The sequence below is a fragment of the Setaria viridis genome, chromosome 6 (assembly GCF_005286985.2).
Source record: "Setaria viridis chromosome 6, Setaria_viridis_v4.0, whole genome shotgun sequence".
Taxonomy (NCBI): domain Eukaryota; kingdom Viridiplantae; phylum Streptophyta; class Magnoliopsida; order Poales; family Poaceae; genus Setaria; species Setaria viridis.
Genome location: NC_048268.2, coordinates 13,238,020 through 13,308,663, shown reverse-complemented (window position 1 = coordinate 13,308,663; position 70,644 = coordinate 13,238,020). Strand labels below are relative to the sequence as shown.

Below are 70,644 nucleotides of genomic sequence, written 5' to 3'. Positions count from 1 at the left end.
TTGGGGCGCCAAACCCGAGATCTGTCATCCTTCTTATCCACCATCTGTCGCTGCTCTTCTTCCTGTTGTTTCCATTGGCGCAGACGTTGGATCCTTCAATTTTGGGATTTCGTCAATCCATCAGGGCACCATCTGGGGTTCACCAGTTTGGCCGGCGGTCTGGCGCGTTCCCAGTTCGGTTCCCGTCCTAGGTGGTTTTCATCTGACACCCTAGCGTCGGCCATCTCTTCTAGCCGATCGTGCGCGCTAACTCTGCCCCCCCCCCTCTCACCGATCATACTGTTCAAGTCTACCTCTTGGCTGATCATATCGGTCAACTCTACCCCCCAGCCGATCACGCACTGAAAGGCACTGATCCTCTTGCTCGCGTCAGTTTCTGCTGATTGGCTCGGACCCTCTATCCCTGGAGCGAGACCTCTTGAACGGGCGATTGTCACGGTATGGACCACTGCACTCTGGGCAATTATCGGCTGATGGCAGCCTGAGGTTGTTTTCCCAGCAGTGGATGAAGAACGGACATCGCCAATGATCTTTGTGTCATCGCATTATTTCTTCATGATATCTCGAACTTTCCTGCTGCCGCTGATATTTGTTGAGCAGGAATTGGGAGGTAATAGGTCTACGTGGTCTTTCCGATCCTTCACCCTCATCGTCAACCCGTCTCTTCCCCTTGATGTCTTCAACCGTAGCTTGATATCTGGGGTCCACAGCGCCACTCTTTTTAGCTGATTCCGACGTCAGCACCTTGGTTTGAAGCGCGTTTCTTCCCGTATTGACCATGTTGGTGGGGAAAGTATGCTGATCAATCTTCATTGGCTTTGCTGGCTTTGTCGGGACCTTGAACTTGAGCCTGCCTTGCTCAATGGCCGACTGTATCTGCTGACGGAAGATCTTGCACTCGTTTGTGTCGTGGGACGTGGCATTGTGCCATTTGCAATACTTCATCTTTTTTAGTTGCTCGGCCGATGGGATCGTATGATAAGGTGAGAGTTTGATCTACCCCTCTTGGAGAAGTAGGTCAAAAATTTTGTCGGCCTTTGACATGTCAAAACCGAACGCCTCCGGTTCCTTCTTCCCGAAAGGACACGATATCGGCTTCTTGCCCTTAACCCATTTTGCTAGGCCGATTTCCGCTTCCTCCTCAGATTCCGATCCCTCTAAGTATGCTACCTTCTTCTGAAAATTTCTTCGCTCATCAAAGGGGCGCACTTCTTGACCAACCAATCGGTGAACGATCTGACTCAGACTCTTGAAATCCTGGGAAGCGTATTTTTCCTTGATGTGTGGCAGGAGGCCTTGGACCAGGGTGTAGCATTTGTTTCTGACTTCCTTGAACCTTTGCACATAATTGGTCACGGGTTCGTCACTCCTCTGCCTGAGCCTGGTCAAATCTGAGAGCTTCATTTCATGGATTCCCGTGTAGAAGTATTTGTGGAACTACTTCTCCAGGTCAGCCCAGGTGATGATGGAATTAGGCGGTAGCGTGGTGAACCATTGGAAGGCTGACCCAGACAGGGACGATAAGAACAGACGTACCCGTAGAGCATCCTGTGTAGTGGCCTCCCCACATTGGATGATGAATCTGTTCACATGCTCCACAGTTGAGGTATCATCCAGCCCCGAAAACTTGGTGAAGTCGGGGACTTTGTACCGATGGGGAAACAGTAGTAGATCGTAGGCAGGTGGGTATGGCATTTTGTATGTGTAGGTTTGTACCTTCAGTTTTAATCCGAATTGATCTTGAATCACCTCGGCTATCCTTGCTGTCCAATCCACTTGTTGCTGATGAACAACTGGTTGGAGAATCGGCACATGTTGGGGGATCAATGGCGGGACGACCGGGTGATGAATCAAAGCGTGCGGCGGATTCTGCGGTAAGGTGGCCGGCTAAGCGGTTGACAGTTGATGGCGTATCGAATCTGCCGTTCCATCGTACAACATCATAGGCGCCGTACTTCTGAGAGCTTCTGTGGTATCTGCCCCCCAACCGATTTCTGACGTGGCCGGTTGATACTGTAGAACTGTCGGTTGGGTGGCCGATTGGAATGGTGCCTGAATCGGAGAGCCTACATGGCCGGCCGATTGATCTAGAATGGCCGCTGTTGCCGGTGCCCCCCAAGGCACTGAGTTTGACGGCGATGATTGCATCAGGGAAATTTGAGGAGGCTGAGGTGGTGCTTGTGATTGAAAGCATGGCGCGCCATTGTACCCTGGATGCATTGGAGGCGGTGAAGTGTTGTTTCCTCCAAGTTGCATTGGCATCGGCTGAGGAGCCGATTGCGATGTGCCCAGTAAGCTCTTGACTAGGACTACAATGGGTGGGGCGTACGCTGGCCCCTGATATCCTTGAGACACGCCGTTGGCCAGGGAGCTGATGACGGCATTGTACACCGTATTAGTCATCACTAGGGATTAGTCGATGAAAGCCTGATAGACGGATTGTTCGATCATATCGGACATCTTGGCCGAATCCTCAGCGATAGTGATCTGGCGGGGAGCTGGAAAAGGAGCTTTCTTGATGGTCTCCCTGCTCCTGGTACGACTGAAAGATTGTAAGCATGTTTTCCTGTATTGCTCCATGTGCTTTGCCAACTCTTCTTTCTAGTCGTCCTTGAGATCTGCTTCCGTTACCTCGATGACGTTGTCTTCGGAGATCTCGGCAACTTTTGACATGTTGGATGTTTGAAGTCGTCCCACTAGGCGTGCCAAAAGTGTGTTGGCGCTAAAAATCAGCCGATTGACCTTCAGCATCGGACACACGACCCGTGAGAATCTGCTTAGCTCCTGTTCGGGTGATCGCCCTGGTGTGGTTTGCGTGGCGTGCCAGCCAATCTGACCTATTGATTGGCAAGGAAGGAAACATGTCAATTTCCAGGGGTTCCGATCGGCTAAGGTTCCGATCTCAAAAAGTGTATCAGCGCATCGGCCGATTTGCTATATAAAGATAATCGACTATAATACAGCCGACAATCACATAGCGATTGCGAAGAAAAACTGCTAAAGTAAACTAGACAAAGCTACGAAAGCAACACTTGAAATAGATCTAATCGGCTATATGATAATGATGAATGAAAATAACAACAACGGAGCCGATAGTTCAGACCCCAAGCTGGATAACTAGTGATAAAACTAGAACAATAGATAAAATCTATAATTCTAGTAAATATCGATGACTAGTGAATAAATCTAAACGAAACGACAGCGATGCGCCCGAAGTTAAAGCTTAGATGTTACTCGATAAACGAAACTTACAGAATCAGCCGGAGATCGTGTCACTGCAGCCCCGCCAACCCGTACGAACTCGTGAAAGAAGTATTGGCGAAGTCGCCGACTTGAAAGTAAAGTACGATGAAAAAGTAGATTTTTTTGTATTGATTGATGTGTTCTTTACAAATCTCTAAAGATGGCTATTTATAGCCTGTTACAACCAATTTCCTAACCGACTAGGATCCATCTCTAATTTTAAACAAAAACGAATATTTACAAGCACAACTCATATCGGAGTTGGTTATTGTATTCCCACGGGCCAATCTTTCTCTATCTTATTTCTCTGATCCACTTTAAGCCCATATTGGCCCAATCTCTCCAGCCTTCCAATCGGCCGATCTCCACCAACTCCGTCCGCCAAAACACTGTAACGCCAATTGGCCGATCCGCAATGGTAGCGCCAATCGGCCGATTCCCAATCGTGGCCTTTTAATCTGTCGCATTGGCCAATTCTTTCTTCCCTTGACGCCGATTCCATATGTGTCAAAATTTGGCGTCAACACTCTTGTTGGAATATATGTTGCAACATACATTCATAGGACTTCTAAATTAAGCTTGGTGCTTAGATTAAAATGAATTCTTCAATCAAACAATACATGGTGTCGAGTTTGATTGATGAACCTTAGAGTTAATACTTTCATAGATCTTGGTTGTATATGTGGACTAACCCCTGCAGGAAAGTCTTCAAATCCAAACAGGTAAGTCATTAAGTTTGATTCAAATAGACCAAGGCGCCGGATTCATGTTGCACAACATACAAAGGAGGAACATATCACCCTCTAAGGGTCCACCTTAAGTATACCTTCTTTTGCTTATGTTAATGCAGTTTTAAGTTAGCCTTGTTTGAGTTAGGTCTCATGGTGAAAATAAGAAAATAAAATAAAAAGTTAAAATAAAATAAAAATCCTAAAAATATTTAAGTTCGAATAAAGTAAGGCTCCCTCGTTCTCGAACCAGCAGAGTTCCCATTTTTGTTTCCACCTTTTTGTTTGAATAAAGCACCAGGTACAAGTACAAGTGTGGGGGAGATCTCTCAAGCTCATCGACATACACACTTGAGATCTCCCACAAAGGTGTCACACAACATCGACTATGCCAACATGAAAAGGGACAAGGCGAGGGCACCAGAGTGTGTTGGCCACCCCCGTGGTTTGGCCGAACCACCACTGGTCTGCCTCGATCCCTATCTTCTTCAAGAGCGATGGAATGTCCACTCCACCTCTCTACTCCCTGGTTCATGAGTTTAAATGAATCTCATCTCTGATCATTAAAAACTAAACTCAAATTAAAATGAACCTTGGCTGAAAACATGTTCCTTATGGTTGGCATACATGTTGTATATTCCTTGCTTGCACCTTTCTGCTTGTGGACCTATGTCTTTAGGAAAGCATGCTACCTAGGTTGTTGATGTTTGAGATATGGCTTGATAAAATGAATCTTGCTCTATTCTTTCCAAAGTACTTGGGAAATTTATCTTGGAAAAAAATCAATGACCTAGCTAGCTCCTCAATGATATGCCTCCGTCATACCAAAGCCATATGTTGATCTTATTGAAAAAACCTATATACATATACTGCTTGCCATCAGGTTGAGCTTTGCCAAATTGTTGTGACCCTTGTGGAATATTTTTCATACTTTCATGATCAAGATCACATACACCCCACTTCCACATTGTAGACTTCTACACTGGAAGCTAGTAACGTCCCATTCATCCATCCACAAAATAAAGCTCCACATGTGTTGTGACCTCTCTCTCCAAAAGTACCCTTGCAAAAGAGACATGGGCTATGCAAAAAGAAAAGAAAAAAGAAGGAGCCATGCTCAAAGCATGATGGAAAAAAAGAGAGAAGAAAAGGAAGAAAAAAGAGAGAGAAAAAGATAGCCTATGTTTAAAAGGAAGAGAAAAAGGAGAGAGATGGAATCATACAAAAGGAGTCCATACACCTTTCCACCATATTTCATCCACACATTTGCACATCTTGATCAGATTGTATGATTTGTATTCTACTTGGATCCGGTCTTTGACTTTGCAACATATGTGATGCAGGTATGCCTCATCTTTATCCCTACCTTGAGCTCCACATAAGACTTATTAGAAGTAGGATGAAGAAGGTAGGTTAATGCCTTGGTAAGGATTATACACATTGAGCGATCTGAGAGAATCATTTGAGGAGCTAGGTAAGGTTATCTTTTGAAAAAAAATGCATTAGCAAAAACCCAAGTTACTTAGACAAAAGGAGTGGAGGGGATTTGAATCAAGACCGTTCCAGCCATCAACCGACCAAGGTAACATGATATACACTTCAAAAGTTCATAGGTAAAGGTATGGCTTGGAATGTCTTATATGTTTTCTCCTTACCATAAGATGTTATGTTCCACCTTAGACTTTGACCTTCACTCGAGGACGAGCAAAGGCTAAGTGTGGGGGTGTTGTTGACAGCTCTTAAATACCACTTTTGACGTCAACCCCTGCATAAAAGCTATCAAGATCAATCACGAAACCTAGTGGTAGAGGTTTATTACTAATCATTTTCCACAAGTGTTGGTGAATATTTGTATGCAGGTGATTTATCCTTAGAAAGAAGGAGAAAGCACACCAAAGTGGCAAAGAAACACAACTCCATCCAATCAGGGAAGAGCACATGGATCCATGGGCCTACCAGAGGGGGTAAACCACCTTAATTTGGTGCATGCACCTAGAACCGACTTGAGGGCCCATCAGACAGCGTCCTAAACAAAAGGCAGCATGAGAGGCGGTGCTTGGGGTTCAGCCGAACTAGTTGATGTGAACCTGTGTAGTTGAATCTAGATCTTTCGATGAGATAAGGTGGATAACTCAATTTGGGGATGGAGACGATGTTCACAGCCTCACTACAACCATCCAAGGATGTTTCACCTTAGCAATCAATACACCACCTCCAATGGTCACCGCGATCTTGTGGAGCACGATCAACCAAACCACAACGGTAGTTCCTACAAGCAATCAAGGAACAAGTAAGAACAAGTAGAACAAGCAACTCAATTGCAAATATGGAGATAAAAACCAATCTGAAATCATAAAGTTAGGATTTTGAATCAAGTAGAACAAATGGTCTACTTGACACACACGTCTACAAGGAAGTAGCAATGGTTAAACATACATCTAAACAAAACACAATCAGTTTGTGGCGGCTATGGTGGTATATGAGAGGGTAAAGGATGACCAGGACATGGTGGGGGTCATCCCACAACCCTAGGACATGCCCCTATTGGGCCCACTTGATACACGGCCCGTCGGGCCAAAATCAGGTGACGCAGCACCGTGGACAGAAAAGGTCTCTGTAGTAAATCAATGATTGCAGCCGCCTTCAAGCAGATATGGACATGAGTCCATATCCATATGAAAGTAGACTTGATAAGGTTTCCATCAAGTACTTTAACATCCAAAACAGAGTCCAGATGAAGTCATGGCGGCCGTCACAAGTAGGTGAAGTGCTACAGTCCGAATCCAACCCCAAAACATGTTGGATCTGATCTCTTTCTTTCCTTGGCCAAAAGTGATGTGGTGGCATGGTGGAGGATGTTGGGAATACTTGGACTTAGCCCCCAATCAACTTCTTTAGTCTTCTATTTCTTCCATGTGTGTTTAACACTCTTTTTGATCCACGTATATATTTCTAAAAATGACAATGAACACACATCATGGTGCATCGTCAATTCATCAAATATATCAAATACAATCATGACAAAGAATTATTTCACCTTTGAATCAAAAGTTGCCAATATAGTTGTATCCGAGCAGATGATGTCCTCATCACCAGTGTTGGCCTCCCTCGTGCTCAGCTTCCACGGGTGGCCCCTGGTAACATCCTAAAGGCAATTGTGGTCGTTATCCTAGGAGTTACCACCTCAAAGCCTCGAATCCTACTAGGTGGCACAAGGAGAGAGGCTAAAGGAAGAATATTCCCTTAAGATGCTTGGAGGTTCTCCACTCTTCCAAGGCACCTCCCCTCTATAAATAGTAGAGGAGGGGCCTCATTTGAGGACACACAACACCATCCAAGGGAGAATAAGTGCTGCACTCCACAGGCAAAGCCTTACTTAGCTTGTGCTTACAGTAGGGAGATAGTGAGGGGGAGGAGTGCTGGGGTGTCGGCACTCACCTCCTAGCTTGTACCTCTACGGATGCTAGCTTCCTTTGAGTAAATTAAGTTCGTATTCGTGATTCCTTCTTAACGTGTTATACTTGGTTGCATGAAAAGTCTTATTCCCTTGCTATGTGTATATGCTTGGTTTATATGCTCATATGCTAGTCATATACCCTTGCTATCATAGTATAGGCTTGAGTGCTCTTATGTATGTCTACATTATACACTAGTAGTATCTATATCTGAGTGAGATCAGTTCTCTTACTCATGGGTTCATCGCTCTATATTTATACAGAGTGTTGTATGTCCTCTATGGGAGCTCAGATGTAGTTAGACTGCAGTAGTAATCAATAGCATAGACGTGGTGTCTAGGCTAAAGGTTATCCTTCATTTGCCTTATATCCCACGATTTGGTAGAGGTAGGCCGTAGGTGGTGACAGCCCCATTGGTCCTTTGTAATCCTCCACATTCGGATATAGCGTAGAGCCGTTGGCTGGAGGCGCCTGACTAATTCAGGGTAAGCTGGTGCCTGAAGCGAGTTCTTTAACCAAGAGATCGACCTTTAACTCACCTATAGAGCTATATTTAGGAATCTTCTCTACCCTCACCACCTATTTTGGTGTGTCCTTGGACCGACTAATCTAGGACCTTCCACTGTAATTAGCACCTTGGGGAGTAGGACCCGGTCTATAGTCGGGCAGACCACTAACGGGTAAGACTCGGGATCTGGGATGTGGATCCAGTGATCTTGCTTGGAGAAGGTTATGGATTGCTCTAACCAACGCAAATATTGGACTGGTTGTATGGAAACAAAGTGCACCTCTCGCTCACACAGCTTCTGCTTGCGATTGCTGCAGGACGCGCTGGGGCCACCCACGATGATGTTGACCTGTCACTCTTGTCATTAAAACTCCCCATTCTGGTCGGCACCTAACCGGTAGGCATCTTGGTGTGGCGGGTCGTGGCACTTCTCTCGGTTCTGGTCATCACGGTTGTCACGCCTGCGGTAGTCACGATCGTCGCCGCCGTCGCGGTCATCACGGCGGCAGTCACGGTCGTCATTGTAGTGGTCACCATGGTAGCAATCATCGTGGTCGTTGCGGTCATCACGGCGGTGGTAGTCGCGCTTGTGGTGATCCTGTCGGTAGTCATTGCAGCGGGGTCGCTTGTACTCCAACGGGGTGCTGAGCTCTTTCTTGAGGACTGTGCAGTCCCGAAGATTGTGGCGTGCATCCTTGTGGAAGGGGCATGGAGCGCTGAGGGTTTCGTCAAACTCTTCCCGGAGGAAGGAGGTTTGCCTAGCGGGATCTCCTTCAGCAGCGAGGACCTCGGGGGCCCTTTTTCGGAGTTGGGGCTCTGGTCATGCTTGGTGTTCATCATGGGTTGGCCGATCGTACTCGTCGTTCTAGCAATGCTTGACGCCCTAGAACTGTACTTTTGCCACCTCCTCTATGTCTGCTTGCTTGGCTGACCATCTTGGGGGTAGCCTTATACATCTTGCATAACATGGTGCGATTCATCAGGTTGGAGCGGAAGTGCATAATGATGTCATGGTCTTCAACACCAACCAGCCTGTTGTTGTTCTTGAAGAAGCGATCGGCGTACTCCCAGATAGTTTTGCCCGACCTCTGGCCGACTTGGATGAGTTTCTCCGTGTTGCCAGGTCTATTATAGGTAGCCTGATAATTCTGAATGAAAACTCTAGCAAGCTGACCCCAGATGTCGATGCTATTCGGAGGGAGATTCTCCAGCCACAGGAGCGGAGCGAGACCCATCACCACTGGGAAGTCGGTGGCCATCTAGTCATAGGTGCCATTGGCGGCTTTCACCACGGTGTTGTACGTCTTGAGCCAGATGGTGGGGTCGGAGCGACCATCATACTTTTCATTAATGGCCAGCTTGAATGTGGTCGGCCAGTCGATAGCCCTGAGGCGTGGAGTGAAGGCAGCGAAGCCATCGATCGCCATGTTGTCATCGTCGAGGTAGTACTCGACAGGTAGAGCCCTAGGGCGTCTGCTGTTGTCGCACTTGGGCGGGTCGTAAGCATCTTTGGGGGTGTCGTACACGCAGTCGTAGTCGGTGCGGTGACGCATCTCATCCTCCGGGTGACAGCGATCCTGGCGTTCAATGTCATGGTTGAGTCTAATAGCGCCGTAGTCGCGGTCATACTCGACGCGATGGCGGAGCTCATTCTCATCACGCTCGTTGTGGCGGTTGTTGAGGTTGGGGCGGAGGTCGTGGCGGTTGCGGAGGTCGCGCAGCTCATCACAGAGATCATGTTGCCAACCTGGTCAGCCGTGGTCCCCACCATCGCCTCTCGTGCCGCTGCGGCAGCGTACACAGCCCCCAAGTTGGCCTGGGGTGTAGTGAAGACATTGTGGCCGGCCTCCTCGAGGTTGGCTAGTAGATTGCGGGTGCGTGCAGGGTGCTTGCGTCTGTCTCAGGCACCGCCCTGGTCGGCGTTGTCGCGGTCGTTGCACAACGGTTGGCGCAGGTCGCCTGCTGCCTCAGCATTGGCAGCAGGTTGTTATTGGGCGTTGGCTTACTCCTATTGGCATCGTGCCATGTGGTCTTGGTTCCTGGCATTATGGCCTCCTTCCTGAGAAGAAGTTTCACCATCCCGGGATGGCTCATCAGCGGGACCACGAAGGCTTCATGATCTGGCGTGGGGGAGTTGCTCTCGTCGTCGCTTCCATGGGGATTTGGCGTCAGGACAATGTAGGGCACTTGGAATTCACCACAGTCCAAAAACTGGGCGAGGTTGGGTGGGTCTCCAGATTGGATCTGAAAAGCCTAGTTGAGTTCAGCGGAGTACATGGCAGCCGAGTTCCGCAGACCAAATGGGATGCGGGACGGACCCTGTGCCGACCTTGTTGAATGTAGTGCCACCTCAGACAGATTTATGCACTCAGCAATAGTATTACTGATGTGATCTAGCCCCGCGATCAGGTCGGAGGGCATGGGTGGGTGGCGACTAGCATACGAGCGTATAAGCCTATCACATCACTATAGCAAGGATTCATATCCTACTCATGTACAGAAGAACCAAGCACAACACTGTATAAGGACGATGTATACTTTGAATAGAATAGAGTCAACCTAGGAATAAAAGATACAAGAGTCATACCCTAGACTCCAACAAGACCTCAAACCTGAAGGAGAGCTACTCTAGCCTAACTCCACTAACTTGGAAACCAAGAGGGACAGAGTGATTCTCTTGTGTTGTGTGTGTCCTAGAATGGAGCCCCTCTCCTCATATTAGGCGGTTCTGGCAGGGAATCTTCGGGGAATATTCCATAATCGTTGTAGGGAAGCCATCAGCAATCGCCACATGGAGGCTAATCACGAGGGGAGCCAGAGGCGATTCGGTCGATCCAAGGGTTCGGCCGAACCCCTGGTGGCCCCTCTCGCAACCGCCTTCGCGTGGTAGTCTGAAATGTGGGTTCCAAAGGTGGTTGTTGCATTATCTGGTGGATTGGGACGGTTGTGATAGTTTGTGGGCCCTTCAATCCATGTGATGCACACGTGGTGACCTCCCATTGGCTAGAAGCGTGTTTCTTGGATCCATAGAGGGTGCTTTCTCCATCCTTTTGTGTTATTTCACCTGCAACCAAATATTCTCCAAGGACAAGTGGAACTACATTGTTTGAAACCAAATATGCATCTAAGAAATGCCAATCCTCCTTTATTCTTGAGTATATTGATGATCATATTTGGTACTTAACGACCGTCAACAGCGACTGTTGTCGATGTGGAGAAGCTGAATGAGAGGCTGAAGATGAAGATCTGCAGTGCGAAGTAGGAGGCAGTCGCATTGATGATGACATAGTTCGCGCATTGTTCGGTTAGTTTTTCGTGCTCTACTTTGTCCACAGAGGACATGTTCTTGGTAATGAAGGCAATGAATGGTTCTCTCTAGTCTTCTTCTACCTTGATCATTAGGACATCCTTGCCTACTGACTCGGTCAGTGCTTGACCATCATCGTCGTCATTTTGGTCTGGGTGCAGCATCTTGATGGAGGGCTTCCTTGAAAATCGGACGCCAACCGAAACTTGGGCCTGCATGGACCCGAGCTTGGATAATATGTTGGCAGCAACATTGTGTTCCTTGGGAACATGGTGGAACTTGGGGCTATAGAAGTGGGCCTCCAATTTTCCAACCTCAGTGTAGTAGGCGTCCATGGTTTCCTCGGGACTTATTGGCTTGCTCAATGATGACCTTGGAATTTCCATAGGCCAAGATTCGCTTGATTCTCAATGAAGCAGCTATGCGGAGCCCATGGATGAGCGCCTCATGCTCGGCCCCATTGTTTATAGCCTTGTAGTGGATCTAGAGAACATACTTGATATGCTCTCCCTTTGAGGATATGAATATGACTCCAGCGCCATCTCTACCAAAGGTTTAGGGTTTAGGGTTTAGGGCTTTATCAAAGTACATCGTCCAGTGCTCTAGCCTCTCCGCGGGAGAGGGGTCTTGTATTTCCATCCACTCAGCAACAAAGTTGGCTATAATCTATTACTTGATCGAGTGTCATGGAGAGAAGTCGATGTCGAACTCACCGAGCTCTATCGACCATTTGATGACTCGGTCATTTACCTCTCGGTTGTGCAGGATCTAGCCAAGAGGGTAGGTTGAGACTACCCAGATTTTATGCGCCTGGAAGTAGTGGCCGAGCTTGCGAGAGGTGATCAGAATTGCATAGAGCAATTTTTGCACCTGGGTGTAGTGGACTTTAGATTCGCTAAGTACTTCGCTGACATAGTACATCTGTTGTTGCACCATGTGGACGTGGTCAGGCTCTTTGCGTTCTACAACTAACACTGTGCTGACTACGTGTGTTGTCGCAGAGATGTACAACTGTAGGGTTTCCTGGTCGGCTGGAGCCGTCAGATAGAAGGAGTGGAGAGAAACATCTTGAGACCTTCTAGTGCCGTGCGGGCTTCATCATTCCACCCAAACTTGTCTGCCTTCTTTAAGAGCTTAAAGAATGGGAGACCTTTCTCACCAAGCTTGCTAATGAACCGGCTCAAGGCCACCATCATTCCGGTGAGTTTCATGATATCCTTCTTCCTGATGGGTTCCACCATGTTTCTGATAGCATCAACCTTGTCCAGGAGATCTAACCATCCATTATTATGGGTAGAGTAAAATACATGAATGACCATCGTACTTTTTTCCATGTTTGAGTTTAGCCATCATACTCAGGAAAGTGTAATTTGTGGCCATTAAACTCGCCCAACTACACTGGTATGGTCATTAGATCCTTAATTGTAAATATATGGATGGTCTAGATCAAGTTTGGCTACGTCTGCTCATCCAATGTTGTCAAATTGGGGTATATACATAGTGTTTTCAATTTTTTTCCAGCATGTATAATTAACTGAATGGTTACATATATCCAAAGATTCTAAGCATGCTGGCAGCTGGATGGCTAGCTAATTTCGTTGCTTATGTTTGATGGACCTCTAATATTAATTGTTGGCAACTTCAGGCCCAGTCCTAGATTAATAGGGGAATTGTGTTAGGTAAGAGGATTAAGGGGTGAGAACACACTCAAGTAGGGCTTGCTTGCACGAAAGATTTAGTTAGGTTCATGCCCCTGAGTAGGTGAATTTCACCGGCAAAGCAAGGTTGAGCTGCAGGCTTATGGCGACAAGAGCAAGCAGCTTGAGTTGATGATTAGGGTATAGTGCATTGGGTGTGCTAGAAAATTAAACAACATCTTGGTTCATTCATCATCTTATTCTTGTGACATGAACAATGCAACAGATAAAAAGAAATGATGAGCTGTGTCTCATTTGTTCATATGCTAGCATGTGAAATTAAGGTCTAGATAATTCAACCATCGTGTGAAAATGCTTTATGTCTCCTTGTTCTACACATAGATGATCAATTGTTATCTCTTTAGAATATAAAAGGGGCTACATATGATTGTTACAGGTCAAAGAGACAACAATAGAGAGGGATGTAAATACAAAAGATAAAGTGAAGGAAATATGTTTGTTGTCACTTAACCACCATCAGGCATACATATAGAACATCATACAAGTACAAATATGTAGAATTATGGGGCCATGGCTGCATCGACACAATCGAGCAAGTTTAACGACCACGATTTACACTTTTTCAGGCACGTTGGCTAAATTGAAACATGAAAACAAGTACAACGGCCACACATGCATTTTACTCTTATAGGTATTTTAGTAATTATTACATTTTAAAAAGTGAGATTCCCAATGGAATGATCTTACTTTATGCTAGTGTAAAAAAAATATTATAGTGATATGTTCTTTTACCATGATACATTTATACTACCTATACTACTTATGTATACTACCTATACCACAGGTGAAGGTTTCAATAGTATACAATTAATCTTGACCATCGGATCTTTTTATACTAGTCCTTTTCGAACACTAGTATAATTTATTATTGTACACTGTAAAAGAGCTCTTGGGATAAAACTAATAAAACTTATACTATTAGGCTCAAACTCAAATTTTGCTGCAACTTTGTTACATTCAAGAGTATCAGTAGTCCGAACGCTTAAGACCCTTTACCATTTTGATCATTTTTCCTAACAATGCAGAATAAATCATAGCTTCCTCAATGAAATTTTGAATATGAATACTTTTAGCGTGTTTGGTTTAGTGGTTGATACGGTCCGGCATGGGGTGGCTCCACTCCAAACAGAATGGTTCCATCGATTTTTTTTTTGCGGAATCAAGTGGTCCGGCACATTTTCCTATGACTAGCAAACATGCCCGTGCATTGCACCAGAAGGGAAAAAAACCCGGCGCACTACCTAGTCTAATAAACTTGGTACAAACTTAGATGATAACTTGATTTCCATATCATTTATTTCAAATTAGGCTGCAACACTTGTCATCGTGACAACACCACATGGTGGGTGGGGCTGCAACAACACGTAGCAGCAATAAGCACGAAGACCATGCGGTCAGCTTAGCGATGCGCCACTCATCAGCTCAATGGTACTGGCCCACCACCAACAACGCGTTGAGGTAACGTCGTCGTAGCATTGCATCGACTGAAGGGCCTACTTAGCCTTATCATTTCCTTCACCACGTGGTTTTCTCTATCCATGTGCAGTCCGACTCGCTTTTTTCAAAACTACACGATGGTTGGAAGAAACTACTGCACTTTAATATTAGAGTAAAATGCATCATGGGCCCTTAAACTTGTAGCGTTGTGTCAAATAGGTCCATCAACTTTGAAAACACATTTTTGGGTCCCTAATCTTGCTTACTCGTTCACTGCTGGTCCAATCGCCACGGGGTGGCTTTTTTGCCGATGTGGTGCTGCCAACATGGCGTCCACGTCATTTAGGCAGGCACTGAGGGGAGTGGGTCTCCTAGAAATATGCAATTTGGCCCTTGGATTTATGTGGTCATCGCATAACTCATCCTTTCCCTTCCTCGAGTCCATCATTTGTTGGGTGGAGAGGCGCTCAAGGCTGCGGGGAGGGCTGAGTGGTGGGAATCGGTGGCAAGGAAGGGCGAAGGAGGGAGGAAGAAGGAGGGGCATCTGCGGAGCGCGGGATCCCACATTGGCCGCAACCCGTGGCGAATCTGGGTGATGGTACCCTCGTTGCGGTGCGAAGGTGAACCGCCGTCAGTGTGTGGTGAGTTGATCATAGCCTAAAACTCTGGAATTAGTGTTCAGTTGGTTCACTTTTGTGGATTTAGTTGTGGTTTGGAGTGGAAATCTTCAATTTTGTTTTGTCTAGGGTTTAATTTCTCGTTGTTTTCCCATTGCGTCAGTAATGTAAGATTGAAATCGTGTTTCTGTGTTCATAATGTAGGTGATGATAGTGATGAGTTCACAATTGAGTTGCATCATAGAGGTTTCTTTGTTGGTCAAGGGTATAATCAAGCATATGTTGATCAGAAAGTTTGTTGGTTTGATCACTGTGAGGTAGATAGTTGGTCTACTCTGTGGATACAACATTTTCTTGAGCAACTTGATTATCTGAAGAGTACATCTTAGAAGATTTATTGGTTGCTGCCAGGGAAGGATATTTCAGATGGGCTTAGAATAGTATGTTCCGATGCTGACACACTGGTGATGATGTCTTTGGTGAAGAAGATCAAGAATTTTGTGATGTATGTAGACCATGATGATAAAATTGCAGGTGATGGGAACTAGGGTGCCCGATCTTCCATCAGGTGAGGGTAACTCTCGATATGGTGGAGAAACAACACACTAGATCCGGCTTCTAATCAGCAAGATTCGAACCCCGCAATCAAAGCGCCACTTCTCCTCTGGTTATCAACCATGCACAGCCCGGTTGACCTCACCACGAAAGCTATCCCCTGCATGAAAATCGAGAACAAATCAAGCGCAAGGAAGAACGCAAATCAATTGCAGAAAACCTTGAATTTAAGCACACGAAGTTGGGGTCTCACAAATCGATGAACGGCGATTGTCAATGACAGAAATAATCTAAGCAAAACCCAAACCCTAACTTGGTTGACTCTACTGAATATAAAGTGTTTAGGGGCGTGAAGACCCCTGGATGCGCCCCTAATGGGCTCCAACACGATACAAGGCCCAACGGCCCGAAAGATGGTGGCGTAGCACCCTGACAGATTCTGGATATCCACTTGTTTGACGATTCCTGTTGACTCTGATGGAATTTTATCATGGGACTAGCTCATTGGAAGATCTATCAAATTATCTTTCCATCCATATATAGAATGTCGCAATCCAACTCCGTATGCGGCCTGGGTGCCCAATCTAAGGTAGACTGCTCCTGGACTCCGAGGTGGACTCGAAGTTGATGTGCATTGTGCCTCCGTGTGACTTGGACACACCTTGCTGGACCTCTCCACCTTCATGCTTCTCCTCAAGTACTCCCTGGTCATCTCCATTATTCCTAAGCATAATAACATCATTGGGTAGCAACACATTCTCAAAATTACTAAAAGAAGTAGACAAGAACAAGCTCACCTGTTGATTCAATTGTCTAGCTTAAGCTCTAGTGATTGGTCCCTGCAGAACAATTGGAGGAGTGTCATATGTAACTAAAGGAGCGATGTCCTCATCAGCAGGACTAGATTGGGATGACATTGTAGCAAATCTAGTAGCTATCCTGCCAAAAGTGTTGAGCCCTAGGAAAGTTGAAGTTATTGAGAGGAATCGAAATAAGAAGCTACCAAGATTTTATTCCAACCTGGAGAAGATGACAACTACTGAAGCAGGAACAGGTGAAGCTGATAATGGTAGTGAGTCTGAAGGCAGTGACAGAGAGGATGACTAGAAATTTGTTGACAGTGACTATGACATAGAAGATGATGATGATCTTTTCGTTGACAATGTAGATAAGGAAGTGGTGGATGAAGGGATTACCAAAGGAACAAAAAATAGGAAAGGAAAGAAGGCTACAGGCAGCAAGGGAAAAGGACCAGTTATTGTGGACCAAGAATGTGAAGAACTATCTACAGATGAAGATGATTTGTAGGAACCTGACTCTGATGGTGAAGGTTAGCTCAGGATGGGGTTCAAGTCCTTTAGATTAGTGGATATCCAAAACCCAATATTCAAGGTGGGTATGTTATTTGAGTCAGTTGAGCTATTAAGGAAGGCAATTACAGAATACAGTTTGAAGAAGAGGGTAGACATCAAGATGCCAAGGAATGAGAGGAAAAGGCTAAGGGCACATTGTGCAGATGGATGCCCTTGGAGCCTTTATGCTTCAAATGATAGTAGGACTAATGGTCTAGTGGTGAATACATATTGTGGTCATCATAACTGTTAGAAGCATTGGGTTTTGAAGAGGTGCACTTCAAAGTGGCTTGCTAAAAAGTATCTAGAATCATTCATAGCAGATCAGAAGATATCACTGAGTAACTTTGCTAGAATTGTTCAAAAGGAGTGGAACATGACACATCATGCTGGAGAAATAATAGATGATGATCCATTCATTTCTCAGGTAACTAGTCAAGCTGGAATCATAATACATTAGCTGTCACTATTGCATTCATGCCTAAACATTATATTTGTAGGTTTCCATGTACTATGATAAAGATAGTGTGCCACTATTGTCATAACTAAGCAACACAATGGTTTCTCATATGGTGATCGAGGTATCAATCATTCTTTGCTGAATGGTGATCTTGCCCTCTAACTACAACTTTGTATTTTGGTAGGCCTCACAAAGTAGAACAATTGGAGAACAACCTTTGCCAGATTTAGCTTTCATCATCTCCAATCTCCCAGCAGCAAGACCGGTGCCACCTACAACAGTAGCCAAGGCAGGAAGAGCAAGGGTAGCTAAGCGCAAGGAAGGTCCTACATCTACTAAGAAGGCCTTAGATCCAAAGAAGGGTGCATCAGGATAGTCTTGATGCTTGCTTCAATGCTTTTGGTCATTCATCTATGATGCTTGCCTAATGCTTTTGTCCAATAGCAACACAAAACAATGGACTATTGTCTGTGAGCAACATAAACCAATGATGCTTACTATGCATGATTTTGTATAGTGATGGGAACAATAGCTATACCACAGATCTCTTTTGTTTTTTTGGTTTCACAGATTCTGTATGTACTGATGCCCTGCAAACTATGACATGACTAAATGGATTATGCAATGTAGTAGACAATTCTATCTTTGATGAGGTGAAAATGCTTCCATTCCATAATTCATTACATAGATGGTACACATTATTTCACTTGAACAGATGAACCAACATCACAAGTAGCATACATACACCAAGAAAGCATAATGCCTTCAGCAAAACAACAACCAATCTACAGATAGCTATCAGTTCTTGTCCTTCCTTCAGCGATAGAATGCTAGCCAAGCCAACATCTTCCTTCATCTTTGAATCAGTCCACGCCATACTTGATTCAGCTACCTGCATCGACCCAGCTCTGTTGTATGCACTTGCAGATGCAGGAAGCAGGCCTCTGCTAGCAAGAACATCGATGTACTCCTCTTTCCAGTATCAGAACGGACACCCGCTCCTATCCCTTTACAAAAATCCAACCTTTCACAGTGGGGCACCTTCAAAACGCGAAACAAACTCGCATTCAATTGACTCCGCAACTTCAAAACATGAAACAAACACGAATTCGATTGAATCCTCACCTTGTGTAGTGGGCAACAGTAGAAGATTTGACCTAGACTCCATTTCTGCTTGGATCTGCACCTCACCACCCTCCTCAATCCGCATTCAGTGCACATAATGAGCGGGAGCCCATCTGCACTCATCGGATTTGAGGCTGACGCGCTTGAACCTCCCGCCATGCTGTGGATCCGGGCGGAGGCGGGCGGGGAGAAGAGAGCCAGAGAGGAACGCTAAAGAGAGGAGAGGAGAGGATGGGAGAATATGAGGATTTATGAACCTACTAGGGGCCAAATCGCAAACATGTAACTCCCTTTTGGTGCCAAAGTTCCCGCCTAAATGATGAGGACGCCATGTTGGCGGCGCCACATCGGCAAAAAACCACCCCGTGGCGATTTGGACCAGCAGTGAATGAGTAAGCAAGATTAGGGAACAAAAATGCGTTTTCAAAGTTGATGGACCTATTTGACACAACGCTACAAGTTTAAGGGTCCATGGTGCATTTTACTCTTATATATTAGGTAGAGATTAGTGCTAGACGGAAGCAGTTGATTGTTGGGCAATGGCCTAGCCCAAGTAGAAAATGGGTCTTTGGTGAAAACTCGAGGAACTATATGTAAATGATGTATCCACTAAAGGAAAATTACCACCCAAGAACAAGCTATAAGTTTAGGCCTCACTTGAGCCTTTCCCACTTAACTCCTATATTTTTTTCCTTATTTCTTCAGTTTCTACCATCCTACTCTCCTATGAGGAGTAACATCCCCAACATCAATGATGGATGAGCTCGTGCAATGATGCGAACCAAATGGCGGTGACCACCTTGTTTATCCACCGAATGATTCCGATCACCTGCCATCCCAAACCAAACACGTTGTTTGTCCACGCTTTGGCTCCCGTTGTTTCATAATGGGCTTTCAAAAAAGGTTAGATGTTTTTGAAAAACTTGGAAAAACATCAGAATGGTCCCTGAAAAAGTTAAAAGCCAATAAAAAACGCTGTTGGACGAACTTGGGAGAAACGAACGGACAAGATGGTGCCATGTGGCACCGCGAGTTCAGATCGACGTACCAAACTTCCCCAAACCGGTTCCGGCCTCCTCTCCCCAAGCTCGAAAACACTCGCACTCTTCGCATGGCGCCGCCGCTCGCCGCCGCCATCCGCCGCCCTCACCTCTCCCACCTCCGCCGCCTCCTGTCGTCCCACCACCTACGCCCCTCCACCTCTCACTCCCCCTCGGACCAAAGCGACTTCGAGCCGGATCCCGACCACCCCCTCCCTCTGCCCCCCGTCACTGACGAGGACGGCGAGCTCGCCTCCTTCGTCCACCGCATCTCCAGCGCGGCCACCTCCGCTTCCTCCCTTAAGGACGCGCTCTCTCTGCTCCTGTCCTCGTCCTCCATCACGGGCCCATCGCCGGCCCCAGCATCCCCCGCCCTCCTCGTCCGCGCGCTCTGGGAGCTGCGCCGCGACCCGGACGCCGCCGCGCTCGCGGTTCGCTACGGAGACGAGAGCAGCGCCGTGGATGGGGCCGATGGGGCGGACGCGGGGCTGCAGCCGTTGCCGGCCGAGGCGTGGTGCCTGGCCGTCTGGGCCGCGGGGAAGGCGCGGCGGTTCGACCTCGCGTGGGCGGTCGTGCGGCGCATGGGGCGCCGCGGGGTGCTTACTCGCCGCGCCATGGTCATCTTGATGGAGAGGTACGGTCTCTTGCACGGAATATGTCTTCATTTTGTGGTTCCTGCATTAGAAGTTACAGATTTGCTACTCCTCTAATCACCCAACCTTATACTAGAAATTGAATTGGTGATTGGAATTTGAGGTTAGGGTTTGGGGGTGGGGGATTTACATGTGGCCTTCGGGTCTAGAGGGAGCTTCGGGGAGGCTCGCAGGCCGGCGGTGGAGGTGGGAGAGACGGTGGTGGAGTGGAGGCGGCGTGGGCGCCGCTGGAGCCGGGCGGTGGGGGATCCCCGGTGGGCGGAGGATGCGGCGGGGGAGTATGGGCCAAACGGAGTAGCGTTGGGTGGCGGAGGCAGCCGAGGCCGCAGGAGCCGAGCTTGAGGTGGCGGCGGCGGGGGAGTCGCGCGAGGTGCGGCCGCGGGAGGAAGAATGGGAGAAATAGAAAGAATAGAGAAGGAAAGAAAGGATGGATATGGACCCTTGGATGTAGATCCAATGGTTTTAGGAAGTGATTGAGAAAAAAGGAAATCTCAAACGTTTGGCAAGGAGACAGAACTATAAGTTAACTAAACATGCTGATGGTAGTACAATTGGGGATGATAGATAGTGTCGGTCCTATTGTGAAGATGTCAACTTTATGACTCTGTGCTGAACTGCTTGTGATTGTATAATCAATGATGATAGATAGTCTGAAAAACAATGATGGTAGATAGTATGAAAATCAATTATGAGCAGAGTGTTGCTGCCGTTTTGGCGGTTCCAATGCAGTAATTGGACTTTCTTCATTCTTTTGAACTTATGTTGTTATTTTCGCATTATGTACTTTACATTTGAAGGATTTGGATATGAAATTTCAGGTATGCAGCAGCCAATGAAGTAAACAAAGCAATCAAGACATTTGATGTGATGGAGAAGTTTAAAGTTGAAGTAGATCAAACTGCATTTTACTCCCTTCTACGTGCTCTTTGCAAAAGCAAAAACATGGAGGATGCTGAGGAGTTGCTTCTTCTGAGAAAGAAATTCTTCCCACTTACTGCAGAAGGATTCAATATAATTTTAGATGGTTGGTGTAATGTGATCACTGATGTGGCTGAAGCAAAGAGAGTTTGGAGAGAAATGTCCAATTACTGCATTACTCCTGATGGCATATCCTACACTCTCATGGTCAGTTGTTTCTCAAAAGTAGGAAACCTTTTTGATACCTTGAGGCTTTATGATGAAATGAAAAAAAGGGGCTGGACTCCTGGTAGTAGTGTTTACAATTCACTTGTCTATGTTCTGACACGAGAGAATTGCATGAAGGACGCACACAATATATTCAGCAAACTTATAGATGAAGGTCTCCAACCGGATGTTGAAACATACAACAATATGATAATTCCACTTTGTGAAAGGTGTAAGCTTGACGATGCACGAATAGTGATGGAAAGCATGATACTTAAGGGCATTGTTCCAACCATTTCGACGTACCATGCATTTTTGAAGCAAGAAGGCATTGATGAATCACTGAAACTCTTGCGAAAAATGAAGGAAGATGGTTGTGGCCCTAACAGTGATACATTTCTCATGCTTATGGATAAATTTTTTGTACTGAATGAGTCTGGAAATGTTCTAAGAGTGTGGAATGAAATGAGAAAATATGACATAAGCCCTGCTCGTTCACACTATATGACATTGGTCCAAGGTTTAGTAGAGCATGGATGTATACCAAGAGCATTAGAGTACTATGATGAAATGAAGGAAAAGGGTTTTGCTTCTGATTCACAACTTGAAAAGGAATTCAAAACCTTTCTGTTGGCCAACAGAGACCACTGGAGGGGAGCAGGCAAATACAATATCATCCCCCAACGGGGCAAACATTTTACAAGGCGGTCCAGAACGCAATAACAAATGTGGTTCAATTGAATTTGCTTCTACTATATTTTCTTATATGGAGGCACTTATTCGACAAAGTTGAATTTGGACCACAGAGTGAGGTATGTTTATGGGACCTGTTCTTGAACCCTGACTAATGCACAACATATTAAAGTTTGTGTGAATCTAACTGCAAAACTGTAACTAATACAACATTTGTTTGTGTTTCTGCTTCCGAAATAATTAACTTTGAACTCCGTTTGTGTGATACAATGGTCTATGTTTTTGGTAAAAACAGCTAATCTTGTTTGTTCTTGAATGACCAAATATTTCATATATCGCCTACCAACACCTGCAGTAGGTGTATTGTTTGGCAATTGGGATCTTAGTAAAATTTTTAAAAGTTTGGTTATTTTGTATTACTGGAGGAATTTGGATTTCTCAGTCTGTTATTAGAATGTTTGTCTAGTAACTACTATAAGCATGATACCAGAGTATCAGACCCTTATGAGCTAGGATGTTTGCCAATGCTTTAATTTGAATTGGGAAGTGTCATTTATGATCTATGACATGCACAGTCTGTCGTAGTAACACATTGAATTAAACACATGAAACTGCTCAGAAGCTCTTAGTAATTCAGTTATATTTATGGCCATCAGCACTACAAGCTTCTTTTTATAATACATTGGAGTTGGAGCTGTACATAAATTGTTACCCATTTTCTGAAAAGTGGAAACATTTAGAATATGCTCAATCTCTTACATGAACAACAATATTTACCCATCTTCTGAAAACAGTTCTATCAGGTTGAGTGCACAAGGTCAAACACTCATAACAGGTCACCTTTCCTTTTATAAGCAAGCAAAGCCAAGTAATTAAGCACATTAATAGGTATGACTACCAGATTACTCAGGTTACCGGGACCTGGTTGCTTATAAGGTGGAGTTGTATTGGCAAATTATTATAGTTTGTAGAGTGTCAACTCTGTTAATTTCGAACCTGAGGTAGTAGCACCGTAGCAGCTCTATGCTCTTTGTGACAGTCTGTGCTTGTGCTATTTTTTTCCCCTGAGGTCCCATTTCACTTCTATTCATTTGAGTACTCAATGGAAGGAGCAAATAACTGTGCAATGTTCCAGTGGTTTGGTGCATTGTGTCTAATTTTATATGGCATTCCAGAAAGGGTTTTAGCGTTTCCAAAAAAAAGCTTTGAGGAGTTGGGGCAATTTTCTGGTTTTTCTTCTCACACAATGCAATGGCCAACCAAGGGGTTGGGGATACATATATATAGGCTGGTGGGCAGCCAAGCGTATTCTAGATGCTAGTCTAAGATGCTATTCTAAAAGCTAGTCTAAGATGCTGTCCTAATGCTGTCCTAGATGCTGTCCTAGTGCTGTCCTAGATGCCTAGATGCTGTCCTACTGCTGCAGCAAAGCATATGCTGCAGCCCCACAAAGACCAAGACCTTGCAGCCCCACAAGCTGCAGCCACAAGTACAAAGCAAGTGCTGCAGCCCCACAAAGACTAAACAAAGACTTATCCATCAATTTCTACCTATCTGAACTGAAATGTGGATATCTGATAATCACGCTTCCCTGATAGCTGCAGATTTTGCAGTTCTTCTCTTCTAAAAGATGCAGAACTTGAAGTTTCACATTCAAAAGAAATACTAGACAAAGTAGTCGCAGTCATTTTCCATCATAAAGTTTTCAAACTCGAGTTGAGGTACCTAGCCTGAACTTAAAAGTCTCAAGTCTGTGAAACTCTAGTTTATTTTTGTCCAATTGAAGGTTCCCTTGACTGAATGGCAGTGCCGGAGTTAGGATTTCAAAGTTGGGTATTCCTGTTTCTTAAGTCAATTTTCTCTTCCAAGATTTAGAAAAAAATTATTTGTATCTTAAATTAAAATATAACAAATTGTTCAAGCTAAACACATCTCAAATGAAAAACTACATTATTTTCAAAAGAAATTTTACATTTTATCTTTGCATTGATGCATTCCTTGGAGCCTCAGAAGCATTTGATGACGTCATTGTCCTTAACTTGCAAGAAAAAAATTATTCTCAGCAAATGTTATCAAGAGTAATCAGCTCCTGCGTGGTTGATGAAATTAGCATATGTGCCTTCACAGCTAATTCCGACAAAGATTTCCAATCGCTTGATTTTGACCTCATTTTTCAAAGTTCACCACCAGTGCTGCCAACAATAGAACATTGTAAACACATACCACTAGGGAATTGTTTCATTCGCTAAATGCATGAGAGGAAAGAATCAATTCAATCACTGGACTGTAGGAACTTGATTGATTAGGGGATGAGAAATTAGGCGCTGGGAAGGCCGTGCGGCTCAGCTGCTTGGGTATGGGAAGAGGATTGAGCTTGGTTTGCTTGGTTCAAACAAGAATCATAGAAATAAGTTTAACTAGTAAGTATATGCCTGTGTGTAGCTTATATGTGCTTGATTCGTGGGCAAAATTCATGGGTATTCCTGGGAATACCCAGGAATCATGGTGGCTCCGCCCCTGCTGAATGGAAACTGAAAGCCGCCATGGCCATTCTTGAACACCCCAATCTGAGTCTGTATGCGACCGTGGTGACTGTCGCAAGTTGGTGCAGTGCTGCAGTCCGAATCCAGCCCCAAAACGTGTTGGATTTGATTTCTTTCTTTTCTTGGGCCAAAAGTGACGTGGTGGCCTGGTGGAGGACATTGGGAACACTTGGAATTAGCCCCCAATCAACTTCTTTTGTCCTCCATGCCTTCCATGTGTGTTTAACACTATTTTTGATCCATGTATGTATTTCTGAAAATGACAATGAACACACATCATGGTGCAGCATCAATTCATCAAATGTATCAAATACAATCTTGATAAAGAATTGTTTCACCTTTGAATCAAAATTTGCCAATGTGGTTGTATCCGAGCAGGTGATGTCCTCATCACCATTAGATCGCAAAGGATGGATGATCCACAAGAATTAGCGGGTATTTGATCACTTTTGTTTCTACTGAAACAAAAACCATAGATAGCTTACTTTTCCATCTATCTTTTATAGATATACCTAAATTCCATTATGTTGCTTGTTTCCAGATTATACCCTTTTGACCGAGAAAAAACATCAAGAGCTTTTTGTTTAGTGCAAGCTATACATGAATGGTGTACCATTTAGTCTGCCAGTAAAGACAAGGTATGCTATTATCAAACGAAGTCTGCACTCAAAGCCACTTCAGCTTATTCTTTTTTCAAATTACCATTAATAATCAAGTTCTGCTTATTTATATTGTACATGTTGTCCTTTGCACCATGCTGCAAGATTCTGGACCACCTTACCGCTGGAATGAGCTGTTAACACTAACTACCAAATACAAAGATCTAACTTCCCTCTCACAGCTTGCATTCACGGTATAGTTCTTGGACTCCTGAACCACTGCTGTTAACTATGAACAAACAATTGTGTGGAGGGGTTGGAGTCAATATGAAGATGCAACAAATTAAACAGGGTTGTGTGGTGCATGCAATAAATTGCTTCAAACATTATTCTTTGATGACAGTGAAACAGAGGCTATTTGTGGTAAATAAGCACTTCACTGTTAGACTACTTCAAATATCAGACAAATGAGCAATTCATGAAACTGTGTGTATGGGTCATTTACAAGATTACATGTAGCTGCTCTTATGTTTGGTTGAAACGGTGGCTGCTCAATTCAGTGAAAGCGTGCTATTTTATTTCTGAGGCTATTTTGAATAATGCAACCTGGGCAGATATAGCTCATGTTGATTTCACTGAATAAGACCACAATTTATGCAACGTTCGAAGCTCTAGTGATACCTTGATAGTAATCATGGCACACTATTCTAAGGGAGTAAATTTTAATGTGCAATAAATGTATATTTAAGCATCTGACATCCTTCATGGTTGTGTAGTTCCCTGTCTTCATGTTTTTGCTTGTGTTTTAACTGTCAATTTGTTCTATCTGTAATTTAGGTGTGAGATGTCTCATCTGGTGAGGATGGTGATATTGTAGGTGGAGCCACTGTATCTCTTTTCAACAGCAAAAGGCAGCTTAAAACGGGAAGTTGGAAGCTACGTTTGTGGCCCAAAAAAGTAGGGAGATGGAAGTGTCCCCACCTCAACACCTGGCAAGGTTACATAGAGGACTTTGTTTGCTTCTCATGAGCTATATAATGATTGATTGTATCTCTTTGCTTGCCATTCTTACCCAAGGTGAATTTACCATTTCCTATAACATGCAGATTCCTAAGAATGAGAGGGGTGAGATAGAGCGCTTGAGGGACTCATTAACAAGTATGAAAGAGGAAAAATACAGCATATAGATTGGCTGGACTGTCTTACCTTCAATACTTTGGAGAAAGCTGTGAAGAAAGAGCGCAAGAGGACAGTGAATTTGTATTCTAGCCTGATAGTCGAATTTTACAGCTTTGACCACAGAGTTGTCTTCCAGGTTAGCATTACTTACCAATATGCCTTTTTCCTTTTTTCTTATGAATTTCTTGTAATCCTTTCGGATGATTTGTTTTCAGCAGCCCCTTATATTATATTGACGTGTGGTTTTCCTGTAATTAGCCATGCAACTAAATGATTGATTCTTTTATTTTAGAGTACAATGCATGGATGATCCTTAAACTTGTTTGGGCGTGTCACTTAGGTCCGTATACTATCAAATTGCAGATTTGGCTCCTTAGACTTAGCCTGGGTGTCATTAGGTCCCTACACTCTCAAAATGCAAATTTAGCACCCTAAACTTGGCTTTGGTTGTCACCTAGGTCCCTATACCCGGTCATTATCTATGGCTGCTTAAGGCTGTGGCTGTATCGGTCGGTGTTTTAGTTGTTTCTATGGCTAGTCTGTTGCCTGATGTGTTGTGTGTGTGTGTGGGGCGGGGGGGGGGGGGGAGGGGGGTTGAGTTCTGTATTTGGTGAAAGCAATAGGATTGCATGGAAAGTTAGATTAGATTGATAGGAGATAGGGGTTACAATATATAGGGGTGAGGAGATCCTAGGGTTTATAGAAACAGAACGGGCTAATGATCTCCTCCTATCTCTAATCAATCTAATATGGGCCGGCCGGGCTTAACAGCCACGGGAGCACAGGCCCATATACACACGCATGACATATATCTGTCTAACACGCCCCCGCAGTCGAATCGTGGATGCATCGAACATTCAGACTGGACCTAAACTCCATGAAGATAGAGGAAGGCAACCCTTTGGTGAAGACATCGGCGAACTGAGAAGTAGTGGGTACATGAAGAACCCGCACATCTCCAAGAGCAACGCGCAGAGGGGTCTGCAGACAATATCAGCACCGTCTACATATCCTCCAATCCCGTCCAGCATCAGCGCACCAAGCATGATTGATCTTCATTACAGGATTGGAGGACATGTAGACGGTGCTGATATTGTCACAATACTCCAAGGTGGCTCGGCGCAGAGGGGTCTGCAGCTCTCCCAGCAACTGATGAAGCCATGTAGCCTCAGCAACAGCATTGGCAACATGGTACTCGGCTCGGCGCTGGAGTGGGAAACCGTATTTTAACGCTTGGAGGACCAAGACACCAGATTGTCGCCAGGGAACACAGCATAGCCCGAGGTGGACTTGCGCGTATCAGGACAACCAGCCCAATCAGCATCAGAGTAAACAACCAAATCAGCCTGAGAGGAAGGGCGCACAATCAAACCCAAATCCAGTGTGGCACGTATGTACCGAAGAATGTGCTTCAGAGCTGCAAGATGAGGCTTCCGAGGATCATGAATATGCAAACAGACCTGTTGGACAGCATAGGCAATATTTGGCCTGTTGAAGGTGAGATACTGAAGTGCCCTTGCTAGACTTCGGAAATCAGTGGACTTCTCCACAGGCGGTCCATCAGCAGAGAGCTTCATGTTCAAATCAACAGGTGTGGTGCCAGGCTTGCAATCGGTCATCCCAACACGTTCCAAAATCTCATGCATATACTACCGCTGGGAGAGAAAAAGACCAGAACCCATGCACTGGACTTCCATCCCCCAAAAGTGGTGTAACTCACTGAGATCCTTCATGGAGAACTCTTGCTGGAGGGCACCAATAATGCAGCGCAAAAGGAGCACAGAGGAAGCGCAAAGCAGGATGTCATCAACATACAGAAGTAGATAAGCCATGTCACTGCCGCTACTGTAAACAAACAGAGAAGTATCCGTCTTGGCTTCCACAAAACCGAGCTGAAGCAGGAATGTCGCGAAGCGGCTGTACCAAGCCCGAGGCGCTTGCTTGAGGCCATAGAGAGACTGGTTCTGGCGACAAACAAAATCTGGATGAGCGGGGTCCTCGAAACTAGTAGGCTGTACATAGAAAACCGTATCGGACAGGGTGCCGTGAAGAAAAGCATTCTTCACGTCAAGTTGATGTTTCGGCCACTGACGAGAGAGAGCCAAAGACAGAACCGTGTGAACACAGGCTTCACCACTTGGCTGAACGTCTCAGAGAAATCTATGCCAGGTCGCTGTGTGAATCCCCGAAGAACCCATTGTGCCTTATAGTGCTCCAGAGAACCATCTGCCTTGAACTTGTGCTTGAAGACCCACTTCCCCATCACAACATTAACCCTGGATGGATGTGGAATGAGATCCAAGTGTGATTCTCCTAAAGAGCTGAGAATTCTTCCTACATAGCTTGTCTCCAATTAGGATCAGCAAGGGCGGCACGATAGCTCCATGGGATAGGAGACAAAGGAGCCGCCTGAAACAGAGCAGGAAGTTGGAACCCTGACTTGCTGCGTGTCTGCATGCCAAGCTGGTTCACCACAAGAGGAATTGCGATGGCGCTGGCAGCAGTGGAGGCAGACCAATAGGGTTGGGTGCATGTATCGGGACCTGGACTGGAGAGATGCGAGTTGCAGGACGAATCGGCCCGTGAACGCGCCTGGAGAACACCAGCCTGGCGTCCTTTCTAAGAAGAGGCAGGCGCCGGCGCGCTGTCTAGGCCACGCTGGTCCCTGTCGAGCATCCAGATCCCGGCACATCGTGTGGCGAGGTAGCAGCTGGGGTCGAGGGAGAACCCGATGGCATGGAGACGGTCGAGGACGGTCGTGGCGGGATGGCCACCAGCCTGGCGGGCGACGTTGGTAGTGGAGGGGCCGCGTGTGGTACGGGGTCGATGGGCGATGCTGGTGGCGGAGGGGCCATGCGTGGCGTGGGGACGGAGGGCGGCCCAGGCGACGGGGCAGGCGCGGAGACAGCGGGGGCGACCAGGGTAGGGCTTGAGGGGCTTTGGGGCATCGGCAGTCGTGTCGGGTCGTCCATGGTCGGACCATGGGCGGGTGGGTCCAGTTGGTGTGGAGCAGCCAGGACCAGCCGGAAGCTGAGCGGAGGGCCAGTTGCACGTGGCTGTGCGAGCAGAGCGCCATGGGGACTGTAGGCAAAGAAGGGTGTGACGCTCCAGGGAGCGGCACAACATTAGGCGGTGCAGTTAGGAAATCAAAATCCTTGCTGGATGGTGGGGAGTCGTCGCCGGAGAAGGGGAAGGATGATTCCTCAAAGACCACATCTCGAGATGATGATCCAATTGGAGGACCAATCGAGGCAGCATACCCCTTGTGGTTAGGAGAATAACCAAGGAAGACACACAGAACCGAGCAAGGCGCAAGCTTGTGAGGTGCGGTGGCGGAGAGGTTGGGATAGCACTTTCATCCAAAAACCCGCAGATGCTCATAGGATGGCATGGTCCCGAAGAGAGTGAAGTGAGGAGTAGTGAATGCAAGTGTTTTGGTGGGTAGAAGGTTGACGAGGTATGTGGCAGTGCTGAGCGCCTCAGCCCAGTAGGATGGGGGAATGCAGGCCTGGAACAGTAGGGAGCGAACGACATTGTTAGTGGAACGAATGATGCGCTCAGCTTTACCGTTTTGAGGCGAGGTGTATGGGCAAGACATGTGAAGATGAACGCCATGGGAGATGAAGAACGTACGGGCGCTGAAGTTGTTGAATTCGCGGCCGTTGTCACACTGAACTCCTTTCACTGTGACGCCAAACTGAGTATGCACATAAGAAAAAAAGTTGGCGAGAGTCGAAAAGGTGTCAGACTTGAGGTGTAGGGGAATGTCCATAAGTAATGCGAGCAGTTGTTGAGCAGGTAATACTTATAACCAGAGACACTAGTAACCGGAAATGTCCAAAAATCACAATGAATTAACTGGACATTGTGTGTAGCATGAGACAACGACGTATGAAAAGGAAGACGTATGTGACGACCCAACTGGCAAGCATGATAGAGAGTATCGCAGCACTTTTATTACAAGAAATGACAGATGAGTGTGCTAGTTTAGACAGGACTTCATGACCACGGTGCCCGAGGTGCTGATGCCAAAGCGAAGATGAAGTGGCAACATGGAAGCTAGAAGCCGGTAGTGACAGCGGGTAGAGGGGTCCGAAGCTATTGCACCTGACGATCTCAGTCCGCGACGGAAGATCCTTCACAGAACAACCAAGGGGTCAAACTCCATAGAGCAATTGTTATCGGTTGTAAATTGGCGAATGGAAATAAGATTCTAAATAAGGCTTGGAGAAACAATAACGTTATTAAGATGAAAATTATGCGAAAGGGACGTAGCGTCAGTGGAGGTGACGGGAAGTAAAGTCCCATTCCCGACAAAACAATAGAAGATGGAGAATTGAAATTTGAGGGAGAAAGATGTGTAAGGATACCGGCGTCAGAGCTCATGTGGTTTGTGGCACCTGAATCAAAGTACCACTCATGTGATGGCGGCGTCTGGAGCGTCATGGTGTTGAAGTTGTTGGTTAGTGTCTACTAGTCCCAATATGGAGGCAGGGAGCCTTAGGCGCTGGGTGGGGGAGCAACCCACTGCCCTTGAGGACCGGTCCAGGATCCTTGGGCGCCCGGAGGAGGGACAGTGCGCTGTCCCTGGCTGCCTGCTAGGAGCCCGAGCAGATGCTGCTGAAACTGCTCGGAGGGCTGCATGGGGGCTGAAGGACCCCTCTGACCCGGCCACATGTGAATGGAACCGGTCCAGGGGTTCTGGTAGCTAGGCTAGCCAGCCTGGGTGTGTTGCCTGGCACCTGGAGGGGGGCCGAGCCCTCGGTGTTGCCACCGTTGGACTGACCACCGCCGGAGGGCGGGTTGCTGTGGCGGCTGCGGGTGCTGCTGCGAAGACAAGGTGGAGGATGACTTGCCGCCGCCAGAGCCGGAGGCCAGAAGCGCGGAGTCGTCAGCCCCATCGGGATACCATGAAAGCAATAGGATTGCGTGGAAAGTTAGATTAGATTGATAGGAGATAGGGGTTACAATATATAGGGGTGAGGAGATCCTAGGGTTTATAGAAACAGAACAGGCTAAGGATCTCCTCCTATCCCTAATCAATCTAATGGGGGCTGGTCGGGCTTAACAGCCACGGGAGCACAGGCCCATATACACACGCATGATATATATCTATCTAACATTTGGGCCTGGCTTTGACTGGACCCTTTGTTCTTTCTTCTTCTTAATGAAATGACACGCAGCTCTCCTGCGTTGTTCGAAAAAAAAACCTAGGTCCCTATACTGTCAAATGCAATTCATCCCAATTAAATTCATAAAAGTTATCTTTGTATAGATACAACTTCATTATAGTCTAACAAAGTGAATTTTAGCTTAGTGTACAAAATATTTATGACTATGAATCCAGGAGATTTGCTGATGTTTCACTTTGGAGGCAATATCTTACCTTGCTAGGTGTGCATGACTGTTGTGCTCTATTCTTGGAAGTTTGTTCAAACTTAAATAACTTGCCAATATGGAATTAGGGGCTTATGAACACCATGAATGACCCAATGAAATATAAAGAGAAGTTGAATAAAAGGAGGCAATGTAAGTAGTGGCGTGTGCTTGAAATCACAATATTTGATCCTATCATGTTTTATTGGTGGGATGACAATGCATTTTGAAAGTATGGGGACCTAGAAGTTTAAGGATCGGCCATGCACTTTACTCTTTATTTTAGATTGAATGTTGCTTGTACGTTTTTGCAAAAAATGCATTTAAAGCTTCTCTTGCCATAGTTGGAGGAATTCTTATATGAAAAATATTGGTGCTGTAATATTTATTTGAACACAACTTCCCCTGCTTGCAAGTTAGTTCAAATTTATTTCTTAAACTTGCAACAATAAATATTATTTATGAATGCATAAATCTGGAACAAGTTTTTGTGTACCTGGTCCAGTATCATTATTGAATGAGCTGTTTACTGTACGGGATCCTGAAATTGGACGAACCAATCCATCGGAGCATAAGCATTTGAAGCTTTCTAGGAGCTTGACTCGTGGAGTAATTGATAGAGATCTAAAACTAAGCACAGAGGAGCTGGAGTATGTGCAAGCTATTATATTTTTTTCCTTTCTTTTTTTGACCAGATGTATTTCCTCTTTCTTGCCATGTCGTGTGTGATCTTCTGTTGCTTTTGGTATCATGCTGTCACAAACTTGTGAGAGAACCACATTTGCGTGCAGATGAATTATATATAATTATGTTGTTTAATACTGATGTGACATTTTAGTTCTGTATCTTAATGTTCTTTTATGTGTAGGTTACTACAGAGAATTATATATCAAGTTTCCTCCTACACGCCCTTTACTGGAGAAGGAGAAGCAATTAGTGTGGAAATTTCGTTTCTCTTTGATGTCTAAGAAGAAATGTTTCACAAAATTTGGCCGTTCAGTGGATTGGAGTGACATAAAAGTAAGTATAATCAAATATTCTAGTTTGTTTTTGTTTTGTAGTGTCATATGTGGTATCAGTGGCAGAGGAATGCCATGGCCCTATGCGTGGGGCCGATTTGTCCACATGTAGCTATGGTAGCAGTAAGACTGACTTTTTTGCTTTTTAGCCCATTTTGCGAAAGATTCTCACAAATACGCCCTAGCGGAACCAATTCCAAAAATGGACCCTTAGATTGGCGCCATCCATGCTGGCGCCAAGCTTACACGTCCCGGCGCCAGCCATCCTGGTGCCAAGATCCATGCGCAGCTGCTGACGCGGATGCCGACGTGGCGGGGGCTGATGGCGCCAAGCCTTGGCGCCGTGGATCTTGGCGCCAAGCTTGGCGCCGTAGGCCTTGGCGCCGAGCAATTTACCCCATGCCTCCTGGCGTTTCGAACGAAACAAGTATAATTATTCCGAGAAGTGTGCAACAAACTACGCTCTAGTTCAACTGGTTAGGACGTGGGCTTCTTATCCCAAAGACCTGAGTTCAAACCCCAATGTTGAATCTTTTTTTCTACATTTTATTTTTTTCTCCCGCTTCCTTTGCTTGCTTTTCCTTCTCCTCACTTTGCTTTCTTGATTCAAAATTACCGAGCATGCTTCGCCTTCAGGAACAAAAATATAGAAGACAATAAACATGGGTGCTTGAGGGGAGGGAGAAAAAAAATAGAATGTAGAAAAAAAGATTCAACACAGGGGTTTGAACTCAGGTCCTTGGGATAAGAAGCTCACGTCCTAACCAGTTGAACTAGAGCGTAGTTTGTTGCACACTCCTCGGAATAATTATACTTGTTTCGTTCGAAACGCCAGGAGGCATGGGGTAAATTGCTCGGCGCCAAGGCCTACGGCGCCAAGATCCACGGTGCCAAGGTGGATGGCGCTAAGCCCCCGCCACGTCGGTATCCGCATCAGCAGCTACGCAAGGACCTTGGCGCCAGGATGGCTGGCGCCGAGACGTGTAAGCTTGGCGCCAGCGTGGATAGCGCCAAGCTAAGGGTCCATTTTTGGAATTGGTTCCGCCAGGGGTGTATTTGTGAGAATCTTTCGCGAAAAGGGCTAAAAAACAAAAAAGGTGGGCAGTAAGAGGCCTAGCCTAGTTAGCACAGCATCTCCACTGAATGGCCCTAGGCGTGGGCCTGGCGCAGCTCCGCCCCTGTGTGGTATGTGTGTTAGAGGAAACCATGGGGGTGTTTCTTTGCTTGCTTGTGCATTCTTTAAGCGTGTGGGGGTGGGAGTGGTTTCTAGTTTCATAGTGTGTTAATATGGCTTGTGAAAATGATACATTAAAGGGCACCGGGATTTGCTTACCTGAAGGTGTCCATTTATGTATGAAGAGTATATATGTTGATCTTTTATAATTTGTTTATATTGCATATTCTTGATTGAGTTAAAAATGATCCTCTGGCTTCTTAAGATTTGCATGTGATATTTTCATGCAGGAAGCCAAACAAGCTGTCAAATTGATTGCAGAGTGGGAAACAATTGATGTGGCTGATGCATTAGAGCTTCTCTCCCCAGAGTTTGAGAGAGAGGAAGTAAGTTATCTTGGCACCTTTGTTTGTGCATGTTTCTGGTTTGATATCTATGTGCTACAGGAAGGTTTGTAGGTTTTGTCATGCAGATAACTTCTTGTTCTTCTCCCTTTCTTCTGACTAACTTTCCATCGCACTTTGCTGTTATGATAAATTGAAATAAATATGTTTTTTTGCAAGTATGTCCATTAAGTTCTTTTCCTGTTGATTCCCTATTAGTTTTTCTATAATGTGCATGATCCGTTGTGATAGATATATTGTTTATTTTAATGAAAATTGGCATGTTAAGAAAAATTCAGAATTTGTGGGATTTTTTTCTAGTCTATAAATTTCCATTAGTTAGGCATTTCAGGTGGATTGCAGTGGTCACCATACAGGGGTTCACCATTTTTGGCCACCTCATTCTTGCAATTACTTAATATACTTGCAGTTGCAACTGATGAAGATCTGCTTTCCCCTTCATTGCTTGACTTCTTCCATGTTTCCATGATTTTATATTATTTTAAGAAAATCATGTATTGGTATTGGAAAAATTAACTTCCTCGGTAAAGTTTCTACCCTATTGTCTCAGTTACTAGCATATAGTTTAGTAAATCTGTTGTGACTCTTCAGCCATTTTTCTGAGATGTTTATTGTTGTTTGTGCAAAGATTCGTGCTTATGCTGTCAGGATACTTGAAAGGGCTGATGATGAAGAATTACAATGTTACTTACTCCAGTTAGTGCAAGCTCTTCGGTTTGAAAGATCAGACATGTCCCACCTTGCACTCTTTCTCATAGATCGCAGTATTCTCTTGTCCTTGATTGCTGATTTAAATATGCGATGCCAATTGCCAATCCATTTGCCATCTTTGATTAATGATTAACATGAAATCAGATGAACAGCATAGTATGAATTGTTTGGAAACAAAATAAAGGCATTTGAAGTCCGTGCGCATTTCTTTTGTCATATTCTAGATTCAGCATGTATATCTATTGGCATGAATGTAGTTCTGTATGACCTTAGCTCTTAGTGCAACCTGAAACACTTAGTATTTGTAAAACATTTAGCTGTGCACAGTCCTCCAAAGCTTTGATGAATTGCAGCAGCTTTACCCCTAGCAGATGTTTTGTCAGCTTGTATGCCATATTATAAGGCTTTATTTATGTTCTATGGCAGCCTATTGTCTTTTATTTAACAATTGGTGCAGATATCTAACACCAACCTTGTGATCTTTTGTCATTTTCAGCTTCATCAAACATTGGAATTGCTAGTTTCCTTCGCTGGTATGTAGCTGTTGAGCGTCATGATCCTACATTTGGAAAGCAATACAACAATATATATAAAATGCTTGAGAACAGCATGACTAAAGTACGTTGTTTTTCCTTTATGGACACATAATATTTGTTCTATTGTTCCCAGCCTGTGAACTTACAGTTTATATATTGTTTTCTAATCTTCATTTGCAGTTTGTTGGTAGGGAGGATGGAGGTGACAATGGGGCTCAACTGTGGCATAGTTTATCACTGCAAGACAAGCTCGTTGTCGAATTATGTTCTGTCATGAAGAATGTAAGAGATGTACATGGTAGTGCTCAAAACAAAATTGAGAAATTAAGGAAGTTATTACCAGGAATTTTCAGTGAGGTTACTAAGGTATAAACTTTTTTGTCTGTTAATGCCAGAAATACACATGACCTCTGTTTAACTTGGCTACAAGTTGTTACTGACGTGTTCTTTGGGATATTTTCCAGCCAACTCGTTCGCCATTAGCACTTGCTGTTATCATTACAGGGGTTGTCCCTCAAGAATCATCTATATTTAAGAGCGCATTACATCCGTTGTGCATTACATTTAAAACAGAGGTTGGGGGAACATCCAAGATCATTTTCAAAAAAGGAGATGATCTCTGGCAAGATCAGTTGGTAATTATTCAGATTATGCTCTTAAGTTCAGTTTGGAAATGCTTTCATTTTGGTATAGTCTCCAAACAATGCCACCCTCTGTAACAGTAATGTGTCTTGACATTCTGATCAAAATTTGGCTAGCAACAGCCAGAGTATTTTGAATACTTTGCTAATTTGACATTTTACCCAAATAGAATTGTAACATGTTACCGCTGCTTTTCTGCTGTATTCTCTAAAAGTTGTGAGGATGGGGGGATATGAGTGTTAGAGGTTTCAGTTGTGAATATACTTGTTACAAGCTTACAACTTTACAAGCTTACAACTTCTGAAACAACACGGATATCTTTCTATCTTCATTTATATTACATGGTATGGCTGGAGTTGTAGATAAATTTTAGTGGGTAGAGACTTCCAAGCATATAGCATTTGCAGCATTCACTTACAGGCTGCATGGGGGAGAGGGATGCAATCATGGTTAATTCTTTGTTCTTAATTTATAGGTCATATAAATGTTTCTTTGATGGATCGGTTGCTCGAAAATCTGGATCTACGCCTTACTCCATATCGAGTTCTTGCGACTGGACAAGATGAAGGGATGATTGAATTTATTCCTTCCAGTTCACTCTCTCAGGTAGCTTAATATTGAACCTAATGGAAGCTGATGTTGAGTTGTCAAATGACAAGTCAGCTTCCTATGAATTTTACCTTCATTTCATGAGTACGTTTATTTAACACTTATGGAGAAACCTCTGATGAGGTATTGACTATTTCCCAGGTTCTATCAGAACATCGCAGTATTACGAGTTACCTACAGAGGTTCCATCCTGATGAAGATGGTCCTTTTGGTATAACCAACCAATGCTTGGAAACTTTCATAAAAAGCTGTGCTGGTTACTCTGTAATTACATATATAATGGGAATTGGAGACAGGTTGGTATTTCTTAAATGCATTCTCGTTCTGAATTCTGCATACCTCTATAATACTATAATAGTACGCTTAAAGTTAATGTATAGAGTCCGTGCTTCAATTCACTGTTCAAACTAGGTTGTTACATCGATCAAGCTTCCATCATCAATCATAGTTGCTGCTATTAATGCATATCCAACAGTGTTGTGTTTCTAAGGAATTGTATTTGTTCCTGTGGCCTCTTTATTTTCACTCTCTCATGAAGTCATGATGTCCAGGCAAGAAAATAACACTGCCTTGCATTTCTTTTAGCTCAACTGCTCATATTCATTTATGTTCGTTGTATATAATTACTTTATTTATATTAGTGCTCCTTATGCTTGGCCATCAAAAAAATACTATAGTAGGTCCATTCAGAGTGAGGATATAAGCTGACACTATCACAACTTTTTATACCTTCCTCTTGATATAGGGAGTTACTCATGTTAAGTCTTAAATCATGATGCCTATTAAACATGTGAAAATACCAGGAATAACAAAGTTTTAATCTCTTGACTGAAAAACAATTTTTTTATCTATTTTCAGGCACCTAGATAATATTCTTTTAACAGATGATGGGCGACTTTTCCATATTGACTTTGCTTTCATTCTTGGCCGGGATCCAAAGCCATTTCCACCGCCAATGAAACTATGTAAAGAAATGGTTGAGGCCATGGGTGGTGCCGAAAGGTAATTCGTCATACAAAATTTTGCTAAGTATTTGCAGTTCTGCTTATTTTCTAGGTCTGCTCTTACAGCACCATCATAAACTTTCTTTCTATTTCAGCCAATACTACTTGAGATTCAAGTCCTGCTGTGAAGCATACAACATTTTACGGAAATCCAGCAGCCTAATATTGAACCTATTCAAGTTGATGGGGAGATCAAATATTCCAGATCTCTCTGCCGACCAAAATGGAGATGTCAAGGTGAATTGATTGGTATACAATGTGTTGACCTTGTGAATTCTTCTAAAAAGCTGTTAAAATGACACATTATCTCTTGATTTGTTTCTTCTGGAAGGGCGTCTATCTGCTTCAGGAGAAATTCCGGCTGGACCTGGATGATGAGGAGGCTATACATTTCTTCCAGGATCTCATCAACGAAAGGGTCAGCGCCTTGTTTCTACAAATGTTTGAGACCATTCATCGATGGGCACAATATTGGCGATAAGCTGACGACCTAGACCCTCAGTTAAAATTTGTACATGGTGAGTTTGGTAAATTTATATTGCCTTCGGCCTCATGTTATATGATCTAACCAAGTAATCACACAACGTCTTGGAGTGACCGCTGATGATTTTTTAATCAATGTTCTTTTCAGGTGACTAGTATTAGCGTGTAACATTACAAAGGATTGTACAGACTGCAACTCTTGGCCTTGGTAAGAGGGGAAACCTCCATATAGTATGTGTTCTGCAGTCCTCAGCTAATTCTCGTGTAAAAAACTAATGAACATACCAGCTCAGAGCTAATTTTGCATAATTAAAGTTCCGAGCGTAATGAGAAAGGTAGTTTAGTAACAGATGTCTGACGATCGATTTGACTAAAAGAAGTTATTGTTTGGCCCTCTCCTACCATCACCGAAGTCCTTCAAACTTCAAACCAAATCACTTTGGTCATTGAATTATTATCAATGCTGTCACTTTAGGTTTCATTTCATCTTGTTTTGTGTCATGTCGCCTTGGTTTTGCGCTACGTCTCCATGTCATCGAGCAGAACCATATCAACATCTTCCTCCATCCTCATAACACCAGAGGAATGGAATAAGAAAATAGGAGTAAGACGTGAGTTGGGACTTGCGGGAGCAGTGAGCTCATCTCAACTACCCCCACATGTAAGCCACGTCATTGAAAACAACCTTCTCAACGAGGTTAAAGATTTCTAAAGCGCGTGTCATTGATAGTTTAAATCGGATTCTGGCATAGTTTTGATGGTTGAAAAGGGGGTTTCTTTTTTTATGGTTGGGAAGTATAAATAAGAAAATAATTGGTATGTTAAATTGCCGAAAACATTAGGAACCGACGCATATCTCAGGAGTTCGCCAAGCTGGCCCCTATTGGTTTTTTAACCATATTATTACGTTGAAGTTCATCATATATTACAGAGTTCTGGAAATCAATAAGATCGCATTCATGTATCTCGCTTGGAATGGGTTCCTCAGAGCATCTCCAACAGCTTACTTAAACCGGTTTGATATATTTTAAATTGCTAGAATATCTAAAAACAAGGAAAAACACAGCTCCAATAGATGACCTATATTCTTGGTTCATAGCGGAAGAAGCCAACTGCCACACACAGAAGCTTCCGAGCCGTCCGCACTCGCCCCATCCACTTGTGCCGCCTCGCTGCTGGAGTACTACCTCGCTGTTGGAGCGCCGCCCCAATAACCTCCCTAAGCCCTCCTCCCGCTGTGTTTTCCCGACCTTCGCCGCTACACCGATGAGCTCGAGGCCCGTCGCCCCATCCCCCGCCTGCCGTTCGGTCGCCGGGCGTGAGTAGCACGATGGCCACCGTCGCTTGGGCCTCGAAAGCTGTGATCGTGAGCGCAAGCCTATGCTGGGATCTGACTTCGCGAGAGGACCTGTAACACCTGGTGTCTTAATAACAAAAGGTGACTAAGAAAAGTTAAAGATGCATTGGGTGAAAAAGAGAAGAAATTGACTAAAAGTCAAATTCAAGTCAATTTGACCAAAATTTGAATTTTGAATTCTAAATTCAGAAAAATTGGGCAAAAATATGAAATGGAAGCTTGAGAATGTTTAGAACTTTGGGGATCAAGATTGGAGACTAAACCTAGTCCTAAACATCTCAAGAAATGCAATTGAAAAATAAAATCAGAAGGATACTATTCACTGTCCGAAAATAGAGTTTCGGAAAAACAGTGCAAGTACCCATTTTGGAAATTGATTTCTGCCAAATTTTTCAAATAAGTGGGTAAAAACAACTACACAGCAATGAAGTATGATCCTTGGACAAGATTAGTAGGGTGTTGTTGATCAGGAACAGCAAAGAAAGCAAATTTAATTGAGGGCTCAAAGTTGGCACTTTGCCATTTTCGGCTGAGCTGCTGAAACTGTCATTTTCTCTAAGTCTGAAACAACAGCAAGTGCCTATGTTTGGAGCAAAATTCAGAAGAATGTGGTGCAACAAGTATAGGTGTTTATGAACAAAATGGAATACCTGATGGTTGTAGAGCATGAATGGTTAGTAGTTGGACTAAGAAGAATGGATTTGGGCCATCGAAAATGATTCAAAAGATGGGTAAATGACCATGCTCGGGTGACTGTCAAACTGAATCATTAATTCAGAAACTTTTAAGTTAGCCAGAGCAAGAAGTTCAAAAATGTCGGTGTTGGGATGATTATCTCGAGCAAGAGCCAAAATAAAAATTGAAGGGTTCAAGTTTATCTCCAGGTTTGCTTAAGGGACTTTGGGACCGTCGGATTCAAAATCGGCCGTGGAGAGGCTCTGAATCTTCTTGTGAAAGAAAGAAAGGGGGGAGACGGGATACAGAGGTGGCGAGACGTGTCACCGCCGGCACCTTGCCCGCTGTCCAGCTTAACATCTAGACCACCTCTTCACCACGCAAGCCTAGCACTAGGCCACGGTGTTGCCCATGCGCGTGGTAAGACCTTCGAATAACTACCGCTCCCGCCGCCGTTGTTTACCGTGTCACCTTTTACCACCACCGTAACTCTCTGTCAAGCCGCCGCCGCTGATCAAAATTCCACCGCCACAACGCCTTCCCCGTCGATTCCTCTCGCCCACACCTCCGCTAATACCTCGCCTACAACCGTGTCAGCTTGTTGTCCAGCTTCTTCGCCGGCGAACCCTTAACCGCCGCCGTTTTCGTCCGCCACCGCCGAACCTCCTGCTCACGGTGAGCTTTACCTTGCCATTGTTTTCTTTCCTTGTGGTCAGCCGTAGGTAAGCGTCTGGGGTACTAGGAAGCTATAGGAGTAGTTGGAGAGGTGAGATACGCCATCGCCGTGCTTGGCCATGGCCGACCGTCAGTTCCGCTGCCCACCGCCGTGGAGGGTAGCTCCGGCCATCTCCCGGGGAGCTGCCGCCACGCACGGGTGCGCTATGGCATGGAGATGCTTTCCCAGCCTGGCCCCGTCGCCGGTGGGACGTCGGCCGGTGAGCCGCGCCGCCCCTGTCGCGCTCGGTTTTGGTGCGAGAAGGAAGAAGACGCTGGCGTCGGCAGGCCCGCATGTCAGAAGGAGAAGGGGGGATAGTAGAAGGGCCGGTCGGGGCGCAGTGGAAGTAAGGTGGGCTGGGGTCCAGCAGGCCCAAGCACCGGTGCGAGGCCGTCGGGCCGGTTTGGCAGACCGGATGCCACGAGAAAGAAAGAAAAAGGAGTTGGCCATTGGGCCGAAAAAAGAAAAGGAAAGGAGGACAGGGAAAGAAATCGGCCCAGTGGGCCCGGCAGAGGAGAAATGGCCAGCGGGTAGAAGGAATAGGAGGAGGAAGTGGACCCGAGCCGCGGGCCCAGCGCAAGTGAGAGGGGGTAGAGAGGGGGCGAGTGAGAAACGTTGGGCCGGGAGTTTTTGGGAAAAATTTAGATTTTCTTTTGTTAGAATAATAGTTTAAATTCGTTTATCACCTTTTAAATCACAAAAATTTCTAGGAGTGTCCAAAATTAGTGAAACCAATTTTGTTAGGATTATTTTATTTTCCTTTATGCATTAAAATTTTTATACCTTAGGAAAAATAATAAAAAATTAGGTATTTGTTTAATGCCTTTTCATTAAGGTATTTAAATAAATACTTAACCTTTATTAAATACATAAAATATGGAATAATGTTTTTATATTCACAAATTATTATTAACTCATAGGAAATTAGGTTTTGAGACTAGAAAATAATTATAATGGAAAAAGCCTAAGGTAGGATTAGTAAAGGAAAAATAAAAATGTTGGGTTAATCTTTTCGGGTTTTTGTGTGTTGGCTTGCATCTTTATCATGATAAATTGTGTAGTCACTTGTTGGCTTGCAACTTTATCATGAAGGAAAGTTGCATAGTCTTGTATTCAAAAAGTTGCATCACTAACCCATGCATATGCTATGTCGTAGACACCGAAGCATCGGAAGAGGAATTCTTGGAATTATCAGAAGGATCTTCGAAGTTTGAGGAGATCGTTGAGTTGATCCCCTGCGAAGCCAATCAGTCAGACAGTGCTAACATTTTTATAGAACAAGGCAAGCTCTGGTGCATTTATACCTGTCTACTTTGGAAGTATTATTTCATGTGTCCAATTATTGGTTAATTTCTATATGAATGCATTAAGTCTAGGAGTTGATTGAAACCCATTCTTGTGCATAATCATACCTTGTTTTAAGGACATCTTTGCCACTTGTTCCAACAATTAGTAAGTAACCCAAGTTCAGAAATGCTTCGATGCTTAAAGTAACTTGGTTACCGAACCTTAAGGTGAAATGTTGGGTCATACATGCTATTTATGGAAAGGTAGCTTGGAAGTTTGAAAGGCAGGCAGAAGCTAGAGATGTTAGTTCTGTCTGCTAGTTTAATCTGGTTAAGGCCCGATCATTGTCTTAACCTTTGATCAAGTGAATGACACCTGGTTACTTACTGGGTATGGGACCAGAAAAGCCCGGTAGGTTAGTAAACTCTCTGATCGGGAATATTCCGTACCCGTGCTTGACGTGCTGGAGATTGGCAGGGGCGTAGCCTGAAACTCACATGGAGATCAGGCCAGACGTGGGGTCCCATGAGAGGGTGCATCCCTGGGTTCGGGTAGTCTTATTCCCTATCCTTGGGTTTGCTAATCGAAAGGTCGTTACGTATGACCCGGACAGTTGTACATAGCTGGTGATCAGGGTGCTCTCCTGCAGGATGTAAATTGATCCGGGTCGCCGCAATTCTCGGTTATGAATGCACTTGATCACTGTTGAGCATCGTAGTATAATTTCATGAATACAATGTCTTTCCAATAATAATTTGATGTATGACTTAATTTCTTACTGCTTGCAAAAGTATCTTGTTATCATTTAGCTTGGTTAGGTAATAACTTAATTGAGTTAAAAGATAAAGCTAAGGTCTCACTTTTTCGTAAGCTCTTTTGGCAAAAAGTGTTCAGCCAGTACACTAAATAGCTATCATATAGTTCCAGAAAAATTATTATATTGGTTAGTCGGGTAAGCCTTGCTGAGTACCCCGTACTCAGGGTTATCCCTTATGGCTGTTTCAGAAGCACCGCAGGAGTCCGCAGAGGAGGAAGCCCCGAAAAACTAGGGTATTGTTACGAGTCTTGCAATACCCTCAGAAGAAAAACTTAAATGTTCATCTCCTTCCTGGACCAGTTTATGTTTAAAGCTCCTAGAACCTCTCTGACCTGCACTGTTAAGTTTATTTCAAACTATGTTCTGTATTAATTCGTACCCTTGTATGTATATAAAAATATAATATATGTTGATGCTTTCCCATCGTGGAAACGATCCTGATGTATGGTTATGAGACAAGACGTGGATCTTTCGAGGAGTCCTAGGGATACTCGACGGACTACCGGACTTATACTGTTTTAAGTGCGTTTCGGATAACAGCAATTAGGCGCATTTAAACAAGTTTTACTTGGGCGTTTCCGCCACAGGACCCGTCGCCGAGATGAGGAAGGGTAGCAGGGCTGGTGGCACGTCGATTCGAGACGAGGGAAGGCGGAGGAGCAAGGGCTAGCGTTGATTTCGAGGTGGAGGGTGGTAGAGGAGCAAGGGTCTAGCCACGATTTGGAATGGAGGGTGGCTGAGGAGCAGAGGTGAAGGCAACGGAGGAACATGGGCGCGACTGCGGATTTGTACGGAGGTCGACGGAGGAGCAGTGGCCCACGTCGATCCTGGGTGGAGGAGAGCAGCGAAGCAGCGGCGCGGTTGCCGTGATTGGAGAGGAGCGACGCTGGGTGAGGAAGAAGAGGTGAGAGGAAAGGACGGGATCAATTAGCATATTAATCCTAAAAAAGATTCCACTTGCAGAGTAGTTCTAGGGTGAAATATAAGTATTCAATTTTAGATTTGCTGTTGGAGAAGGTAACTTTAGAGTACTAAATTTTTCTTTCTCCTATATCTAAAAGTGTTTTTAGGTATTCAATTTTATCGAAGCTATGGAGGTGCTCTTACATTGTTAACAGCCACCCCATAGCCGTACAGTACAGATTTGGGGGTATCAGTCCATAAAAACTTCCTTTCCCTCGTCCGGATGTTCCGTTGGGATACAGTATCCAGGAAAATAATTCTCACGACCGTTAACGGTGGGCCCCACGGTTCTGGCTCAGGTGCCTGCCCATTTGACCTTTCTTCTTCTCCAGGAAAGACGACAAAGGCAACGGTAAAGTCCAAAACAGAAGATGCTCGTGCTCCCCGCCCAGCCACTGCTGCCATGGCCATTCGCCGTTACCAGGCACAGTAATAATACCGCCACCCCACCTCCCGAACGTTCGAGCCCAACGGCTACTTTGAGCCCTTCTCCTCCGCCTACTTAAACGCACCCCGTTGCCACGGGCACAGAGCCACAGACCACGCCTTCTGCTTCTCCGGTTCTCCCTGCCTCACTCCGCGGAACATCCCCGCGTTTCCCACCCCGTTCTTGTGCTGTCTGTGTTGCCAGCTCTTCTCCTCCAATGGCGTCAAGGGCGGCGCTCCTCCTCTGCGTTTCGGTGGTCCTCGCCGCAGCAGCCGCTGCCGAGGCCAGGGACTTCGTCGTCGGCGGTGCCAACGACGGCTGGAAGGCGCAGGTGCACCCTGACGCGCTCACCAAGTGGGCCTCAGTCCTCCGCTTCCAGATCGGCGACAAGCTCGGTAAGAGATCCCTCTCCGCCGACGCTTCTAGCTCAGTGAACCGAGTCTTGGGATCGCAAAGATTTGCTGCCGTTATATAATTTCCTCATTCCTCCCCTGTTTCTTGAACTCCTCTGTTTCGCGGCCGCGCAGTGTTCAAGCTCGACGGCGCGGCGGACTCGGTGCTGGAGGTGACCCGGGACGACTACAACCGCTGCAGCACGGCGGCTCCGCTCGCCACCCACAAGGCCGTCGCTGGCGGCAGCGCCGCCACGGTGCCGCTGCCCCGCTCCGGGCCATACTATTTCGTCGGCAGTGCTCCGGGCAGCTGCAAAAAGGGCGAGCGCCTCCTCCTCATCGTCCTGTCGGAGAAGCACGGCCGTGCCCGCCTCCGGGGCCTCGCGCCCGTGCTGGCCCCGGCGCTTGCGCCCGAGGCTCAGTCCCCACTTGCCGCCAGTTCCGTTGGGGGCCCTGCCGCGGCGCCGGCGCCAGCCACCGGGGCGGCCGGGAGGACGGCGGCTGCTGGGAACGGTGGTCAGCTGCTTCTCGGCGCCGCCGCCGTTCTTGGGGCTCTGCTTGTTGGGTGGTAGTGGCGTTTTGTGTACTTTGATTCGTTTTGCTTGCTGTTAAGCTCAAAGGAAACAAGGAAAGGGTCTGCTTCTTCTTCTGTCTGTAGAAGAAGAGAGGGTAGTTTGTGGGGCCTAGTTTGTGTGGGAGATGATCAATCATAAATGGATAATTCACAAATCATGACATGGTTGCATCAAGTTTTTACTACTCCTTTGGGCAATAAGAGCCACCGAAATGTCGTGTTACTCCTTTGCCGTCCCTTTCGTTCTTGCAAGCGAGAGATCCGACGAACATAAGGGGACAAAATTATCGATCTGATTAGATTCAGTGGATCATTCTTGAATATTGTCTGACTAGTACGGGAAGCCGTAATGAGCTCTTGAATATAGCACATTGTTACTCCCTCTACTCCAAACTGTACGTGGTTTTGATTTTTCTAGGTGTACTTATATTAGATATAATGTATATCTAGATGTATAATAATATCTATAAATATAGAAAACAATTTGGAATAGTTGGAACAGAGGGAGTAATTGATAACTTACCCCCAGCTATCCGACGACAAATTTTACTGACATAGTTGCAAGATACATGACGGGAAAAAAATCCATTTATTTATGTTGATGGTAGAATTTTTAAATCTGAATACTCAGTGATGGCTAACTGATACTGTCAATTTTGGTGTTCATCTATCATACCACTTGATCAGTAGCATTCGCCATTTTCAGAGCTGCTAGTCTGCCCCAGGTCTCTCAAAAACTTTGCGAATGCCACTTCAGAAGACCCGCCTTCCTTGATAGCCTCCAAGGCCCCGTCCTTGGTGACCGCGAGCCGCTCCCTCGGCATCTTCCCTTCCTCCGTGTCCATCACAAGCCTCACCTTCGCTTCCACCTCCTCGGCCTTGACGAACTCCTCGTATCCTTCCATCTCGACCGCGATCTTCATCTCCTCAACCAAGAACACCTTGTTCATACTCTGCTCCGCGTACAGCGGCCAGCATATCATCGGCAACCCTGCCATCATCGCCTCCAGCGTGGAGTTCCACCCGCAGTGTGTCACGAAGGCAGCGACTGCCTCGTGCTGCACCACCTCTGACTGTGGCGCCCAGTTCTTCACCACCATGCCCCTGTTCCTCGTCCTCTCCAAGAACCCCGCCGGAAGCAGCCGCTCCAAGTCCGGCTCAGGGAACCGGCTCTGCTCCTCCCGCGGGCTCCTCACCGCCCACAAGAACCGGTGGCCGGATCTCTCTAACCCGCGGGCGATCTCCTGCAGCTGCGCGGCCGAGAAGGCGCCCATGCTGCCGAAGCAGAGGAACACGACGCTCCCCTTGGGCTGCGCATCGAGCCACGCGAGGCATTCGTGCCTCTCGCCGCCGCCACCGTAGCTCCCTCCCTGTTTGTTGCCGGCGTTGACCAGAGGCCCGATGCAGTAGACTCTCGGCGTCGGCCTGCCGGGAACGCAGACGCCGTCTACGAGGGCTTTCAGGGCCCTGGGCTCCAGCCAATCGAAGGTGTTGACCAGCACGCCCGTGCCCTCCGCCATGCGCTTGAACTGGTAGAGACGGACCTTGGCCGCTTCGCTCTCCTTGTCCTGCACCGTCTGGAGCATGTCCACCGCGCGGATCGGCGGCATGCCGGGGCAGCAGTGCACGGGTGTGTTCCTGTCCATCTCCCTGAACGGCGGCACGTTGGGGTAAAAGTATGGCAGGTTGAGGAAGACGGCGAGGTTGCTGGCCGCGGAGGGGAAGAAGAAGTAGACGGGGACGCCGAGCTCGGCCGCGACGTCGAGCGCGTCGACGCAGAACATGTCGAGCAGCAGCGCGTCGGCGCCGCCGAGGGGCAGCGAGCGCAGGAGGTCCCGGAGCGCCGGGTTGGCGAGGCGGAGCGTGTCGAGGCTTCGCCTCACCGGGTGCGCCCCGGCGTCGGGGCTGGCCGGCACCGGCAGGAGGCGGAACGCGATGGCCGGGTTGGCGGTCGCGAGGTGCGCCACCGCGGCGGCCGACACGGCATCGGCGTCGGGCGGGTCGACGACGGCGATGAGCACGGCGAGGCCGTGGCGCAGGAGGGCCTTGGCTAGTTCCACCATGGGGGTGAGGTGGCCCACTCCCAGCGAAGGGTATAGCACGAGCGTCTTCTTCTCCATGGGTGCGCGCGCTGGTGTTGAGCGAGCTTGGGTTCCGACTTGCAGCTGCACGCATCAGTGCTTTTTATAGGAGGCAGCTATAGCTGTTGGATCCGCGACAGCATTTGTTTTTTTTAAAAAAATACTGCGACAGCAGTTGTTGGCAAGCGCTTTGCATCCATGAAAAGAAGTGAAAAGGAATCGATCCTTGGGAGAGACGTTCACACTAGAGGGTAGATTGTGCGATTCTTCCAAGTACTGCGCGTTACAGTGGTCAAGATCAGATACACGGCCCCGTTTGTTGTTTTAGAGCTCCTAATATTTCTATCACATTAAATACTTAGATACTAATTAGAAGTATTAAACATAAACTAATTACAAAACCAATTGCACAGATAAATGCTAATTTGCGAGATGAATCTATTAAACTTAATTAGTTCATGATTTGACAACGTGGTGCTACAATAAACATGTGCTAATGATGGATTAATTAGACTTAATAGATTCGTCTCGGGAATTAGCCTTCATTTATGTAGTTAGTTTTATAATTAGCTCATATTTAATCCTCTTAATTAGTCTTCAAATATTTGATGTGATATGAATTTTAATCGGAACTGATCACCCCAAATGTTCTGCTCGTTCAGACGTCCGAGTGGAATAGTCGAAGCCAGCGCCTCCCACCTCCCAAGCAAGCCTCTCATGCATGCCTGTGCCATTTTCCGTCTGCGTCATGGACTCATGGCTGATGACATGATGTTATCCACATGCGTCTGTTTCTCTCGTCGATCAGAGAGGGGAAGAGCTTCCTCTGCCGTTGAGCCTCTACCTCTGAGCCGCCGTGTGGGCTCCATCGCATTTGCGCCCACGTGGCATTGACTCAACGTCAAAGAGTTCAACAGCAGAGGATCTCGTTCCCAAAGAGAACTTTGATACGTTGCGAGGGAAAAGAAGGAAAGAAGAAAATGAGAGGAGTTTGATGCTTTTATATCAATGTCAAGGAAAGAGTCCCAATAGAAATTTCACATTGACATTTATAAGGTAGTCACGTAAGCAAAAAAGTAACGATGTACATTTAGGGTCTGTTTGGTAGCTCCAGCTCTCGCTAAAATGGTTTCGGTTGCGGCTCCTTCGACGAAGCAGCTTCTTTGGTTGACTTGAAGCCCGTTTTGAAAAACATTTGGTAAAACGACTTCTTCTATTTTATCAGGACAGACGAAACATATTAAATGTCAAACATGTCCTTATCTATTTGATTTCATTCTGCACATGGGTTTTATATTTTCCATCAATTTATAATGTGATTGTATATAAAATAAAATTAATGTATAGATTAACAAACAAAACTATAGATTAATCTTTTTTCTCATATGATTTTTCTTTCTCTTAGGCTTTTTTTTCAACACCGACATCCTTTTTAACTCTGCCTTATCCTTTCCGTGGAGGGAATTTTTTTATTTTTAATCTATTTTTAAATATAATTTTAAAAATAACCTCAGAAGAGATTATTTGCGGCGGGTGACCCTTTTGCCCGCGCCAGACCGCCTGGCGCGGCAGGAAGCCTCCACCGCGCCACATGCATTGGCGCGGCGGATCCCTGCCACGCTGGCGCGGCGCAGCACCGGGCTAGGTAGGCGCTGACATGGGGAGGCGCTTGCCTCCTACACACACGCGCCGGCTCCTTCCTCCCTCCCTCCTCTCTTTCCTCTTCCTCCAGTAATTCCGAGCCCAACCGTTCCACACGCCGCCAGCCGCCTCCACCCCCAAATCCACCCAAAATCCGACGATTTCGGTGGGGAAAGGAGTGAGAATTGGTCAACGCTTTGTGGAAGGTATCCCCCAACTTTTTCCCTTGGTTTACCGTTGCATTTGGTAAATCGGAGGATGTTTATGTGACCTAGGGTTAGGTTGATGATTTCAATTTTGAATGAAATGCAATGTTGTTATGTGTTAGATGATGCGTAGTTCAAATGTAATAGTCTCTGCCCGCGATATTGACGTGTAGAACTTGTTGAATACTTCGATTTAGGTATATATTCATCCAATTGTGTAGTGTACATGACATGTGTATTTTTTTAATATGTCCAATTAATATATCCAATATGTTTAGTTTATAATATAGTTTATATGGTGAAGTGTTTGTATTTTGCAGATGGATTGTTTAATTTGTATGTTTGATGGTGGGATTGTGTAAGTTGATATGCAATTGTGTAGTGTACATGACATGATGTACATGGCATTTTTTTGCAATATGTTTAATTAATTTGTCTCATATTTTTGTTTCTTAATATAGTTGATATGGTTAAGTGTTTGTATTTTGTAGATGGAGTATTTTTGTATTTTGTCGAATTGATGTATATAGTTCGTATGGTGAAATACATGGATACGTGTTTAAAGTATATTTGTGTATTAATTTACGGGCACTTGATGTGTAGGTGAGATGACGTCGTCCGGTTGTGAATACAAGCGGCGTAGGTGGTATGTGCGTCACGTGGGCGAGTCCAATGCTGGTGCTCCCGTACCTCCTATCCTTCCGGTACCTCTTTGTAGATGTGGCGTGCAAGCTGAGGTGAAACAATCAAGGCATCCAAAGATAGCCGGAAGAGTCTTATATGTGTGCAAGTGGACTTTTGATCCAATGCTTGCCGCACCTTGTGATTTCTTTCAGTGGATAAATGGACCCGACAAATATGATCCTAGGATCCTCCTATTCCCATATCATAGCACAGAGCTTAAACCATGCCATCAGTTTAGGCGTTGGGTTCCTCCTCCACCAAACCCACCTAAAATGACCGAGGAGGAGAAGCAGGAGGCTGCTTGTAGGTGTGTGAGGGATCCTCCCATGTGCAAGTGTGGAGTTGCTGCTAAGCTTATGCGTCCTAACTTAGGGGTTCCACCTAAGTTCACTCCATTCTTTCGATGCTCGCTAAAGACTCATGTAAGTTGAGGTTGGATCTTGTTTCAAATTTGTACGAATATGAAAATCTTGTTGCAGGAGGGAAGGACATGTGATTAGGAAGATTTTTCTAGTCCTTGCGATTTATTGTTAAAGTTGGGTAGTACATCAGAACCATGGAATTCAAGAAAAGAATAAGAACTAATAGAAAAGATTAGGAAGGAGTATGATGTGCCTATACCTGACAGTAACTTGCTTTGGGGGAAAATATACCAAGATATGGTTAAGGAGACTGAAGTGGAGCCTGAAGGACTTTATGCGAAGAAAACTATTATTAAGTATTGGAGGTAGAATAGAACCAAGTATCCACGACCTCTAACTAAAAATGAGAAGAGAGAAAATAGGAGGAAGTTGCAGGAGGAGAGGGAGTTGGAGAAACAAAGGTTGAGGGAGGAGAGAAATCGCTTAGGTTTTGTGGTTGATCCGAATGCGAAATACCCTAAGGGTTCATAGGAAGAATATTTGTAGCAGGTTAGGGAAAGGAAGAGAAGGATTGAAATGGAAGAGTTACAAGAAAAAGTAGAAGAGGCACAAATGGAGGCGATGAAGGCACTTGTTGCCGATTTACCTGTTGGTAAGGTTAATGTGCATAAGAAAGGGAAGAGAGTTGTTATTGCGGGGATGATGATGATGATGAGTTACTATGTAAAGGTGACTCCGACTAGATGAACGTGTTGAATGAGTTGGATCATGTTTCTGTTTAGTTATCAAAACTATGTTCATTTATGACACAACTATGTTTATTGTGAGACAATTATGTTTATTGTGACAACTACAATTATCAGTGAAAAACTATGTTCATTTGTGAGAGAACTACGTTTGTTGTGAGAATTATGATTATTTGTTGAAAAAACATGTAATATGTTATTTGCATTGAGTGTGCGTGCGTGGTCGCAGTCAATGTTTGCATTTTGATAGTATGTTCCTTGCATATACTATTACAAGGGCTATTTCGTTCCATACCACAAGGCAGTCCTTATTTTCTTCCTTAATCAACGACTAACTTTGAAAGTTTATAATTTATACATAAGCAACTGATTTTTGTAAATTGAAGTGAGGTATTTCTTTGTTCACTAACATCTCCTATAAACCCTTTGCCTAACAGCTTGTGAGGAGGTATTTACTCTTAAGTTAGTCTCCTATAAACTCTCCTATAAATCCTTTGCCTAACATCTTGAGTGCACAGCTGCCGCGCCAGGCCAGGTGGCGCGGTAGGGCTATGCTGCCATGCCAATTGCATAGAACTTTTAGTAGGTTTCTGCGGGTGGAGGAGGGCTGCCGCACCAGCCGGTTGGCGTGGCAGGACTATGCTGCCATGCTAATTGCATAGAACTTTCAGTAGGTTTTCGGCGGGTGGGGGGGCTGCAGCACCAGGCCAGGTGGCACGGCAGGACTATGGCGCGGCAGCCTTTGGCACGCCATCCAGACTGGCGCGGTAGTATTATGCTACCGCGCCAACTGCATATAACTTTTAGTAGGTTTTCAGCAGGTGGAGCAGGGCTGCCGCGCCAGGCCAGCTGGCGCAGCAGCCTGTGGCGCGCTAGCCAGGCTAGCGCGGCAGCAACTGCATACAACTTTCAATAAGTTTTTGGCGGGTGGGGGGCTACCGCGCCACGCCGGCTGGTGCGACAGTTGTGAGCTACCGCGCCAAGTGCAATCCACTTTCAGTAGGTTTGTAGGGGGAGGGGGCCGACGCGCCAATCCGGCTGATGAAACTAAAATAAACTTTTTGTTGTGTTTTTTCTGATGTGGATGTAGATGATGTAATTGTTTCCTTCATCAAATTCTTCCCTCTCTCCCCTAGGTTGCGTGAGCTGACCAATACCAACATTTACGAAAAAGATCACGTAGCACAAGTATGTCACCAAGCAAACAGAAACCATTATATGGACAGAAATGAAACTAAAATCCAGCTTAGTCTTTTATACACTTGAAAGTTCCAACAGTCTTGTACACACAGATAGCACGAATTGCAACATAGTCCTACAGTATTGTACACCTAGTGCAACACACTTGAGACCTGCACATTTTATTGTCGTGGCCACCGCTGAACCGGAGGGCTAAAAGGATCTCGTGGGCAGCGCTCCCTCCTTGGATGCGTGGGTAGCACGTTGGCGCTGCCAACGTCGGTGTGGTCCCAGGAACGACATTGGCGGGGCATCCGGGTACGAGGTGCAGGTTCCTATGAAAAAATTGAGCAGAAAGCATGAAGGTGTATGATACTTTGGGAATTGAACTTAACAATCCAGAATAGAATTTGGGGAAACTAGTGAATGTACCTGGCTGGACTCTCCTTGCGTCTGAGTCATAGGTGGAGCATCGATCATGCCGGACATCTCCAGTTCCTCACCATATGTAGGGTCATCATCCTCGGACTGGTTACCTTCAGAATCCTCACTTGCCTAAGGGGACGCGGGTGCCTTGCCTTGTGACCTCCTGCTAGGACATGCAACAGTGGATGGTGATGCAGTCCTTGGGGGAGTCGCCAATGGAGTCCGCCGTGATCCTGAAGAAGTACCCTGGCCATTGCCCCCGTGGTGCACATCTGTGGACGACATGCAGTTCATCCTCATGGCCATACGCCTGCAGCTTTTCCGAACCCTCTGCGACATGTAAGCAGCATACATTCACCACTATGATATTGAGAGGGTTACGAAGGTAGTACGGGCATCACTGCAAACTAGGTTGCGCTTGTACCTCTGCGAACTGACGAAGCACACCACCACCGAATCCAACTGCACACTCCATGACCACGCCCGCCTTGTTTGCAAGCCTTGCAAGCTGCTGTCCTTGTACGCATATTTTTGATCCCATGATTTATCAATGTTATGATACTGTGATTACATTCCTTCGATATGAATTTGGACAAACTGGAATCTTACCATGTAGTCATGGAGAGGTGCACGCTTAGGCTATACCCATAGCGTGTCACCGTGTCGTACACGTCAGCTATGTCATCGGACGAGTCGGACGGTGCATCCTCAATTGGCACATTACTCCAAGATGACTTCACTTTAGTTCTCGTGGAAGCACAGTACCATCATATGTACTCATTGTTTGGTCCTGCTCGCCAGTACGGCCCATCTTCAGGATCGCATCTTTGCATGTTCTCCCACTGGATGAGATACCGAGCATGCTTCAACCTCCAATCATTCTCCTTGTACCTCTTCCCGCGGTCGATCCTGCATCACAAATTAGTTAAGTTATTAGTATAACATGTTACATACGTGTATCGAAGAAGCGAAGTGGGTAATGGTTCCTGCATACCTGTGCAGTTGCTGCGAAGTTGATAATTCCAAAGGAGGGCACGGTTGCATCCTCCCAAACTGCCGCATCACCCTATGCGGCATGTGGAACTCTACAACGTAGTACAAGATCATTGGAGTCGTGCACCTCCACAACTCTCTATCTCTGTAGCACATCGGTGAAAATACGATCTGGCTCAGCTGCTGACGGTCGTATGGTTTCCATTCAACCTTCAAAATTTGGTACATAATAGTTATTTCATAGGTCATTATATGGAATAGAGCTTAAAAAACTGTGGTGACCAAATTACCTGGTGCTGCATGACAACGTCTAAGTCATTTGTGTAGGCCCTGTAGCGCCTATCCGGATTGCCACGAACGGGCTGCACATGCTTTCACACATGGTAGAATGTGGGATGAGCATCGTTTCGATGCCATTGCTGGAATTTCAAGTCAATCCAATTGTTAGCATGGTACAGAAGTTTTGAGAACTGCAAAGCGGAAAAGGGAAGTCGCCGTTGTGACTTACATCGACGCAAAGATAGCAAGGTTGACCCACAGGCATTCGCTCCCAAATCCAGATCTACAGCATATATGTGCACCCTCCAATATTTGAATCCCTCGCAGTGCGTCTGCAAGCCTCACATAGCTGCCTATATGTGACACCCAGTGTTAATAACAACTTAAGTATGACATCAAGAAGTAATGGTGAAATTTGGATTAAAGGAAGGTAATTTGAGCAAAAATCGAATTTGAGCCGAATTCGACAAAATTTGTAATTTGGAGTTTCAAATTTGGATAAATTTGGCAAAAATATGAAATAGAGTCTTGAGAGTATTCAGAACTCAAAGGAATGAATCTTGAAGTCTAAATCAAGTCATAAAGCTCTCAGAAATACAATCGAAGAGGGAGTCAGCAAAGTCACTATTCGTCGTCCGAAAACGCACAACTCTGAAATTAATATTGAGTACACAACTTTGGAGCCAATTCCTGGAGAATTTCTCCTGTAAGTGAGTAGATATTTTTTGACATTAGTAAAATATGGACTATGGAGAAGGTAAATGAAATGTTGTTGTCCAGATAAAGTGGAAGATTTGAATTTAAAATGAAGCCCAAAATCAGCAAATCAGCAGATTTCAGCCTTCTTGCCAAGAAAAATCTGAAGTTTGAAAACAGCATTGACTAGCCATGTTTGGAGTGAATTTTAGAAAAATATAGTGTAAAAGATATATGAGTTCATGTGCAAAATGGAATCTTTGTTAGTTGTAGAACAAGGATAGGCAAGGTTCAAGCTGTATGGAAGGAGTTTAAGGAATTTAAATCAAGCTCAAAGTAGGGAAGAAATCCCTATTTTGGAACCTGACGAAGCAGAATCGTCAAGGTTCAGTTATAGAAGCTTCTCGTCGAACTTCAAGCTCCAAAATTTCAGTGTTAGGGTGCTCATTTCGGTTGGTGGTCAGTCTATCAAATGAAGTACTTGGGCTACTCTACAAGTTTTCTTCAGGAACATTTGGACCTTCGGATTTGAAATTGGTCGATGAGGAAGTCTAAATTTCGGAGAAGAAGAAGAAGAAAGAGGGAAACAGGCGAGCAGGAACAGAGCCGTGCCGCCGCCGGCACCTCTGCCCGCCGGCCAGCACAACAATCCTAATCGCGCCACGCATGCCTACAAGTCGTCGATGTAGCCGTCATGCACGCAGTAGAAGTTTGTATTTGTACCGCTCCCACCCTCATCCGTTCACCCTGCCGCCATTCTTTTCACCGCCACAAAACAGAGCTCGGGTGACCGGCACCGCCGCCGGCCGATTCCACCGCACCGCCGCTCTAATCCTCGATTCCTTCCACCCAAAGCTCCCGTAGCCCCACGCCAACACCCTACACCGCCCCGTCCACCAGTTTTGCCGCCGGCAAGCCACACCCGCCGCATCTCTTTTCCGCCCGCCGCCGCTACTGTCCCTCCGGTGAGCTCCTCCGTGCCGCCTTTTCTCTTCGTTTGTGGGGTCGTTAGAGCGTAGCCGGGCTGTGTAGGGGCCGTAGGTCGCGCCTCCGGCCGTTCTTGTGCCGCCGCAGGGCCTTGCGCCGGCCAGCCAAGGCCATGACCGCCGCCACCCGTGGAGGGCCCGGCTCAGCCTGCCTCCGAGGGGGCCGCCGCCTCCCGCAGGTGCGCCTAGGCCTGGGGGTACTCCCCAGCCTGGCCCCGTTGCCGGCACGACTGCTTTGGCGTCGGGTAGGGGAGGTCTAGCCGGCTAGCCCACGTGCCAATGAGGATAGGGTAAGGGGGGGGACGGTAGGAAAAAAAGTCATTGCTTATGCTTCACGACAATTGAGGCGTCATGAAGAGCATTATCCTACCCATGATTTAGAACTGGCTGTCATGGTTCATGCATTGAAAATATGGAGACATTATCTTTTGGGTAGTGATTGTCATATTTTTACTGATCACAAGAGTTTGAAGTACATATTTACCCAGTCGGATCTGAATATGAGGCAGAGGAGATGGTTGGAACTGATCAAAGACTATAAGCTGGAAATTCACTATCATCCGGGTAAAGCTAATGTAGTAGCTGATGCCTTGAGCAGAAAAGCTCAATGTCACTGCATTACGATTCAACCAAATGTTAAGACATTGTGTGAAGAATTAGAAGATCTGAATTTGAGAATGGTAATGCAAGGTACCCTGCATAATCTTATCTTGTACGATACCTTAAAGGAGGAGATAGAACAAGCCCAGAAGAAGGACAAAGGAATGAGAATACTTCGGGAGCGAGTAAGTCAAGGTGATGTTACTTGTTTTACCCAGGATGAAAATGGGGTGCTCTATTTCAAAAATCGAATAGTAGTACCCAAGAAGATGGGCCTGAGAAAGAAGATCCTAGATGAAGCTCATTTGTCAAGATTCTCTATCCACCCTGGAAGTACTAAGATATATCAAGACCTTAAACAACAATTTTGGTGGACACGAATGAAGAGGGAAATAGCCAAGTATGTATCTGAATGTGATACATGCCAAAGGGTGAAAGCCACACATCAGAAATCAGCTGGCTTATTGCAACCCTTAACAATTCCTAAATGGAAGTGGGAAGATATTTCCATGGATTTTATAGTAGGATTACCTACTACCTCAAAGGGGAATGATTCCATATGGGTTATCGTGGATCGACTCACTAAGTCGGCTCATTTCATTCCTGTCAAGACCATTTATCGTATGCCAACTTATGTGGAACTCTATATGTCTCGGGTAGTATGTTTACATGGAGCACCCAAGACAATTGTCTCTGATCGAGGTTCCCAATTTGTCTCTAGATTTTGGGAACAATTGCATGAAACAATGGGGACTACCCTTATTAGGAGCTCCGCTTACCATCCACAGACTAATGGTCAGACAGAAAGGGTAAATAAAATCTTAGAAGATATGCTTCGAGCCTGTGCTCTTACCTTCTCGAAGAAATGGGATGAATGTTTACCTCTGGCAGAATTCTTCTACAACAATAGCTACCAAGCTAGTATACAAATGGCACCTTATGAAGGATTATATGGCCATAGGTGTAGAACACCTTTAAATTGGTCAGAACCAGGAGAAAGAGCACATTTGGGACCAGATCTAGTCATCAAAGCTAAAGAAAAAGTCCGAAAAATTCGTAAGAATCTTGAAATAGCTCAGTCCTGACAAAAAAGTTATTCGGATAAAAGAAGAACATCTTTGGAGTTTTGTGTTGGAGACTTTGTATATCTTCTGGTCGAACTTCAAGCTCCAAAATTTCAGTGTTAGGGTGCTCATTTCGGTTGGAGGTCAATCTATCAAATGAAGTACTTGGGCTACTCTACAAGTTTGCTTAAGGAACATTTGGACCTTCGGATTTGAAATTGGTCGATGGGGAAGTCTTAATTTCGGAGAAGAAGAAGAAGAAAGAGGGAAATAGGCGAGCAGAAACAGAGCCGTGCCGCTGCCGGCACCTCTGCCCGCCGGCTAGCGCAACAATCCTAATCGCGCCACGCACGCCTTCAAGTCATCATGTGGCTGTCATGCACGCAGTAGAAGTTTGTATCTGTACCGCTCCCGCCCTCATCCATTCACCCTACCGCCATTTGTTTCACCGCCACAAAATAGAGCTCGGGTGACTGGCACCGCCGCCGGCCGATTCCACCGCACCGCCGCTCTAATCCTCGATTCCTTCCACCCGAAGCTCCCCTAGCCCCTCGCCGACACCCTACACTGCCCCGTCCACCAGTTTTTCCACCGGCAAGCCACACTCACCGCATCTCCTGTCCGCCCGCCGCCGCTACTGTCCCTCCGGTGAGCTCCTCCGTGCTGCCTTTTCTCTTTGTTTGCGGGGTCGTTAGAGCGTAGCCAGGCCGTGTAGGGGCCGTACGTTGCGCCTCCGGCCGTTCTTGTGCCGCGCAGGGCCTTGCGCCGGCCGACCAAGGCCATGGCCGCCGCCGCCCATGGAGGGCCCGGCTCAGGCCGCCTCTGAGGGGGCCGCCGCCTCCCGCAGGTGCGCCCAGACCTGGGGGTGCACCCCGGCCTGGCCCCATCGCCGGCACGGCTGCTCTGGCGTAGGGCAGGGGAGGTCTAGCCGGTTGGCCCACGCGCTAGTGAGGATAGGGTAGGGGGGAGGGGGCCGGTAGGAAAAGAAAAGTAGTCCAGGGGGTTTTTCGGATAAGGTTTGAATTTCTGATTTTAAAAATCGATTTAATTACCTGTTACACCTTTTAATTCACCAAAATTCAGAGGAACACCCAAAAATAATGAAATAAATTTTAATAGGTTTGTTTTTATATCCTTTATGCATTAAAATTGTTAAAACTTATTATTTATAGAAACATTTTAGGTATTTATTTAGTGCCTTTAATCATAGGTATTAAATAAGTACTTAATAATTCCAAAATACATAAAATATGAACTAATGATTTTCTAATTACAAATTAACCATAATCTATAGTAATTAGGAGTTTAAGGTTAGAAAATATTTTTGATGCTTTTCAAAAATAAAAGAAAAGGCTTACTTTTAAAAGATAAAGATTTAAGTATTTATTTAATGCCTTTCCTTAAAATGTTTAAATAAATGCTTAAGCTTTATAAATAAATCAAATTCTGAATAATGTTTTCATTAATTCCCAAACAAATGTTAATCTATAGTTTTGCATTTTCTTTTACATTAGAAATTATTCACATGCTTTTTAAAAAAATAAAAAGAAAAGTCTAATATGGGTTTAAGTAAGGGAGTTTAAATCGCGAGTTAGACGTTATGGGTAGAGTTTTGTTGGCTTGCAACTTTATCATGAAGTTAAGTTGTCTAAGTCATTGTTGGCTTGCAACTTTATCATGAAAGAAGTTGTAGAGTCCTGTGCTTAAAAAGTTGCATCTCTGACTCATGCATACGCTTTATCGTAGATACTGAAGCTCCAGAAGCGGAATTTCTGGAAATTTCTGAAGAACCTCCGGTGTTTGAGGAAATTATTGAGTTGATCCCTTGTGGAGCCGGACCGTCGGGCAACGCTAACATTTTTATAGATCAAGGCAAGCCCCGGTGCATCTATGCCTATCTATTTTGAAGTTATTATTTCATGTGTCCAACTATTGGTTATTTCTTTATGAATGCATTAAGTCTAGGAGTTGATTGAAACCTTACTTTTGTGCACAATCCAACCTTGTTATTAAGGACATCTTTGCCACTTGTTCAATAATTCGTAAGTATCCCATGCTTAGCAACCTATGCTTAGCAAAGCATAGTGACGCTACCTTTACCATTCCTGAGTACCTATGGTACTCAGCAACCTAAGGTAACATTGTCATACATTTGTATTAAAGAAAAGACATGTTTTGGAAGATAGTGGACGGAAGCTTGGATGGAATTAGGAAAGGAGTCTTGAGTTCAGTAGTTCCATCTACTCAGTTAATTTGATTAAGGACCGATCATTGTTTTAACCTTTGATCAAGTGATATTACTTGGTTGCTTACTGCTATATGGGAACCAGCAAGCCCGGTAGGTTAGTTGGCTCTCTGATCGGAAATATTTCGTACCCGTGCTTGGCGTGCAGTGGAAGGGCAGGGCGTAGCCTGAAACTCACAGTGGAGATCGCCAGACGTGGGGTTCCATGTGGGGGTGAGGCCCTGGGTTCGAGTAGTCATATTTCCGATCGTTGGGTACATCTAATCGAAAGGTCTTTATGTGCAACCCGATCAGTTGTGTGTAGCTGGTGGTCGGGTATCTCCTGCAGGATGTAAATCGGTCCGGATCGCCGCAATTCTCGGATATGAATGCACTTGATCATCGCTTAAGCATCGTAGTGTAACAAAGAGAAGAAAACCGTTGCTTTCGAATAAATATGTTGTATGACTTAGATCCATCTGGTTGCTGAAATGTTTTTTTTCATCATCTAGACTGGTCAGGTAACAAACTCAATCTAAAATAAAAGATAAAACTAAGGTTTCACTTATAGTAAGCTCTTTTTGCAAAATGTGAGTCAACCAGTACACCATAAAGCTATCATACAGTGTGTCGAAAATATTTATATTGGTTAGACGGGTCAGACTTGCTGAGTACTTCGTACTCAGGGGATCCTTTGTTGTTGTTTTCAGAAGCCCAGCAGGGACCCACCAAGGAGGAAGTTCCGAAGAACTAGGGTATCTTATGAGTCTCATGATACCCTAGAATAAACTTAGATGTTTAATTACTTACCCCGGACTGGTTTATATTTTAAACTCTTAGCAATGGTTTAACTTGCACTGTTAAGTTTCTTCAATCTATGGTTTGTAATAAATTGTACCTCTATTATGTATGTAAAAATGTAATGTTTGTTGATGCTATCCCATCGTGGAAGCGATTCTGATGTATGGCTATGGAATACACCGTGGAGGTTTTCAAGGAGTTCTGTGAACAGAACCCTTTACAGACTACCGGACTTACACTGTTTTAAGTGCGTTTTGGATAATTGTTGTTCTGACAGCAATTAGACGCACTTAAGCCAGTTTAAGTTGGGCAGTTCCGCCACACTATACAGCCAGGTGAGAACCACTGAGCCCCAACTGTACAGGGCTATGTTGTCCCAATCCTGACCCAAAATTGGGAGAACCATCCAAGACACCGTGTTCCCGGCTACATCAGGAAGGAGGAATGTGCTGACAAAGTTCCATAGCCAAACATGAGCGTATCTCTGCACAACGTCATCATTTGCTCCCTGAGGGCAAACATTGAAGTGCTCCCTCAACCATGCGGAGCTCACACCGGGGGTCTTCTTGGACTTGTCTCCGTCCTCTGGCTCTGGCAGCCTAATCCCAATGTGCATTGCTACCATGTCACACCAATTCTCATTCTGTATGATTCCCGTCACTGGATGCCCCTCCAGTGGAAGACCGAGTATCATGGCGATGTCCTACATCGTGATGGTCATCTCTCCAAATAGGAGGTGGAAGGTGCAAGTCTCCGAACGCCACCTGTCAACCATAGCGGTCAACAACGGTCCGTCCATTGGAGGTGTTGGGATACGAGGTAGGCTACACTAGCGCAAATCAAAATTTTCTACCGCGTATAACCAGGAAGAACTGCCGTATAAGGATCACGGGATTACCACTCGACGCACTACTGGTGCGGAAGATGTAGATTTGCGTCGATGCAGTGAAGACGATCACGTAGTCGTACGTAGTCGATCAACGTAGTCGTACGTAGTCGATCACGTCCAGCAGCTCCTCAGCAGCTCGTCTACGTGCACAGCAAGACCGCCTCTGGTACCGTGGCTCGTCGTCGGCTCGTCGCGGCTCGTCGGCGGCTCGTCGAAGTACTGCAGGCGCAACACCTCCAAGGTATCCACACGTGCAGGGAGGAAGCGTCGCAAGCCGGATTGCTAGATCCGCGAGTTGCAACAGGCGAGGGCGTGGGAGGCGCGGCAAGTGTGTTCAGCCAAAAGGTGTGTAACCCTAGGGCGCCCCCACCCCTCTATTTATAGGGGTTCCTGATGGGCCTCTGGATCCGAGGCCCATTAGTACTCCTAAACCTAATCCAACTCGGATCAGATCCGAATTGGGCTTCCAGCCCCTTAAGTGTGTGACCCTATGGGTTCGGATACGTATAGACATGGTCCGAGTACTCCTACTCGGCCCAATAGTCGGTAGCGGCCTCTAGCAAGACGTGCCAACTCCTATACGCATACGAAGATCATATCAGACGAACCATCACAACATAATATACATGCTATTCCCTTTGCCTCACGATATTTGGTCTAGCTTCAAGCCGACCGCTCTTTCTCGATCCTATGATTCGGAATCCCTTTGTAGGTTAACTCTTAACCGTACGTAGCATGGCCATGCATTTTCTGATCCGATCACTCGAGGGGCCCAGAGATATCACTCTCAATCAGAGAGGGGCAAATCCCATCTTGATTGACCATGTCTCATAGCATGCTTCTTGACAAACCCGAAAGCTACCTTTATAACTACCCTGTTACGGCGTAGCGTTTGATAGCCCCTAAGTAGGTCAATCCACATCTAGAATACATGCGACAATCTCAGGTCTAAGGACAAAGCGTATATGTTGTTTAAAGAGAGAACTACTTCTCGTGTTGGGTCAGTCCTAACACATGTCTCCACATGTGTCCACATTATTAGTTCAACATCTCCATGTCCATGACTTGTGAAACATAGTCATCAACTAATACATGTGCTAGTCTAATATTCATGTGTGTCCTCACATGAACTCCGACTAGGGACAACTTTAGAATAACCATACAAGTAAAGAGTTTCACATACAATTCACATAATTGCAAATCAATTCAAGTAGCCTTTAATGGATATTCAATGAACACAGTATACAAATCATGAATACAAATGGAATATCATCATCTCTATGATTGCCTCTAGGGCATACCTCCAACAGTCTCCCACTTGCACTAGAGTCAATCTAGAAGGTACCTAATACCCATAGCTCTTACATGCGCATCATGCTTAGCCTGCGGGAGTGGTTTTGTCAACGGATCAGAAATGTTCAGATCCGTGTGTATTTTGCATATCTTGATCTCACCCCGGTTAACGAAGTCTCGAATGAGATGAAATCGCCGCATTACGTGTTTGTTCTTCTGGTGGTTCCTTGGCTCCTTTGCTTGCGCAATTGCCCCATTATTATCACAGTAGAGATTCAATGGGCTGGACGCATTCGGGAACACACCAAGCTCAATGAGGAAATTCCTTATCCAAACACCTTCCTTCGCGGCTTCCGAAGCCGCGATGTACTCGGCTTCTGTCGTAGAATCGGCCACCGTCTCCTGCTTGGAACTCTTCCAACTAACAGCACCACCATTTAGCGTGAACACAAATCCTGATTGTGACTTTGAATCATCTCTGTCGGTTTGGAAACTAGCATCGGTGTAACCTGTTACAACGAGCTCCTCCTGACCTCCATAGACGAGGAACATATCTTTAGTCCTTCTCAAGTACTTAAGAATGTTTTTCACCGCTGTCCAGTGACTCTCACCTGGATCAGATTGGTGTCTGCTTGTCATACTTAGCGCATATGAAACATCTGGGCGAGTACTTATCATTGCATACATGATAGATCCAATAGCCGAGGCATATGGCACTCTACTCATGCGATCCCGCTCATCAGCAGTCGAAGGACACTGAGTCTTGCTGAGATGTATGCCATGTGACATAGGCAAGAACCCTTTCTTTGCCTCTTCCATGCTGAACCGCTTCAACACTTTGTCAATATAAGTATCTTGGCTCAAACCTATAAGCCTTCTCGATCTATCTCTATAGATCTTAATGCCCAGAATATATGCCGCTTCCCCTAAGTCCTTCATCGAAAAACTATTTTTCAGTGAAGTCTTTACGGACTCAAGCATAGGAATGTTATTTCCAATCAGTAATATGGCATCCACATATAAGATTAGAAATACTACAGAGCTCCCACTAACCTTCTTGTAAACACAAGACTCTTCTTCGTTCTTGGTGAAGTCAAACCCTTTGACCACTTCATCAAAACGAATGTTCCAACTCCTAGATGCTTGCTTCAATCCATAAATGGATCTCTGAAGCTTGCATACCTTTCCAGCATTTTTCGGATCGACAAAACCCTCGGGCTGTATCATATACACGTCCTCAGCTAGGTTTCCATTCAGGAAAGCTGTCTTGACATCCATCTGCCATATCTCATAATCGAAATATGCAGCTATAGCTAGAATAATCCGAATGGACTTAAGCATCACTACGGGCGAGAAGGTCTCGTCGTAGTCAACTCCTTGAACTTGTCGAAAACCTTTCGCGACAAGTCGTGCTTTATAGATGTGAACATTTCCATCCATGTCCTTTTTCTTCTTATAGATCCACTTGCACTCTATGGCTTTAACACCATCAGGCGGGTCAACCAAGTTCCAAACTTGATTGTCTCCCATGGACTCTATTTCGGATTGCATGGCACTCTGCCATTTTTCGGAGTCTGGGTCCATCATTGCTTCTGCATATGTTGCAGGCTCATCATTGTCCAACAATAATATTTCTCGCATTTCGCGGAGCCTTGCCGACCTTCGTGGTTGTGGCGGTGCTTCTCTTGCCATGGGTATCTCAACTTGTTCTGCTACGTTAGCATCACTCATTGATTCTTGCCCGATTGGCTCATCTTGAACTTCTTCAAGATGCACTGTCTTTCCACTCTTTTCTCCTTTGAGAAACTCTTTCTCTAGGAAAACCCCGTTCCGAGCGACAAACACTTTGCCTTCTGATCGGTTGTAGAAATAATATCCCAAAGTTTCCTTTGGATATCCCACGAAAATGCACTTATCCGACTTGGGTGTGATCTTGTCCGACTGAAGTCGCTTGACAAACACTTCACATCCCCAAATCTTTAGAAAAGACAAACTAGGAACCTTTCCAGTCCACATCTCATATGGTGTCTTAACTACGGATTTAGATGGTACCCTATTAAGTGTGAAAGCTGCTGTTTCTAGAGCATATCCCCAAAATGACAACGGTAGGTCCGACTGGCTCATCATTGATCGAACCATGTCTAACAAAGTTCGATTACGTCGCTCGGACACACCGTTTCTCTGAGGTGTTCCAGGCGGCGTAAGTTGTGGAACAATTCCGCAACTCTTTAGATGATTGCTAAACTCGTGGCTCAAATACTCGCCTCCACGATCAGATCGTAAGGCCTTAATTTTCTTGCCACGCTGATTTTCAACTTCATTCTGAAATTCCTTGAACTTTTCAAAGGTTTCAGACTTGTGCCTCATCAAGTAGACATAGCCATATCTACTAAAATCATCAGTGAAAGTTATGAAGTATTGGAATCCTCCTCTAGCCGTCGTGCTCATTGGTCCGCATACATCACTATGTACGAGTTCCAACAAGTCTACTGCTCTCTCAGGAAATCCTGTGAAAGGCGTCTTGGTCATCTTGCCTAGCAAGCAAGCCTCACATGTCTCGTATGATTCAAAATCAAACGAAGTTAGAAGTCCATCAGAATGGAGCTTCTTCATGCGCTTATCACTTATGTGACCCAAACGACAATGCCACAAGTAGGTAGGACTCAAATCATTAGGCCGAGGCCTTTTAGCACTTACATTACAGACAGGTGAACCATCAAGATTTAAAACAAATAATCCATTCACAATGGGTGCAAAAGCCATAAACATATTATTCTTAGAGATCACACAACCATTGTTTTCACTCGCAAATGAATAACCATCCTTCATCAAACATGAAGGAGATAAAATGTTTCGACTTAAACTAGGAACAAAATAACAATTATTCAACTCCATAATAAATCCTGACGGGAGGTGGAGTTGCATCGTCCCGACGGTCAAAGCAGCAACTCTTGCATTATTGCCCACGCGGAAATCAACTTCTCCTCTTTCCACGCTTCTACTTCTTATCATTCCCTGCATCGAATTGCAAATATGAGCAACCGATCCGGTATCAAATACCCAAGAATTAATAACTGTATCAGCGAGAAATATGTTGTCTATAACATAAACAACAAGCGTACCTGAGGTAGAAGTACTCTTACTTCCGCCGTTCTTCAACGAAGCTAGGTACTGCTTGCAGTTTCTCTTCCAGTGACCAAGTTCATGACAGTAAAAGCACTCTTTATCTGGAGCAGGTCCAGGTCCAACTTTAACCTTGGGCGGTGGGTTTGGCTTGGACGTTCCAGCCTTGCCCTTCTTCTTCCAAGAATTGCCCTTCTTCTTAAAGCTGGGCTTGTTCTGTATCGCCATCACATGGCTGGTACTAGCGCTTTTCTTTATGTCAGCCTCTGCTGTTTTAAGCATGCCACACAGCTCATTCAGACCCTTCTCCGTCCCATGCATATGGTAGTTCGAGATGAAGTTCCCATAGCTAGGAGGAAGAGACGAAAGAATGAAATCAGTGGCCAACTCTTGGCCCAGTGGGAAGCCTAGCTTCTCCAACCGTTGAGTGTAACCAACCATCTTGATTACGTGTGGTCCTACTGCTGCGCCTTCTGCTAGCTTGCTCTCAACAAAGGCCTTAGACACATTGAACCTTTCAGTCCTGGCCTGTGTTTGGAACATGTCTCTAAGCGCCACGATCATATCGTGCGCCTCATGGTTTGTTTCGAACTGCATCTGCAGCTCGGGTTCCATGCAAGCAAGCATAAGGCAGCTTACTTCGAGGTTAGCATCACATGCTTTCTTGTAAGCATTCTTAGCAGCGGCGGGTGCATCCTCAGCAGGTTCTTCTGGTAGTGGGTTGTCTAGAACATCTTCCTTTTTCTCAGCCCTGAGAACAATTCTCAGGTTGCGGATCCAATCCGAGTAGTTTGTTCCATTCAACTTGTCCTTCTCAAGGACCGAACGCAAAGCAAAAGATGTGGTGGTGTTGCTAGGTGCCATTTAATCTACAACAAAAGTAATGCAAAATACACTAAGACAAACGTATCCATGATAGAGCAAATTACATTAAACTATTTTAACAGAATCTACTCCCACTAAAATCAATATCCCTCTATTGAAACTTAGTGATTCAGGATCCACAACTAACAAGTCTACTAGTGAGCTTTAGCATCACCGCTAGCAAACGAGGTAGGTCGGTAAGCAACTTTTGCTAATCATATCACATATGACTCCTGTTGTTGGGTGACATCTCTATGTCTCGGCGCCCAACCTTTATGCCCCAAGGTCCTTAACCGTTAAGATAACCTTGTTAAGTAAACCAACCCTTATGCGTGTAAGTGTCCGACACAAACCCGTCTAGTCAAGGAAAACTAGTGGCACCCTAATTTCATAGACCCACCACTAATTGTACAAGACATGGGACGGCGCAAGTTTTAGTTGGGAGGGCATACTAACTTAAACTTTGTGAGGGATCGTTCTACTTCTAACATCACAGCATGCAGAAAGTAAAACATAAAACAGAATAGCATTCACACAGTTGTGACACAGTATGGCCCGTTTTTCTTATGGTGATCTCCATCTCCATAGAACCTGTTCACCATGGTGATCTCCATCTCCATGTTCCATGTGCGCCATCCTCCTGGTGATGAGTCCTCCAAGAACTAGAGCATGCTATTACGCCTAATAGCTAGTAAAGAATCTAGTAATGAAGATTACATAGTTGCTTGGATCATCACAGATTGGTACGCAGACCATTAATTACAATAAAGTGACAACACATATGGCTCCTGCCGTGTTGCCGTACGCGCGACACGCAGGTCACGAATTAGTTACACACATGCATCACATACACAAGGGGGCCATACTGATCACAAGATATATACATACATCCTGCAAAAGAGAGTTAGGCGTCCTAACGTTCCAAACTTGGGAGGCCCGAAACTCCATCTTCCAAGCCGAATTTGGCAAATCTAATTTCGCCGAAAACGGCAAAGATGTTGGAATTCACGTGTAACTTTTTCTGTAGATCAATTTTCGTATAGAAATCGCCCCGATCCGAGATCGTACCGAAAAGTTACGGCTGATTTACCGAAGCATGCGCATACGGCAAAATCCCGACCCCGGCAGTAGATCACATCTACTATTGCACATCTAATGCGCCTGGCGTATGACCCTGGATCTCGATTTGACCAATCATATTGATCTTCCCTCACTGCAACTGGATTTACGTGTATCACTTAACTCCGATGGCGGAAACCGACCGGTAGGAGTATGTCGTTACACTACCATTGCAGCAAGGGCACGAAATCAGGACATAGATCAAACAGAGAACTCGCATATCTCCATATGCATACATCCCGAATCCAAAACTAAGCAGCTAAGGCTCTTGATACCACTGTTGGGATACGAGGTAGGCTACACTAGCGCAAATCAAAATTTTCTACCGCGTATAACCAGGAAGAACTGCCGTATAAGGATCACGGGATTACCACTCGACGCACTACTGGTGCGGAAGATGTAGATTTGCGTCGATGCAGTGAAGACGATCACGTAGTCGTACGTAGTCGATCAACGTAGTCGTACGTAGTCGATCACGTCCAGCAGCTCCTCAGCAGCTCGTCTACGTGCACAGCAAGACCGCCTCTGGTACCGTGGCTCGTCGTCGGCTCGTCGCGGCTCGTCGGCGGCTCGTCGAAGTACTGCAGGCGCAACACCTCCAAGGTATCCACACGTGCAGGGAGGAAGCGTCGCAAGCCGGATTGCTAGATCCGCGAGTTGCAACAGGCGAGGGCGTGGGAGGCGCGGCAAGTGTGTTCAGCCAAAAGGTGTGTAACCCTAGGGCGCCCCCACCCCTCTATTTATAGGGGTTCCTGATGGGCCTCTGGATCCGAGGCCCATTAGTACTCCTAAACCTAATCCAACTCGGATCAGATCCGAATTGGGCTTCCAGCCCCTTAAGTGTGTGACCCTATGGGTTCGGATACGTATAGACATGGTCCGAGTACTCCTACTCGGCCCAATAGTCGGTAGCGGCCTCTAGCAAGACGTGCCAACTCCTATACGCATACGAAGATCATATCAGACGAACCATCACAACATAATATACATGCTATTCCCTTTGCCTCACGATATTTGGTCTAGCTTCAAGCCGACCGCTCTTTCTCGATCCTATGATTCGGAATCCCTTTGTAGGTTAACTCTTAACCGTACGTAGCATGGCCATGCATTTTCTGATCCGATCACTCGAGGGGCCCAGAGATATCACTCTCAATCAGAGAGGGGCAAATCCCATCTTGATTGACCATGTCTCATAGCATGCTTCTTGACAAACCCGAAAGCTACCTTTATAACTACCCTGTTACGGCGTAGCGTTTGATAGCCCCTAAGTAGGTCAATCCACATCTAGAATACATGCGACAATCTCAGGTCTAAGGACAAAGCGTATATGTTGTTTAAAGAGAGAACTACTTCTCGTGTTGGGTCAGTCCTAACACATGTCTCCACATGTGTCCACATTATTAGTTCAACATCTCCATGTCCATGACTTGTGAAACATAGTCATCAACTAATACATGTGCTAGTCTAATATTCATGTGTGTCCTCACATGAACTCCGACTAGGGACAACTTTAGAATAACCATACAAGTAAAGAGTTTCACATACAATTCACATAATTGCAAATCAATTCAAGTAGCCTTTAATGGATATTCAATGAACACAGTATACAAATCATGAATACAAATGGAATATCATCATCTCTATGATTGCCTCTAGGGCATACCTCCAACAGGAGGGACACCCACAACAACCTGAACCGCAATGTCCAGGAATCCTGCTCTCTGCAGGTACTGTGCTTAGCGCTCATCCCACCTAAGTGGTGAGTGCACTCTCGCCCTTAGTGGCTTCAAATCCTACAAAACAACCAAATAATTGGATATAAGATTATTACTTACCGACAAGCAAATAGACCTAGATGGAAAAAGTGGTTTCGAAACAAAATGAAAAGTGAATGCATTTGAGATGAAAACTAGAATCCAAACTACATAAGCTTATCAACTATAGGAATAAAGGGCTGCTAAAGTGCTAAGTAACACAAATATGATATAAATGGCATTTTCAGTATGAAATTGTGCTGATTGTAGACAAGAAACTGGAATGGTGTTTTTCATCACCGTTTTCAAGTTCAAACTTAATGTCAGCTAAGAATTACACATAGTAATATTAAGGGACAGACTTAGCATCAATTTATAAGAATTTCATACGGACTAGTCATGTGAAAACGCATGTTAAGCACTATTGCGACAAATTAGCAAACATTGATGAGAACAGTTTATACGAAAATCTTGCAATTCTCATCCTAAGGTACACATTCATCAGCATAAATTTTCACGTTGGGGCATATTGAAATGGTACGGACTAGTAATGTGCATGCTTACATTGCCAATATGTTTTCTACTTTTCTTACAGATATTCAAGGAAACACAACTGGAGCCTCTGGGGACAACTTATTTATCAACCAACTATTGGTTACTCTCGAACTTCAATTTTAACAGGTTCGGTAGGTTTGTACTCAGATATCTCATTCACACTAGTCTAAGGCTCCTTTCACAAGTAATGGTCATTTGAATAAAATTAATTGACCATCATTTATCACATTCAAATAGTGTTTAATCGACAAGAATCTATTTTCTTTCGTCATAACTGCAAACTGATGTAGTACCTCGTGCAGGTCGGCGAGGTGGTAGGTGTGGTGCTGCAAGTCGTATGTGGCCTCAAGAAGCGGGTACGCTATGGCCTCCATCCTAAAAAACAACAAACAACATTCGTTAGTAAAAAGGTTCATTGTGTGATAAGTACAGTAATAATGAAAATTTACTATCAATAAATGATATATTGATAACCATGTAAAATATGAGCAACGCGCCTACCCTCATGTTGGAAGAATGAGGCCTATTACTGTTCGCCCTAGATTTCGTGGCCTTAGAATTTCTATTGCGGCATGTG

At 45.3% G+C, this 70,644-nt stretch overlaps 5 protein-coding genes across 16 annotated transcripts; 3 read left to right on the top strand and 2 right to left on the bottom strand.

Annotated features, from left to right (window-relative positions):
- Window positions 1-19,544: 19,544 nt before the first annotated feature.
- On the top strand, window positions 19,545-26,473 carry LOC140220124 (pentatricopeptide repeat-containing protein At1g80880, mitochondrial). 12 transcript variants are annotated; one of them, XM_072294693.1, is made up of 7 exons: window positions 19,545-20,179; window positions 21,017-22,135; window positions 24,938-24,994; window positions 25,101-25,197; window positions 25,324-25,412; window positions 25,996-26,155; window positions 26,265-26,473. In XM_072294693.1, the coding sequence occupies exons 1-2, from the start codon at window positions 19,617-19,619 to the stop codon at window positions 22,044-22,046; spliced, it is 1,593 nt and encodes a 530-aa protein (XP_072150794.1). In that variant the 5' UTR covers window positions 19,545-19,616; the 3' UTR covers window positions 22,047-22,135; window positions 24,938-24,994; window positions 25,101-25,197; window positions 25,324-25,412; window positions 25,996-26,155; window positions 26,265-26,473. The 12 variants fall into 12 exon arrangements, with proteins under 12 accessions (XP_072150794.1, XP_072150791.1, XP_072150789.1 ...); XM_072294690.1 differs by having other exon boundaries at window positions 24,847-24,994; window positions 26,036-26,155; XM_072294688.1 differs by having other exon boundaries at window positions 24,847-24,994.
- A 1,090-nt stretch (window positions 26,474-27,563) lies between these two features.
- LOC140223187 (uncharacterized mitochondrial protein AtMg00810-like) lies at window positions 27,564-27,956 on the bottom strand. The gene is made up of 2 exons (XM_072294732.1): window positions 27,798-27,956; window positions 27,564-27,683 (listed from the first exon to the last, which is right to left on the bottom strand). The coding sequence occupies exons 1-2, from the start codon at window positions 27,954-27,956 to the stop codon at window positions 27,564-27,566; spliced, it is 279 nt and encodes a 92-aa protein (XP_072150833.1).
- A 2,865-nt stretch (window positions 27,957-30,821) lies between these two features.
- On the top strand, window positions 30,822-38,702 carry LOC117860268 (phosphatidylinositol 3-kinase, root isoform-like). The gene is made up of 13 exons (XM_072294731.1): window positions 30,822-31,041; window positions 32,582-32,733; window positions 34,197-34,292; window positions 34,939-35,074; window positions 35,518-35,639; window positions 35,738-35,923; window positions 36,022-36,217; window positions 36,675-36,805; window positions 36,950-37,104; window positions 37,667-37,810; window positions 37,908-38,049; window positions 38,144-38,330; window positions 38,444-38,702. The coding sequence occupies exons 1-12, from the start codon at window positions 30,822-30,824 to the stop codon at window positions 38,291-38,293; spliced, it is 1,830 nt and encodes a 609-aa protein (XP_072150832.1). The 3' UTR covers window positions 38,294-38,330; window positions 38,444-38,702.
- Window positions 38,703-44,624: 5,922 nt separating this feature from the next.
- On the top strand, window positions 44,625-45,677 carry LOC117859791 (early nodulin-like protein 12). Its single transcript, XM_034742974.2, has 2 exons — window positions 44,625-44,931; window positions 45,064-45,677. The coding sequence occupies exons 1-2, from the start codon at window positions 44,754-44,756 to the stop codon at window positions 45,498-45,500; spliced, it is 615 nt and encodes a 204-aa protein (XP_034598865.1). The 5' UTR covers window positions 44,625-44,753; the 3' UTR covers window positions 45,501-45,677.
- Window positions 45,678-45,992: 315 nt separating this feature from the next.
- LOC117859790 (anthocyanidin 5,3-O-glucosyltransferase) lies at window positions 45,993-47,652 on the bottom strand. Its single transcript, XM_034742972.2, has one exon. The coding sequence runs from the start codon at window positions 47,620-47,622 to the stop codon at window positions 46,186-46,188; it is 1,437 nt and encodes a 478-aa protein (XP_034598863.1). The 5' UTR covers window positions 47,623-47,652; the 3' UTR covers window positions 45,993-46,185.
- Between the last annotated feature and the right edge of the window lie 22,992 nt (window positions 47,653-70,644).

Coding starts and splice junctions, on each gene's coding strand:
- LOC140220124 (XM_072294699.1), top strand. CDS start 19,617: ATGGCGCCGCCGCTCGCCGCCGCCATCCGCCGCCCTCACCTCTCCCAC. Junction 20,180..21,016: donor ATGGTCATCTTGATGGAGAG/GTACGGTCTCTT, acceptor ATGAAATTTCAG/GTATGCAGCAGCCAATGAAG.
- LOC117860268 (XM_072294731.1), top strand. CDS start 30,822: ATGGAGGCAGGGAGCCTTAGGCGCTGGGTGGGGGAGCAACCCACTGCC. Junction 37,105..37,666: donor ATAATGGGAATTGGAGACAG/GTTGGTATTTCT, acceptor ATCTATTTTCAG/GCACCTAGATAATATTCTTT. Junction 38,050..38,143: donor ACCAAAATGGAGATGTCAAG/GTGAATTGATTG, acceptor TTCTTCTGGAAG/GGCGTCTATCTGCTTCAGGA.
- LOC140223187 (XM_072294732.1), bottom strand. CDS start 27,956: ATGACCGATTGCAAGCCTGGCACCACACCTGTTGATTTGAACATGAAG. Junction 27,684..27,797: donor TTGCCTATGCTGTCCAACAG/GTCTGTTTGCAT, acceptor CCTTCCTCTCAG/GCTGATTTGGTTGTTTACTC.
- LOC117859790 (XM_034742972.2), bottom strand. CDS start 47,622: ATGGAGAAGAAGACGCTCGTGCTATACCCTTCGCTGGGAGTGGGCCAC.
- LOC117859791 (XM_034742974.2), top strand. CDS start 44,754: ATGGCGTCAAGGGCGGCGCTCCTCCTCTGCGTTTCGGTGGTCCTCGCC. Junction 44,932..45,063: donor CCAGATCGGCGACAAGCTCG/GTAAGAGATCCC, acceptor GCGGCCGCGCAG/TGTTCAAGCTCGACGGCGCG.